The sequence below is a fragment of the Apium graveolens genome, chromosome 6 (assembly GCF_009905375.1).
Source record: "Apium graveolens cultivar Ventura chromosome 6, ASM990537v1, whole genome shotgun sequence".
NCBI classification, from domain to species: Eukaryota; Viridiplantae; Streptophyta; class Magnoliopsida; order Apiales; family Apiaceae; genus Apium; species Apium graveolens.
Window position 1 is genome coordinate 103,413,686 of NC_133652.1, and position 72,089 is coordinate 103,485,774.

Below are 72,089 nucleotides of genomic sequence, written 5' to 3' on the forward strand. Positions count from 1 at the left end.
CTGTACCATCTTTGAGCCATACCCGGCAGGGTTTGAGGGAAGGCCCGACACTTTATAGCATCATTTACGGGTTGCAGCAGCAGTGCATTAGAGAATGTCCTAACATGATTAGCGGGGTCTCCCGTGCCATCATAGGCTTTGATAGTGGGCATCTTGAATTTCCTTGAGATATGGGCATTCATTATCTCTTTTGTGAAGGGTGGAGTTGGATCATCAGGATCTCCAAGGGGAAGGAGATTGCTTGGATCAGTTCTTGGGACAACAGCCCTTCTTCTTACCGGACCATCCAGGTCTATGACAGGAGGAGGATTTCTCCCCCTAGGAGGTATCTGGGGTCTGGTGGCCTGGTGAGCCTCCAAATCACGCCTCAGCCTTTGGATTTCAGCCTCATGAGCCCTGATCCTTTCCTGCACTTCTTGGGGATTCGCCCCTGGGGTGCTTTGGGGGCGTTGCCTTCCATCGGCCATTGGCTCTTTTCCAGGACGCCTCCTTCTCGGGGCCACTTCATCATCCGAAGATTCGGAGTCTCTCTCAGTATAAGGACCAGAAAATTCCCGATCCTCAGGAATAGGACCCAAACCTCGTATATAGGGGGGTGACTGCCTTCGTGCTTCGCCTCGCCCAGCATATCCACTTCCTCCAACCTCAGGATGAAGGGGCATCCCATAAGGGGGGTTAGTAGTAACAACAGTTGAATATTCATACCCGACGGGTCGAGAATTCACAGGTATATGTACTTGTTGAACTTGAGGATTCGTACCTTGAATAATTGAGGGAGTTGTCCCTTGTGGCTGAGGTTGAGTTCCCCCTATCTGGTCATCCCCCTGAGTAGATGCATAAGTCGAATGGGACGGAACCTCCACGGTTGACGAAATCACCTGAGTTGTCCCTGATGGTGTTCCTTCCTCCAGAGCTCCAATTGTTCTCCGTGTTCTCGCCATGGTTGTTATTGTGCTTTCCCACAGACGGCGCCAAATGTTATGGATAAAAAACTAAGGTTATTATTTGCTGTATTTATTACTAAAATTCGGGAGCTCAAGGCCTTTAATGGCTGCTCTCGTGTTTCGTGGCTCGATCTGCCTTTACGAGATGCCTACGTATCTCTGTGAATTAGAGAATCAAGCCAAAAAACGTAGTTCTGATTGGTGGGGGTGAGACCCCTTATATAAATGTTGGGAGTCCTTGAATTGGACTTGGTATAGGGGACTTGGTGGGCAAGTCTCATAATTAGAATGGACTTTGGAGTCCTAGATAGTAGGAAACTGATTCCTTATCCTTTTAGGTCCCCTTGAGGCTAATCTCTAAGGACTTATATCCTTATCGGGACTCTTCTCAAAATCTGATTTTTCCCTTATTAATTAATTATGAAATTAATTAATAATCAGGGCTTTTGGGCCTTTTTTATTCCATCAGGCCTGATCTGGTCCATCAGGCTTAACCTTTCTGGTCTGAGTATCATATATCTTTTTATTAGGCCTAGCAGCCCACAGCTTGTACAATTAATGCAGTATTTAATTATACAATCATAATTTATTTATCCCTATCAAGTTTAATGAGGGAGCAGTTTTTAGTTTTTTATATTTATTACATTTTTAAGAACGAATTGTAATTAATTTATAATAAACATTTAAGTTACATGTACACGAAGTAAAAGAGAAATAAGATGTGGCCCAAGACTAAGTTGAATTGCAATGCAATCCTTCTAAATACATATTCATTTGAACCAACAGTATTACGTTTTTATTCATAGTTTTTTATATAATACAAATGCCTCGAAAGCCAAGAAACTAGACCATGTCAAAATCAAATCTCATAATATTATATTTATTTAGAATTTTAAGTTATCAAGATTGTTGAGCAAGATTGAAACTATATGTATAACTCAACAATGCTGCTTTGGATAACTCAACATACAAGGAGGACTTGCAAAAAATCTGTGTTCCACTTGAATTAGTAAAGATTGAAGATTAGATTTATACACATATGATTCTGAGAACTGCATTGAAGAAGTCGTCAACAGAAGTTCGGGTGAAGTTCATTAATATGTCCATGCATCAGAGTAATAAGTTTGAAGATTTCGAAGCAGTTCTTAGGGTTAGTGTGAAGATCTCAAGGGTTCATGTGAAGTTGATTGAAGATTATAGAAAACTTAACATGTTAGATAAAATTGATGATATCAGAGTTTAGCTATCAGAGTTTTCCATCATAGTTTACAACTGGAAGATATCAGAGTTTATGAAGACTATCAGTATTTGACATATCAGAGTTTAATATCAGAGTTTGTCTATTAGCATCTGTCGAGACTGATTCCCAAGAAGTAATTGATTCTATTTAAAAGACGTTGATTTGCAGAGATATATCGGTGTACGACTTTACTTATTGTAGCAATCAATAGATGGATATATATTAGGATTCCTTATTCACTTGTAACATATGTTCTAGATTGATTGTGTAGCTGTGCAGTATATAAGCACATGTTAGGTTAACACTATGCGTGTCTTCGAATTGGTATATCACACACATAACCTAGAAAATCTCAAGGATATATGTTCATCCTTTGAGAGAGTATTGTAATCAGTTTTTATTCATTAATATTAAAATTGTTCATTATGTTGAGTTCTTTAATTCAATTTGATTGATTAACTGTATTCACCCCCTACAGTTAATTTAAGGCCTAACATAACAATGTAATGAAAAGATTATAATACGAAGACACGAGAGCGAAACTAGTTGTCTGTGAACCAGACCATTGCACTAGGTGTCAATAATCTGTGAAAGGAAACTAAGTATTATCTCAAGAAAGATTGTTAAGTGAGGATTCATATTGGAGATTAATGTCATATGAATAGTATGAAGACTCGAATATCTGAATATTGGAAGAAGTAAAACTTAGAAGGCTACGAAGATCAAGGTTAAGGGTTCAAGGACAAGAAGACTTCAGTGGATCATAATTACAAGATCATTCCTTATGGTTCCTGTTGGCTCCAAGACTTAATGTGACAAGTAAACTCTTTCTTATAGATTTTTATACCTTGTTGCCATCAAGATCTCAAGGAACATAAGTATAAATGCCCTGTCGCCATGATTCTTGTTTCCTATCGCCTGTCATCTCATGGTTGCACTTGTAGCTCCATTACCTTTTGTACTAAAGTTTGTTGGCTCCAAGACCTATAATATAAAGTAAACTCTAGCTTGAATATTTCACCTCGGTCGTCATCAGGATCTCAAAGATAGCAAGTTTAAATGCCCAGTTGCCATAGTTCTTGGTCAATGTCTTCTCCCGACTGCACCCTTGGCTCCTGTTGAATTTTAAGGCTTAAAGGATTGAATCTTTCCAAGGAAAAAGCCTACATGTCAAATCAAGAGTGTCATGGTCAACATATAGCCTTGTGGGGACCCTAGATCGATATCTATATTAAAATGATGGAATTTTTTTAAGGCAAAGTGAGTGAGAAGTGATCGTGTCGAAATCTGAGCTTTCCATGTATATTTGGTCAACTTCTAAGCATCCTAGGAGGACTAGGTCGATATGTAGACCTCTAGGAAGAGACAAAGGTTGGTATCTTGGGTGACATCATCCTTAGGTCGACATCTGACCTTAAAACAAGCAAATTTTTTAAGGCAAAGTGAAGTGTGAATAGTGTGGTCGACATGTGATCCATTCTAGCACTTTGTGTTGACATCTAGACCTTAAGATCATCACATGATCGACATTTAAGATGTTTTCTCTCTCTCTCTCTCTCTCTCTCTCTCCTTGTCGACATCTACGTGCTATTGGTCAAGTTTGGTCGACATCTGATTGTGATTGGATGGTTTTTGTCACCATTTATAACTCCAAGAATATGCTTGTCGATATCTAGGGAAATGGGATGTATGTGGTCGACTTCTGAGCATTCAAGGGTCCTTTGGATTTCAAATTGAGTGGACAATATAGTGCCACATCACCTTTCCCCTTGTCCAAGATATCAATCAGATCTACAGCCTATATACTCAATCAAATTAGTAGCTAAGAAAAACACGTCTTTTCAACAACATAACTAAACTCTGCAGAATATAATTCTAGGAGAATAGTTTGATTCAATTTGTTGATTTTTATCTAGAGAAGTGCTACCCATTTTTTAGTTACACCTTAAAGTCTTACATTCTTATAAACACTCATTAGATCTAGCACTTATAGCTTGTATTGATTATCTTTGACAAAAGCTTCATTTCTCAGAGTGATAGAATGCATTGAATATTATATTCTTTATTGTAAGCAAAACCCTTCTAATATTTATTCTTTTTAATAAAAGAATATTTACCTCGAATTATGTGTTTTTGATCGTTTTACATTTATTTCGCTGTGTTAATCAATTAAAAACAAAGAACATACATTCACCCCTATGTATGTGCTAATTGGACCTAACAAAGATCAAACAGATAACGCAAAAAAGACGCATAATTATTTTACAATGCCTCTCAAAGATGAATATTCGAAAATAGTCAAATTTCAATAATATATTAAATCGAGTTTGCCAAAAATTCAGAAAATTACAAACATGATCAAGATGAAAACGAATATTTCAACCATTTAAAATAACAATAAAAAATGGAAAACATATTAAGATATACTTGAACTTCAGCAATAACCATAAAATCAATTTATGAATTATGTGATTCGATTCGGTTATCATACATTATTTGAAATTGTACATTTCATTAGTTAAAAAAATTGCATATTTATTTAATTTTGATTGTAATTCCTTTTACATGTTCCAAACATTATTACGTATGATTACAGATTTCGAAAATTAGAACTAATCGATTAAAATACCGATTTATAAATTATAAAAAATACCAATTTATAAATTATAAAAATTATTGGATAAATTATCGATAATTTCTCCTATTTCTATAACAAATATTTCACATAATAAAAAATGCACATTATATTTTTATTATATAATATACATAAGTGAGATCTTATTCAAATTTATAGCAGTTATGATCCATGTACTCTCAATTGATGAAGGTATGTTAGATCTTTAAACAAATTGATCATAGTTGTTGAATCTAAAATACAGTAATATTCTATAACCAATGATAAGTAGTGTTATAGGGAGAATTTCGTATAACAGTGTTGTGGAGGTTGATAGGCGGAACAAGGATCAAGGACGGTGTTTGAAGGCGGAGGAAGATTATGTATGGTGGTGGCTGAGCTTGTATGTTGACTCTTTAAGAAAGAATAGGGTTTGTTATTCTCTTTCAAGTGTCGACTCATGTCTCATACAAGTGCCTACGTACCCTATTTATAGGGATCAATCCTCACGTAGTTCTTGGGGAACAAGTCACGTAGGCTAGGGTTAGGGTTCTCTAACTCGTGCAGCCCAAGCACACGATAAAGGCAGGCCTTCAGCCAATTAGTCACGTAAACCTCGACCGGCTCCAGACGCTTCCTACAATCTTGCAGCATCTCCGCATTTCTTCCCGTAATTATAGGAATAACCCGTGTCGGCCCCGAAATCTACGAGCAACTCAGTCATCTATGAGTCACTTTCCATGTTACACATAAATTCCTTCGATGCGGGCTAGCCTGGTCACCTCGGCCCACACCATATTTCTTTTCGAGTAATAAATACAACGTTATCTTTGTTTTCATAAGATGTGGGCTCATGGGCTCAGCCCGCGTGTAGTCACCTAAGCCCATCCCAATTTGTAAGCACCTAGCCCATCCCGCGTGTGGGCAACCAAGCCCAGCTCGCGTGTTGTCACCTGAGCCCATCTCGCGTGAAGTCACCTGAGCTCACCTCGCGTGTGGACACCTAAGCCCACCTCACGTATGAGAGCCCAGATGGCAAGTGTGAGCCTACCTTACAAGTGTGAGCCCAGCTCACATGTCATGAGCCCAGCCTGCATGTCACGAGCCCAGCCCGCATGTGCTGGCCCAAGTCACATTAATCCATGATTCTAGCCCACACATGAGAGTACAGTTATTCAATGCACCCATGGGGACCTGTTTAGAGCCCATGACCGAAAGCGGGCATAACAACTACCCCCCAAAATTCCTGGTTGCATCTTGAGGCTAGGAATTTTTTCAGTATTAGCTTTTTATGGCCACAAAAATACGAGCTCAAGAGGTCGCACCAAACCGCCTCACGTGCCTCGCCTCGCATGCCTTTTAACGATCATGTATTTGAACACATGACAGCTGTTGGACAACTGGCATAGGGATTTGTGTCGTCCCTTGAGATGGTGACACATGTCCCTTGTCCTTTCTCTCACCTATCCCCTATAAATATGTGGGATTTCAATTCATTTCTCACATTTCCAAAAACACTTCTCGAATTGCTGCTCATTTTGCTCAAAGATCTACCACAATGAAAAGCATCATCACTACAAGAACCGTCAACCGACGACGATATTCTTCGGGAACGGATTCATCAGGATCATCCTATACTTCGCCTACAGGTACCCCTTTGATCCTTAATCATCCATACTCATTCATGTTTGTTCATATGCACCATGCGAGCACACACCACCTGTTCGATGCGAGCCCACACACAATCACGCCATACGATGCGAGCCCGTCTGCTCATTTAGATAATTAGGTGCTATCCCGTGTGAGATGCGAGGACACTTAGGTGCGACCCCATACTAATTTTTGTTTTCTTTTTAGGGCCACACACTAATTTTCACCATCTTTTACAGATGTCGAGTGCGTATTCAGCCCGCTCCTACGAATCGTCTCGCTCTTCCTCGAGCCCGGCTCGCTCCTCTGCCAGCCCGGTTCGTTCTTCAGCAAGCCCGGTTCGTTCTTCAGCCACTATGTCTCCATTAAATCAAAGTCCACCCGAGTAGCAAGACTCAAAGGACTTCCAACATGAGCTGACTTCCTTCTCTGGTCATCTCAGCCAACCTATTTCCCCTGGTTCTGCTATCACCCCTCAAGGGGCCTTGAACATTGCTAGAGTTGAGACTCGATGCGAGCAGCCGGCTTCGGCTCGCTGGATATTCACCTCGACCCTAACCCTGAAGACTACACCGGGGAGAAAAAAATATATGATTGGAGAAACATGCCTGTCGACCTCTCCAATATACCAGCTTCCCTTGGGGTGGAGGAGCTGCTAAACCGTGAGCCCACTCCCTTAAACAAAGAGCGAGCTGAGGAGATTTTAAGAGAAATGGTTGAAGAGAGGGCGGCCCGTATTAGGCAAGTTGCAACCAATGACCTCGACCCCATTCAGGTTGACTCGGATTCTACTTACAATGACCTGGTGAATGCCTATTATAACACCAAGAAAGGGAAGGAAACTGTAGCCGCAAAATATCTTATCTTGGGGCTCGAAGGAGAAGAAGACGACTCGCATTGGTCTTATGACTCCCCTCAGAGCAAGGAGGTGGTAGATGTGACTAGTCAATATAAGATCTGTAACTATAACTACATCCATGCGGCCTCTCCTGAGCCCTGTGTGCCTCTTGCCTAGTCCGAGCTTGAGGGCGAAATTATTTTTGAAAGGCAGATCATTCTTGATGGGGAGGAGAGCTCAACTGTAACCGAGGAGGTTAAGGTGCTCGCTTGTCACGATCTGCCTACCTCGCTTACTCAGAAACACCTGATCGAGCATATTGAGCAGTTCCAGCTCACGGGCCATGTTGTCTTGCCCCTGCCTCACATGAGATGTTATAGGTTCAACCATCCAGAGAATGAAGGCAGGGTGCTTCGCATGGTCTTGTCCACCTTCCTACTAAGGCTAGGAATCTCCTTTCCCCTTCACCCATTCATCAAGGATGTTTTCCAGTACTACCAGCTCGCACCTCTTCAGATCAACCCAAATGGGTACCGGGCCGCCCTCGCATTATACATCATATACCAGAAATGCGGGTTTCCTCCTCTAACTACGAGGCAACTAGGCTACTTCCTAAACTCAAAGCATTCGCCTAACGACTTTGGGTATTTCTACCTTTCTGTCTGGCTGTGATTCAACAAAAAGAGCCTCATCCATAACGGGCCGAGCAACTCAGGGAAGTGGAAGAGCCCCTATTTTTATATTTACGAGGTGCCTCGAATTCATACCCACTTTTATTATAATCCATGTAAGTCCTCCCTAGCCGCTCTCCTTTTCTTCATCGTAGTTCTTTCTTTTAACAAAAAATGTTTTTTAATTATCTCCAGCCACCCCGCCTCGCACTGTCCTTGCGGGACAAGAAAAAATAAACACGGACAGCCTTCTAGATCTTCCTAAGGCGGACAGGGATATTCGAAAACTCATAACGACCTCAAACCTGGTCGCGTGTGGGTTTTTGAAGGAAGGAGTGAGGCTGACTCCTCAAAAGAAGAAATCTCAGAAGAGGGCCAGAAAGGGTAAGAACGTCGGGCCCGCATATGCGAGCTTGTCTGGTCGTATGTGCGAGCTCGTGTGGTCATATATTTATATTTCCTGCATGCATCTCACTTCGTATTGCACTTTAATTCTCTGCATTTATTATCTGCTCGTATTTTCTCCTTTCCATTGCATCTCGTTGTGACTAATATATCACTTTATTGCTTTATTTTTCAGAAATAGCCATCTTCCCTATCCCCTTTATGGAAGAGGCTGAGCAAGCCGCGACCTCGAGCTCAGTTCATCCCACTGCGGCGACCATAGGGGCTCGCTCTCAAGTCCCCCCTCCAGCTTGCATGACTACTCTTACTGAGCATCTCAAAGGCTCAGGACCTTCTCCTCGGCTAAAAAGGCATCGAGGTCATAAAGAGGGAAAAACTGTCGAGCCAGACCCGAAAAAGACTGCTCCATCTGATGCCCCTCTCCCCACTTCTTCTTCTGCCAACATGGTCACGATCACCTTTTGCCGGCTCGCTCAAGCTCACATTAGTGACCAGGATATGAAGAATTGGTCTTCTTCTGCTCTCGAGGCCAACCAGGACGCACTGACCCGGGTCGCTGCTGAGGTATATTACCGTCAGCTGTCTAGAGCTCGAGAAATGCGAGCCCTCAGCCAAACCAATATAAAGCTCGATTCTAAGGTCAAGTCTCTTCAAAGCAAGGTCGCCGAGCACGGGCAGGAGAAAGTCACGCTGGTGAATAATTATAATCAAAAGATGCTCGACTTGAATGCTGCTCACGAGAAGGCTTTAAGGGAGCAGAAGGATGCTCATGACCTGGCCGCGGAAGCGTGAAAAAAGGAGAAAGATAGCCTCGAGGAGAGGGTGCTCGAGCTGGAAGGGTCGGTTTCTGCCTTGACCTCGGGCCGCGAGGCCGCCCTCGCCGATGCCAGGAACCTGGGGGCCAGGAACTTCATTAAGATCTTTATCAGTAAGGTTCCTGACTTTGATTGGGTTGCTCTGGGCGCGGGCATAGCTAGGCATGCTAAAAAGCTGAAGTTAGAGATGGAAAGGGACGCTCAGATTACTGAGGAGGCCCGGCTCGCAGCTGAGCAGGGCCGGCTCGCGGCAGATCAAGCTAGCAAGGAGGTTGAGGCTGATAAGCCTTAGATTAATTTTATTTTAGAACTAGACTTTTGACTGGGTAAGTGGGAACCCTTCTCGCCTCACATTTGTATTTGAAATATTCTTCCTTGGGGCATAACCTATTTATCTCTTGTGTGTATAAATTTCCAAGTCCTTTGTGCCCGTATTTGTTTTTACCGTGCTAGCTGGTTTTCTTTATTATTTGTAAACTTACCTTGCCTCTACTGACCAAAAGCTATCATAGCCCTAGCCGCGTATGGCGGGTATTACACCTTCACAGCGAGCTGAGCTCATCAGCTCGCATTCATGTTCAATTAAGTAAAAATCAGTGATAATTTAAGTAGAGCAGGCTCGCATCATTACTAACTCACAAATGTTATAGGTGTACTCGTATTAGCGGGTCGGGCCTAGGGGCTCGCATCTGTATCTTCTTCTAGCATAATGCGACCTCGGGCCATGTACGCATGACAGCGGGCTGGCTTGCCCGGCCCTTGATATCATGACAGCGGGCTAGCATTGCGGCTATCCTTAACTCTTAAGTTAGATTATGGTCACCTCTCCCTATCTTTATCTTTAGTCCGCTTTGTGCTCATTGTTTTTCCAAGTAGGTCGGGGCCCAGCTCATTCCATAGATTTGTTGTGAAGCGGGCTGGGGCCCAGATTGACTTATAATTTTAACATGTTAATAAAACAAATGTTTTGTCCTCGCATGAGCTCCCAAGGATGGGCTCCCCTGCTCGGTATTTTAATTTAACAGGATTTAAAATATCAAGGGCACAAATAGACAGACAATCATTTATTCATTGATAACGGAAAGTGAAAGGAGTACATGCTTGTGGTCTCAGGGAGGCACCTATATGGCACTACCCCCCGAGACTTAGGAATATTTTAAGATAATACTAAGTTTGAGGAGAAATAATATTACTGATAATACTTGTGGAGGTGTTCCGTGTTCTAGGCTCTCGGGATCAACTTATCTTGCATATCATTGAGGTGGTAGGTTCCGTCCCAGAGCACTGATTTTATCTTGTAGGGGCCTTCCCAATTTGCCCCAAAGACTCCGTGGCTCACCACCTTGGTGTTTGGCATGACCCGGCGCAGAACCAAATCTCCGGGCTCGAACCTTACTGTTGTAGTTCCTAGCCGTCCTCTGTTGATATGCTGTTATCCTGATCTGAGCATCTTCCCGAGTTTCTTCAATCATATCCAAATAGAGTCGATGGTTGACCTCATTTGCCTCTGAGTCATAGTTGTCCCTCCGAAAAGATCCTGCCTCTACCTCAACGGGCACCATAGCTTCACACCCATATTCACACCCATATTCGATGCTGTCAAGAGCAAGTGATGAATCGCGAAAAGGATAAGTTGATGGGAGAAGAAATTAAAGCTCAAAAGGATGGAAAAGGGATATACCGTGTTAACTCACGTATTTGGATACCTAATGTCGTGGAACTAAAGCACGAGATTTTGCAAGAAGCGCATAACTCGATATTTTCAATTCACCCTGGAAGTACGAAGATGTACCAGGATTTAAAAGGAAATTATTGGTGGCCAAACATGAAAAAGGAAATTGCGGAATGGATAAGTAAATGTTACACGTGCCAAAGAGTTAAAGCGGAACATCAAAGGCCAAGCGGATTGCTTCAGCCACTGGACATACCCGAATGGAAATGGGAGCATATAGCGATGGATTTCGTGGTAGGATTACCTAAAACCAAGTCAAATCACGATGCGATTTGGGTGGTAATCAATCGGTTGACAAAGTCAGCACATTTCTTGCCAATAAATGAAAGGTTTTCATTGGAAAAGTTGGTCAAATTATATCTGGATGAGATCGTGATGCGTCATGGAGTTCCTGTATCTATCGTGTCTGATAGAGATCCAAGGTTTAATTCGAGATTTTGGCGACAATTCCATGATCATTTGGGAACAAAATTGAAAATGAGTACGGCATATCATCCGCAGACAGACGGACAAAGTGAAAGGACAATTCAGATGATTGAAGATATGTTGCGAACCTGTGCAATAGATTTCAAAGGAAATTGGGACGGTCATTTTCCCTTAATTGAGTTTTTCTACAACAACAGTTATCACGCGAGTATTGGCATGCCGCCTTATGAAGCGTTGTATGGAAGAAAGTGTAGATCCCCTACTTATTGGGACGAAGTTGGTGAGCGCAAGTTAATTGGCCCAGAGCTAGTTCAACAAACGAAGGAAAAAGTCGAAATGATACAAAAGAGATTAATTACAGCTCAAGATCGACAGGCAAAGTACGCAAATCAAGAACGGAAAGATGTGCAATTCGAAACTGGAGACAAAGCCTTGTTAAAGATATCTCCTTGGAAATGTTTAACTCGATTCGGAAAGAAAGGAAAGCTGAGTCCAAGGTACATTGGACCCTTTGAAGTATTGCGACAAGTTGGGAAAGTGGCATATGAATTGGTGCTACCACCGTAAATGCAACATCTGCACAATGTGTTTCATGTATCTCTTCTGAAGAAGTATAATGCTGATGCGAACCATGTGATCGAGTTGGAACCAGTGGAAATCTAACCAGATTTGTCCTATGTGGAACAGCCAGTGCGAATTTTGGATCGAAAAGAAAGGACGCTTAGAAATAAAGTTGTACCTCTAGTTAGAGTGTTGTGGATAAATCCATTAGTCGAAGAATCGACTTGGGAATTAGAAAGCGAAATGAAAGAAAAGTATCCCCATCTATTTGCTTCGATTAGATTCTGGGGACAGAATCCTTTTAAGGAGGGTAGATTGTGACGACTGAGAATTTTACGACGTAATTAAGCCAACAAAGTATGTGTTATGTGATGTGATTATAATTATGTGATTAAGTGCTAATTCATTGTCTTTTATGTACATTAGAGTTTAGGAGCATGGATATAAACGTTCCAATTTAAAGAGTCAGCTTAGAAGTTAAGTTGTGGTGTCAGGCCGTCAGGAAGAATGGAACCCGTCCTAATAAGGAATTAAAGAATATAAAATGCGAATTATGTGTGGTTTAATGAAATGAATGAGTAAATAAATTATTTTGTCCTAAGTGACGTGTCAATTGATAATGAGAATGAGAAGCGTAATCGAAACGCCGAGCGTCGGGCCGTCAGGTTGAACGTGACCCGGTACGCGTAAAAGAGGATAAGGATTAAAGAGGGATAAATTCTATGATCAGAATTGAGTCGTTATGTGATTATATATGTGAGATTGTTGTCTGTGTGCATGGTTATGTGATCTGTGACAATTTTGTGAATTTTAAAGGAATTACGTGATTTAAATAAAGTGTTGTGAATATGTTGTGTACTTGATGATCACTTAAACAAAAAATCTAAGTAGATTTTACTTAGTGAAATAATGTAGCACTCGACAGATAAGAATTATAGTCCCGACGGATAACTCATTATAGTCCCGACGGATGATTAACTTATTATCCATCGAGTGAGTAGCTTATGTAATAATAAGTTTGTAGCACATTGATGTATGCACCTTTGTATAGAATCTGTAGTAGCATATAAGTCATGTTGACTTTAACTAGATATGCAGAATAGGTTGATTAATTGTACATAAGTAATGTCTTGTAATTCTGTATAAGTGAATTGAAGTCAAGTGCCAAAATAGCTACCGACGTATGATTAACAAAGCCTTCGACGAATGATCAAATGACTATCAACGGATGTTTAACATAGCAGTCGATGGATGATCAATTAAGTCATCGACGGATGATCTGAAAGTCGACGGATGATCATATCAAGAATTCAAACATCAGTTGAACAGTGAAAGCTGACACACAGCCGTCGAGTTGGATACAAACACATTGTGGAAGCCCATTAATTGGGTAACAGAGGACGAAAAGCAGCAAAGATTAAGACTGTTAAATTTTATATTTGTTCAGTCTTTTTGACTTTGTAATCTTGGTATTATATAAACCAAGAGAGTAGCAAATAGAAAAATAACTGAGATAGCTAAGAAACACAAAAACAGAGAAATCTTTGTAAGCATAATCTTTAGCATTTCCTGTATTCTCAGCAGTTCAATTTGTAAGCAGCTGTGGGCATTTCTGCACACAGAGTCCTCTCGATATATTATATATATCTCTGGTGGAATTGTTTAATTCCACCAGAAAGTTTTTAAAGACTCTTGTTTTTAATTACTTGTGTTTTGATTCATTTGAGTTTATATTCCGTATTGTGCTAATCAAAACAAATATATCAATAATCGAGTTGAACATTTTTATTTCAAGAAAAAGGTTCAAGAATTCCATTCAACCCCCTTCTATAATTCTTGCTACATTGTCAAGGGACTAACAATTGGTATCAGAGCAAGCTCTTAATCTACAAAGAGTTTAAAGATCAAAACAATTCAGCAAGATGAACAAGAAAGATGTTGGAGTCATGATTTCTTTTCTTGATAAAGATAATTACCATCATTGGAAGGTAAAGATGCATCTTCATATGCTTTCTCAAGATGAGGCCTATGTGGACTGCATAGAAAGAGGCCCTCATGTTCCAATGAGAGCTGCAACAGGAAATGAGCCATCTGTTCCAAAGCCAAGGCATGAATGGTCTGATCCTGACATTGAACAAGTCAGGAAAGATAAAAAGGCCATGAACATTCTGTTCAATGGTGTTGATGCAGACATGTTTGATAACATCATCAACTGCAAGACTGCCAAGGAAGTTTGGGACACAATACAGATAATCTGTGATGGTACTGAGCAAGTAAGAGAAAATAAAATGCAGCTCCTGATTCAGCAATATGAGCATTTTCACAATGAAGAAAGTGAGTCACTCACTGATATTTTTAGAAGATTCCAAAAACTACTAAATGCTCTTAAGTTGCATGGAAGAGTCTATCAGACTAAAGACTTCAATCTGAAATTTCTCAGATCTTTTCCAAAGGAATGGAAACCAATTACAGTCTCATTGAGAAACTCACAAGATTATAAGGAGTTTACTTTAGAGAGACTGTATGGCATTCTGAAAACCTATGAGCTTGAGATAGAGCAGGATGAAAGAATGGAGAGAGGAAAGAAGAAAGGAGGATCCATTGCACTAGTTGCTGATCTGGAAAAGGAGAAAGAAGTGAAGATGGAAGCTGTGGAATCAACTTCAAAGGTCTGTGAAAGCAAGGGTAAGGGGCTAGCTGCAGAAAATGAAGATTCATTGAGCCAGGATGACATGGAGGACATTGATGAGCACCTAGCATTCCTTTCAAGAAGATTTGCCAAGCTCAAGTTCAAAAAGAACTTTGGAGCAGCCAAGCCAAATAGAAACATGGTGGATAAGTCAAAATTCAAATGTTTCAAATGTGGCTTGGCAGGGCATTTTGCAAATGAGTGTAGAAAGTCAGATTCCAGTAAGAAAAGATTTGAGTCTGTAGATTACAAGCAAAAATACTTTGATCTACTCAAACAAAAGGAAAGGGCCTTTATTACACAAGAGAATGACTGGGCAGCTGATGGTTTGGATGAAGATGAAGATGTCAGCTATGTCAATCTAGCCCTTATGGCCAAGTCTGATGAAACAGAGACAAGTTCCTCAAGCAATCAGGTAATCACTACAAACCTTGCATATTTATCTAAAGCTGAGTGTAATGATGCAAGAAATGACATGTCTACAAAATTGTATCATTTGCGTATTACACTTAAGTCGCTCACTAAGGAAAATGCTAAAATCAAAGAAAACAACTTATTTTTAAGTGAGAGGAATAATGTGCTTGAGTCTCAATTTGTTGAGTTTGAGAAACTAAAAATTGAGTGTAGGATTGCCAAGGAGGAATTAACTGAGTCCTTGAAAAAGGAAGAAATTTTGAAGAAGCAGCTCGATCGTGAACAAGAGGTGATTAAAGCATGGAAAACATCCACAGATGTTCATGCTCAAATCACCAAGGTTCAAGGAATTGAGTCTTTTTGTGATGAAGCCTGGAAAAAGAATAAGGAGAAACTAGAACCTATTTTGGTAGATGGGTTGCTGACAGATGTAGACTCGACGGATGATGAGGACTATCCGTCGGATAACAAAAAGTGTTATCCATCGAATGATAAAAATCCTCATCTGTCGGCTGTAAGCAAACCCATTAGCAAAGCCAAATTAATCAAGCTAAATGATAAGTATGGGTCTGTTTCCAAGAACTTTGTTTCAGGAGAGTCAAGTCAAGCTAAGAAAGGGAAAAAGGCTAATGTTGGTCACATGATTGTCAAACAGTTAAGTGATAGACTTGAGAAAATAGAGGTAAAAACAGAGACTAAAAAGAAAACCAATAGGAATGGTAAAGTAGGGATTAACAACCACAATAACTACACACCTGATAAATATGCTCCTAGAAAGATCTGTGTCAAGTGTGGTAGTGTAAATCATTTGTCTGTTAATTGCAAATCTGCCATGCCTACTCCCATGTCTGGTCAACCTCAATTTCCTAACATGAATGTCATGCCTCCCATGCCTGTTAATGCTATGCCTACACAGAATATGAATGCACAGTTTGCTAATATGCCATTTGCACCTAATCCATATTATGCTGCATACAATATGCCTCAAATGCCATTTAGCATGCCTTACTGAAATAACATGTTTGCACCAAGCATGCCATTTCCTGTTAGCCATAACATGCATGATAATTATGTTGCATCTAGTGGTTTCAAAGGCCCAACCCAAATGACTAAGGAAGAATCTGAAATTCCTAAGTCAAATGAGTTAAGACCTAAGAAACAGAAGAAGAAAGCTAACAAGGCAGGACCCAAGGAAACTTGGGTACCAAAATCAACTTGATTTGATTTTGATGTGTGCAGGGAAATAGAAGGAATCTTTGGTACTTGGATAGTGGTTGTTCAAGACACATGACTGGTGATTCTACCCTGCTCACAGAGTTTAAGGAAAGAGCTGGCCCAAGTATTACTTTTGGAGATGACAGCAAAGGATATACTATGGGATATGGCTTGATTTCAAAGGACAATGTCATCATTGAAGAGGTTGCCTTAGTGGATGGTCTCAAACACAATCTGTTGAGTATCAGCCAGCTTTGTGACAAAGGCAACTCAGTAACCTTCAACAAAGAAGCCTGTGTTGTGACTAACAATCAAAACAACAAAGTGGTTCTCACTGGTGTGAGAAGAGGAAATGTGTATCTAGCTGACTTCAACTCAACTAAAGCAGAATCTGTAACTTGTCTTCTCAGTAAAGCAAGTCAAGATGAAAGTTGGCTATGGCACAAGAAGCTATCACATTTAAACTTCAAGACCATGAATGAGCTGATAAAGAAAGAGCTAGTTAGAGGCATTCCTCTAGTGGAGTTTACAAAGGATGGACTGTGTGATGCCTGCCAAAAAGGGAAGCAGATCAAAGTATCATTCAGGAAATAATCCAATAGACACCAAATGGGTATTCAGAAACAAGATGGATGAAAATGGCATAGTAGTAAGGAACAAAGCCAGATTGGTTGCTAAAGACTATTGCCAGCAAGAAGGAATAGATTTTGATGAAACATTTGCTCCTGTTGCAAGACTTGAAGCCATCAGAATCTTCTTAGCTTATGCAGCCCATGCCAATTTCAAGGTCTATCAAATGGATGTCAAAAGTGCCTTTCTGAATGGAGATTTGGAGGAAGAAGTGTATGTTAGTCAACCTCCTGGCTTTGAAGATCCAAATTTTCCAGAGTATGTCTATTATCTACTGAAAGCACTTTATGGACTGAAGCAAGCACCTAGAGCCTGGTATGACACTTTATCAAAGTTCCTTTTGGAAAATCACTTCACAAGAGGTACTGTAGATAAAACTTTATTTTTTAGAAATGTTAATGGCTCTAGCATACTTGTTCAAATTTATGTAGATGATATTATCTTTGGCTCTACATATGAGAAACTTTGTAAAAAGTTTGCCAAACTAATGTAAAGTAAGTATGAAATGAGTATGATGGGAGAACTAACTTACTTTCTTGGTTTACAAGTTAAGCAAGTTAGTGATGGAATATTCATTAGTCAAACTAAATATATTTTTTATCTTTTAAAGAAGTTTGATCTAATGGATTGCACATCTGCAAAAACTCTCATGGCCACTGCAACTAAGCTTGAACTAAACACTACTGAAAGGTCTGTGGATATTTCAAGCTATAGAGGCATTGTTGGCTCACTTCTGTACTTAACAGCTAGTAGGCCAGATATAATGTTTGCTGCATGTTTATGTGCTAGATTTCAGGCTGATCTTAGAGAGTCTCACTTAATAGCTATTAAGAGAATTTTCAAATATCTCAAGGGAACACCAAAACTTGGCATTTGGTATCCTAGAGATTCTGGTTTTGATCTAACTGGTTATTCAGATGCAGACTATGCAGGTTGCAGAATTGACAGAAAAAGCACAACAGGAACTTGTCAATTTCTAGGAAACAAGCTTGTGTCCTGGTTCAGTAAAAAGCAAAATTCATTTTCTACTTCTACAGCTGAAGCTGAATATATTGCTGCTGGCAGTTGCTGTGCACAGATTTTATGGATGAAAAATCAATTGCTAGACTATGGTCTGCAAGTTGAGAGGATTCCTATTTTCTGTGATAACACAACTGTAATTGCCATCACTGAAAATCCAGTGCAACATTCAAGGACAAAGCACATAGACATCAAGTACCATTTCATAAGGGAACATGTAATGAATGGTACTGTAGAGTTACATTTTGTTCCAAGTGAGAAGCAACTTGCAGACATATTTACCAAGCCACTGGATGAATCCACCTTTTCTAGGTTGGTAAGTGAGTTAGGTATGCTTAATTACTCTTGAATCTATCTGAGTTATTTTGCAAGTTGAAAAGTAGCGAGAAATTTAACTGATTTTTAGTCATGAATGAAATTTTGACTAAGTCAAAATTTGCATCTCGACGGATGACCATTATCCATCGAGTTAAGTTATCCGTCGATATACAATGTGCAAATAAAAATCAATTATTTTTCTGGAATCTTTTAAAACTCGACGGATAACAGTTTATCCTCATCTGTCGAAGTGTCTAAATCTTAACCGTTAATTCCCTGAATATTATCCATCGAGTATACTTACAGTTTGTAAGCATTACACGACGAATAATGAGTGGAATTTTTACAATTTATTTTTAAAACGGCTAATTTAGGCAATTTCTATTGGGTAATTTACTTCTCTTTATTATTTTTATCCATTGTTTTTGAGCAAAGTATAAAAGCTTATTTCATTCTAATCATTTTCTTTTATCATTCTCAAATTCAACTGTGTTTATTTCATTCTCTCTCAAGCAAAAATCCTCTTTCTCTTCAAGCTTTCCTTCTCTAACAATGGCACCTGTAGTAAAGATTATGTCTCAGACTGGGTTCATTTATGAGAAGAACAACTTCACTGCTTTGGTCAACAAGGGCATTCAGCAATCAGAAGACTATCACAAGATGATGGACTTCGTGAAGAACTGCAAGTTAAGTTTTGCCATGCTTGAATCATCCACAATCTTTTGTGAAGTTGTAGAAGAGATGTGGACCTCTGCAATTTACAACTCTACTGACAAAACGATCACTCTGACCATTAAAGGTAATGAATTATGTATCAATAGTGATGTGATAAAAGCATGTTTCAAGATTCCTGATGATAATGTAACTTCACCACACACTGACACTGATTTGATCAATATGCTTAACTCCATGCATTATGCACTTCCTACTAATAAGCTAAGTGATATTAGGAGATTAGGTCTTAGGAAGGAATGGAGTTTTATGTGTGATGTTGTAACTAAAGTTTTCTCTGGAAAAATCATTAATTTTGATTCTGTAAACATTTCCATGCTTAACATGCTATACATGCTAGTTACAGACAAATTTTACAATTTCAGTGACCTTGTCATATATGAGTTAGGTTTTAAACTAGGTGAGTTAGCCAAAAGGGGAAAGAACATATATTATGCTAGATTTTTTATGCTATTGGCTAACCATCTTTGTCAAGAAATTGCACTTGAGAACCCAAACAACAAATTAGCTTATTGGGTTCAAGGGAGAAGAATCATTGCAGATTTGAACAGAGCCAACCACCATAGGGATGTGCCAATGTTCTATTTCCCTGTAATGTTGACACCTCAGGTAACTAAGGTAAGTTCATCCATACCCTCAACTATTCTAATCTCCTCTATTTCTTTGACTTCAGGCATAGCTATGGCAACTGTGACAATGACCAAACAGTTGCCTACCAAAGCTGCCAAATCAACTGTAATTTCCAAATCCAAATCAAAGAAAACCCCCTCTGGTATCTCTCAAAAGGTACCAGTTGAAAAATCTACCAAAGCCAAAGAGGGGAGTGTGAAGGAGGGTCAGATAGGTGAGGGAAGGGGTGAACATCAAATAAACCCCAAGGATAAAGTTGGAGAGTTGAGTGAATCCCAGCCTAGCCACACTGCAGTTTCCCAACAAACTGCAGTGCTTAAAAAGGACAAAAGCTCACTTCTAGCTGCATCCTCCCAAAAGGATGTGGCAATTGAACAAAGCTCTCATCCAAGAGCATAGGCCAAAAGGGTTAGGGACACAAGCTCACCCCAAACTTACACTAGAAAAAAGAAATCCAAAACAACTGGGGATGTACAGGGCACACACACAGTGCAAACTGGTGCTAAAGACACAGTCCCTGCACCTTCTCAAATTCAGATTGATGTGGCTCCAATAAATGTGGTCACAGCCAAAATCTCTTATAATAGAAGCCATTGAAACACCATACTCACCAACTAACTCACTAGAAGTGGATATGATAAACACTTCAATTCCTGATTCCCCTTCTTTAACTCTGTTGGGGAAGCCAAAATCTAGTGCAAGTGAGCATCATCTTTTAGATGATTTGTTGGCTCACTTGCCAATTCTTTCAGACACTATTGTGACATATGTGCCTCAAATAACTTCAATCAACACAGAGTCAACAATAGTTTCTCTTCCTACCTCATTCATTTCTACTCTCTCAATGGATATTGCTCATCCGTCGAGTAGTGATTGTATCCCGACGGATAAGCTTAACAGTAGTAATCCGTCGGATAGCTTTACCACTCACCCGATGGATATCACTTATCCGTCGAGTGTCTCTGCACAACTTCAAACTTCAATTATTTCTAGTGCAGAAGATTTAGTGGTAATACAATCACTCTTAGAAGTGAGAGAGGAGAGTGCTTTTAGTGAGAGGCTGGGTTGCTCCCAGGCAAAAGGAGAGGAAAAGAGTGAATATCAGCAATCCATTTCTTCAGGATTGGCAAAAGTGAGTGAGAGGAGTCCCGCCTTAGTAGGTGAAGGTGTGGGTGTGAGGGTGGGGAGCCAGGGTGAGACCCTGATGCAACAAAAGAGAGATTATGAGAGAAAGGCAGGTACAGGAGAAATAAGGATGGATCCAGCCATTGTTAGTGAGTCAATGATTGTGGATGATGCTAAAAAGGGAAGACAATTTTAGCAACATTACAAAGCTGAAATTGATAACATTTCCTTGGATGCTGACACTTTTACTCATCCTGTGTCAGCCTATCAATTGTTGGCTGCTCAGGGCAATGTGGAGGCAGAGCAGACTTTGAATTTGGTGCACACCACAGAATCTCTTCAAAGAGATAAAGCTGCTGTTAACAGGATGCCTTCTCAAGCTAGAGAGCCATCTGAAGAATTTGGAGTAAATTCTAATGATGATGACTCTGGTTCTTTGGATGGAAGCATGAACTTAGGGGGAGCTGAAGGCCCAAGTTCTGCTTTAAGTTTACCTGAATGGGCATGGGCAAAGGAATCTACACCGGGACAATTTGAGGTGTCTTTGGTCAAACAAGTAATAGCTATTCAATAGGCCCTTCAAGAAACTTCAGATGCTGGTACCAAGGTTGTTCTTCAAGCTCACCTAGACTCTCTACATCTAATGAAGATCCAGCACTTAAGACAGAATCTCAGTGTGGATGAATTGAAAAGAGATATAGCTGACTTGAAGACCTATAACTCTGAGAAGCTGGATTCAGTAATGCCATATGGTACCATGCAAGATCTACTACTAAGATTGAGGAGAGAATCAGACTCTGAAAAGAAGCTAGCCAAGCTGGAAAATAGAGTTCAAGTTATTGAGGATTCAGTGGCTATTCTTCTTCAAAATCAACAGACTCAGACAAATCTTCTCATGCAACTGGCTAAAGCACAAGGCCTAACTCATCAACTTGATGATAACAAAAAGGGGGAGAGAGAATCAAGTAAGGGGGAGAAAGGACCAACAGAGGGGGAGAAACTTCAAGTACAAATCAGCAAAGTAATTGTACCTTCAATTACTATCTCCAAGCCACCAGTTGCAGATGGTATAGATCTAATTAAAGCAGCAGCAAATTTGAAAGTTGCTGAAAAAGGAAAGTTGAGTTTGATCAACTGGGATAAGATTGATGAGGAGATACAGAAAAAGTTTGAACTAGTCAAGGAGCCAGTTAAGTCAGCCATCCATCACTCTCATGTCAAGCCAATAAGTGTGAATGAGATGAGCATGAACTATCTGGAGAAAGGACAATCTTCCTGCATCAAATCACAAAAGGCTGAAATAATTCTCAAACCAAGGGCAAATTATCCAAAGTCATCTTTGAAGAATCCCTTGGACACTGTGTATGAGACACCCAAGCCTGATGAAAAGAAGCTTCTGTCAAGATCCATTGTCTTCTATAAAGATCCAGCTGATTCAGCCTCAAAAATGAGAATTGCTAAGATATTCACAATGGAAAGGAAATTTGTGTGGTAGCTGGACATCCATAATTTGCTCAAGCAAAGAAAGAAGAGAAAGCAAGATTAAAGAAGGAAAAGAGGCAAGCTACTCTAGATGCTAAGAAATCTAAACAAAAGTGTTAGGTCCCAATGTGTTTGTAGAAGGGGGGTTGAATACAAACAGTACCAAATAATCGAATAAATACGGAAAAAAAAATGAAACAAAATTCAAGTTAAATAAAAATATTATTAAACTTGAAAGGTGTTACAATAACTGTATCGATTACAAGGTATTAATCTCAAATCAATTATCACAAATCTAGAATAAATTCGACATGAACTTTTTCTATTTTTGCAATAATTAGAATCAAATGCTAAACGCGATTTGAGATTAAGTTCTAGGGATTTTGATCCGCTAGATTGTTATACAAGAACAAGAGAATGATTTCTAGTTGATTGGATTTAACTTTGTAATCTAGAAATTGATCTTGAATTAAGCACATAAAAAAATTGAATGTTTCAGAGGTGTCTGCTTTTTCTTTCTGTTTGTTCTTGGCTTCTATTTTTTTCTATATTATTGAGTTGCTGCTTCTCTGCTTCTTTTTAATCAACAGCCGAATAGAATTGAATTGGCATGACAATCCTATAGCTGGCAAGACTTTCGGTAGGACAATGGATTGAACTAGCAAGATAATCTGAATGAACTAGCATGACAATCAGAATGAACTAGCAAGACAATCCTTCTCCTAGTGTAACTTTCGGTGAGACTATTGAAAATGGCCTAGCATGACAATCGGTATGACAATCCTAATTGTCATGCTAGTTCATTTTCAATTGTCTTGCTGATTTAATGCAGATTTTAATCCAATTTAAATTCTGAAAATTCCTAAAATTAATTCAGAATTAATTAATCAATTAATTCAATTAATAAATAAATTATTTTTTGCAGATATAATTTATTTTCTTAATTAAATTAGATGACTTAATTAATTAATAGAGAATTAATTCTAGTCTTCAACAGCACCCATCCTTCTGCAGATCTTCTGAAAATCACTGAAAATTATGAATCAATTCCACCACTTCAATGTTGACACTCGATGTACTGTCTGGTTCATGAGTGACTAACTTCCGTGACGTTTCTTCATGTCTTGACTTTGACACTTTGATTTTCTTCAGATTAAATCCTTGTAATTAATGATACTCTGACGAGATCTCTGTCACTTGATTAAATCCACGATCTTGATTTATATCACTGAGGCATGATCAACTTCTTGAACTTCTTCCAGTGAATTAACTCCTCAAGTCTGTAGATGAACCTTGTTTCTGAATCCTTTGACAGATATTACTTTGCGAGATCTCTCTGACGGTCGATCCACTATTTACTTATTACATTCTTATTTGAGTTGAGTTGAATCCTCGAATATACAAATAGGCCTATGACATATGATTTACAAAAAGAAAGAGCAGATTGTCATCTTGGCCAAGCTACAGGATATAAACTCTTCTCAACAAATTCCCTCTCAACCATCTGAAGCTGCTGAATCAAAGAAGAAGATTGAAGAACAGAAGAAATCCCCAAGAAAGAAGGATTTGGCTAGAAGAACAAAAAGGAAACTGGATGTTGTTGACAAGGAATTGGAAGATCAATTTCCTAAGGAATCCACACCAGCTAAAACTCAAGCATCAAAGCCCTCTGTGGTATTTGAAGACATAAGGGTGGTGGACCCCTACAGGAACATACATGGAGAGCCTATTATGCCAAAGGATGAGCCAATAGAGTGGGATAAATTACCAATTCCTGACTTCAACTTGCCAATCCTTACCAAGCCAAAAAGGACAAAATCAAGGGCAGTCAAGAAAGTGAAGTTGTCACCTCTCAAATCCAAGTTAGTAGTTAAAGCTCAACCCAAGGTCAACAGGGGAGACTACTTGTACTTGTGTGACATCAAAGAATTCTCAGATCTAAACCTTTATTTGGAGGAACTGGATGAAGTAAGGGCAATTGATGCATACAGAAACCTACCTGAAAGGTTGGTGTTCAAGTACAAAGGAGGAAGGGAGATTCAGTGGCCTCTTCACAGGATACTTCAAGAAAGTCAAGTTGTGTTGATCAAAGTCTATTCATCCTTCAAGAAAAACTTTGGGTTCAATGTAACTGCAAGAAGACTAGTATTGAAGAAGATTGAAGAGCTGAGGAGTGTTAGAGCTAAAGATGCACTCCCAAAGACTCTAATCATCCCATACACAGGGAGAAGAGTGCATCTAAGGCCCTACTGGCTGATGGAATTCATGGATGACAAGGGTGTGAGAAGATTCTTCAGACTAGAAGACCAATTGAGTATCTCTAGCAATGAGACTCTCTTGGAGATGCAAGAAATGCTAGATCTCTCAGAATCTGATGAACTAGAATTCCACAGGCAGCTCCATAATCAAATTGAAGAAAACAACAGAAAGCTTGGAAGAAGATCCAGACCTTCAAGAAACTAGAAAAACCTGCTCAGGCTAGAGGAGCATCTTGAACTGACTGTGAGACAAACCTTGTACACTTTGTTTAATTGAAGCACTTTCAGTTTATCTACTTATCTTTAAAGATATATGTTTAGGATGTTTTGTTATCATCAAGTATCTCTTAATTTATGGTTACAATTCCAGTAGACATAAATTGGGGGAGATTGTTGTGAATATGTTGTGTACTTGATGATCACTTAAACAAAACATCTAAGTAGATTTTACTTAGTGAAATAATGTAGCACTCGACGGATAAGAATTATAGTCCCGACGGATAACTCATTATAGTCCCGACGGATGATTAACTTATTATCCATCGAGTGAGTAGCTTATGTAATAATAAGTTTGTAGCACAGTGATGTATGCACCTTTGTATAGAATCTGTAGTAGCATATAAGTCATGTTGACTTTAACTAGATATGCAGAATAGGTTGATTAATTGTACATAAGTAATGTCTTGTAATTCTGTATAAGTGAAATGAAGTCAAGTGCAAAAATAGCTACCGACGGATGATTAACAAAGCCTTCGACGGATGATCAAATGACTATCAACGGATGTATAATATAGCAGTCGACGGATGATCAATTAAGTCATCGATGGATGATCTGAAAGTCGACGGATGATCATATCAAGAATTCAAACATCAGTTGAACAGCGAAAGCTGACACACAGCCGTCGAGTTGGATACAAACACATTGTGGAAGCCCATTAACTGGGTAATAGATGACGAAAAGCAACAAAGATTAAGACTGTTAGATTTTATATTTGTTCAGTCTTTTTGACTTTGTAATCTTAGTATTATATAAACCAAGAGAGTAGCAAATAGAAAAATAACTGAGATAGCTAAGAAACACAAAAACAGAGAAATCTTTGTAAGCATAATCTTTAGCATTTCCTGTATTCTCAGCAGTTCAATTTGTAAGCAGCTGTGGGCATTTCTGCACACAGAGTCCTCTTGATATATTATATATATCTCTGGTGGAATTGTTTAAATCCACCAGAAAGTTTTTAAATACTCTTGTTTTTAATTACTTGTGTTTTGATTCATTTGAGTTTATATTCCGCATTGTGCTAATCAAAACAAATATATCAATAATCGAATTGAACATTTTTATTTCAAGAAAAAGGTTCAAGAATTCCATTCAACCCCCCTTCTGTAATTCTTTCTACATTATCAAGGGACTAACATAAAGGTTTAATTAACCTTCGTGCATTTTTATAAAATCATTCGAGTAAGATAAAAATATGGGATTTGTTCTGTGATCTTCGTAGTGGTCCTAGAGACTTTTTAAAAATGATAAGTGAATTTGATTGTTGATCTTTGCATTTTTAAATTTATTTTATGTGAAAAATGATATTATTAAGGCATGATTGCGAAATTCAAATAAAATCAACCGTTCGATCAAAATCTTATTATGAGTAATAGTTAAAAAGCTAATTTCGAGGCCTATGTATTAAAAATGTCATTTTCAATAATTCTCGACTTCCCAAGAGAGATATATATTTTATATTTAATCCTTGTTTTATTTTAGTAAAAAGATGGGACAAGTAAGAGTGAAAAAGGAATTAGAAGATTACCAAATTGCCCTTGTTTTTGAGTGATATATAAACTCACTCCCTTTTTTTTTCTTCTTCTTGCTCCCGTGCTTTCACTTTCTCTCTTCTCTCTTTTCTCTCCTTCTCTCACTCGAACACTCTCTCTCGGCTTTCTTCAATCTCTCTCGGTATACCTCTCTTTTCTTTGATCAAACTCACCAATCATCCCTAAATCTTCTTGATAAACACTTATGTGTAGGTAGAAGTGTGTGCATGTGTGTATACCCACTTGCATGTCGATGTGTGTGTGTTGTGTGTGCTCGGTGTGTGTGTTCACGCGAGAACACATGGTTCTTGTTATTGTTATTGATGTCATCTTGTTTAAGCTTGATTCTTTGTAAACAAATGATAGAGAAGATGTGCATGTTAGTTATTTTGCGTAATTGATGGAAATCAGGGGTTTCGTGGTTGGACACCCTCGAATGAGGGCACCACCGAGATGTCACCGCCACCGGTGATGAACTCCGGTGAACCGGTGGTGAGCCATGATGTTAAAAACTGAGCTCTACTATACCAAACACTTATTTCGAATATTGCATGTGTCATTCTTGAAAAACCCAAATGGTTTTGATCTTTGAAGATATTGATTTGAGTTAACTTGTTTAAAGTGATTATGGATTCTTATTAGATTAAAAAAGGAATGAAATTGTTGTTGCATGCTAAGTTTAGGTTCGGATTTTGTGCTAATAAGAAGAGGAATTTGATTTTGTGAGTTAATCTTGGTAAACACTAAGTTTATATGGCCTAAAAGTGATTGCATGTTAGTTTTAAAGAAGATCAAGATATGCATGTCATTGATTTGTCCTTGAGTTGTAAATTTGAGTTTTTGCCGAATGGAAATTGAGTTAAAAAGGGATTAATTTGATGAATAAGTGGATGCATGTTGTGATTTAGGTGAAATTCGAATTCTTGGATTGTGTTAAGAAATTTAGTTGGTTTAATTGATAAAAATGAAGTGTTTGATATAATGATGAGTTAAAATTGAATTGCATGCGAGCATGTATGTATGTTTTGGTTCGAATGGTTGTTGATAAAGAAAAGGGTGTTAGTTTAAAAGTTGGATTATGCTAAGAATAAGGATGCATGGTGTAATTTTGAGAAATTTGATTGTATACATATGATTATGGTTCGAATTTTTATGATTAAAAGAAAGGAGAATGATTCTTTCATGGTTTTGAATGAGTTATGTGTTTATGTGAATTAAAGTGAGTATTTGGTTGATTTTGTGTGATAAGGCCGAATCGGCCATAGGGATTAAAAGTCAAAAACTTGGTTTTGATGATCAAAAAGATGATTGAAGGTGTATAAGTGAATATCTATGAATTTGTTTGCTTGATTGTAGTATGTGGTTCGAATTAAGGAACAAAAGAAAAAGGGAACTAAGTTGATTGATTTTAAAAGATATAAGTGATAGTTATGGACGTAAATGTTTGGTTGTGAATAAATCTTGTACTCGTAAGAGTTATAATAGTGTGATTTGAGAAATAGCTAAGAATAAGCAAGTCTGCTTCGATTGTTAAGTATATAAGGATATAAAAGTTACGAAAAAGAGATATGTTATGTGCTATGTGCTTATATGTATAAGCTATATTCGTATGCTCGAGTCAAGGATATAATCGAGTTATCGTACAGAGTGATCGTTCCGGGAACGAGAGTTGAGAATCTAATTAAGGTTTTGGTTTTATTGTAGATTCGGAGCGTGAGGGCATTCAGGCTAGGAAAGGAAAGGATTTACTAGGTGGCAGTAGTTCAACCTTCAGGAAAGCAAATTCAGGCAAGTAACTCTGATTACTTGTGTAAATGGTTATAAAGAGAATGTTGTTCATACCATGTAGAGTATTGAACTATTTAAGTATGAAACCCTCGTTTTATGAAACCCTGATATTGATTTAAAGTACCCTTGTTCTTGATGACCTGTTATTGAAAAGCTTATTGATTTCACCCTTTGATATTCTGTTCTTTCTGCTCAAGTTATCTCTTAAGCCATGAATCATATTGAACCTTTTGATTATCCTTGTTAACCATGTTTAATGATACCCTGTTTCTCTTGATCACCCTATTGATCCCTAAACCAATGTTGATCCTTCTAATTTAGTGCTTTGTTATCCCTGATACATAATTCTTATGAATTGTTCCTTGCGTATCTTTGAATCACTCCCTGAACTTTATTTCCTTAAAATCTGAATTAAGAATGAGTTTCAACTTGAAAAAGTCCGAATGATTTCAAATGCTTGGTAATGATAAAATGCATTTTTGAAAACCTACTTGTTTTTCCAACTCGAGGTTTTCCAAATGAATTCCTGATGGATTGGATTGGGATGTAAGAGGCTAGTGGGACTAGTCCAGTCATGGTAAGAGGCTAGCGGGGCTAGTCCAACTTAAGGCTGAAATTATGCCGATTGGTACCTTAATGACCGGATGGAGGTCGGTACGGGCTGATCACCCGTACATAATGAAATGGAAAGAAAAGTAATCCAATCAAGGGTTCTAATTGATTATTTAAAAAGGGAAATGAAACTTTTGTTCAGTAAATTGATTTTTGAAAATGAAAATGGTTTATATTGCTTTGGAAAGAGTTGATTATGTATTGTGGAGCTTAAAGCTCGAGAACCCTGATTCTTGAAATTGTTGATCATATGATTGATTATATATCTTGAAATACTGTTGCTTTCCTCTATTTAAAGATCTATTCTGATCCTTTAATGATTTGTGATAAATGTCGGCTTTCATCCTGCTTTTAGCCTTGTTCCTTGAAAGCCCCATACTATTCTTCAGAAACCTTTCCTTAACCCAAAAGATGGAAATCTGCCACCTAGATCAAATAAAGTAGAATGCCCTGAGTTGGGTAAAGCATATTGTGATTTGATATTGTAGAACTGCTGTATAGTTACTTGCTGAGTTTTATACTCATTTGTTTTGTTCTAATCTAACCATGGCAGTTAAGCAAGAAGATGGCCAGGCTTAGGCGCACTGCTCGTAAGAGCGTACCTGGTGGTCCCTACCGTGTTGAGGGCTTCCGGTTGCCAGAGCAGGTAGTGGTAATCATGAGTGAGCTCGCGCCAAGAAAGAAGTGTATAAAGATACAATGGGTTATCTGTCGGTTCCCAGCCGGAATCGATATTGGTTATTTAATAATATTTTGGGTTTGTAAGTTATATTTTATGATTGGTAGTTGTAATCTTGTCTCATACTTTATCCTGTTGATCCTGTTAGTAGTTAATCGGGGTTTATGCATATTTAATTATTAGATTAGAGGTGTGTGAGTCCTCATTTCCTAACCCCGAGATTGAGGGCGTCACACCAATTGTAGTTCGGGGAGTCGTGTTGTAAGACAACAGGACCTGGGCGAGCTCCTCCGGCCATGTTCCTTTCTTCTCTTCAAGCTTTGTCTTTAAGGTGTGCTTAATGATTTTATTAACAGCCTCCATCTTCCCGTTACTTTGGGGGTGGCAAACTGCACTAAAGCTCTTCTGAATTCCCGGCTGCTCACAAAATTCTCGCATTTCCTTGCTATCGAACTATTTCCCGTTGTTAGATATCAACTTGTAAGGGATGCCATAGCGACATAAAATAGTCATGTGCATAAAATCCCTGAGCTTTTTTGCTGTGATAGTGGCTAGAGGCTCGGCCTCTACCCACTTAGTGAAGTAATCCACCGCGATAACCGCATACTTGACACCTCCCTTGGCCTTCGGGAGTTCTCCAATTAGATCAATTTCCCACATAGCAAAGGGCCAAGGGCTCATGAGGGATGTTAGGGAAGCCACGGGGCTGTTATAATAATTTGCATATTGCTGGCACTTATTACAGGCTCGGGAGAATTCAAAGGCATCTTTTTTCATTGTTGGCCAATAGTAACCTTGACGGAGAATTTTCAGAGCTAGAGAGCTACCCCCGAGTGATTACCACAAATTCCCTCTTGTACTTCCCTTAGGATATAATTGCATTCATCCCCCTCTATGCACTTGAAGAGGGGCACGCTGAACCTTCTTCTATATAGGACCCCATCGTATATCACATAGCGGGCTGCTTTGTATCTTATCCTCCTTGCCTCATTTTTTTTATCCGGAAGCGAACCTTCTTTTATGTAGACTAAGATAGGTGTCATCCATGTGGGGCCGAGGTTATCATTGAGGCTTCCCACCTCGTGCTCAGGCACACTAGGATGCCTCTGTATGTCAAGGGGCACGACCCCTAGGATGGTGGCCTCGCGGCGTGAGGCGAGCTTAGCTAGCTCGTCTGCGCCTTCATTCTGCCCGCGCGGGATTAGTTCCAGCCTCACCTCGTTAAACCTCACGATTATCCTCTGCGCACACTTCAGGTAAAGCTCCGTTCTCGGCCCCTTAGCTTGATACCCCTATTTATTTGGTATACCACAATCACGGAGTCACTAAACACATTCAAATTCTCCACCTTCATTTCCACAGCTAGCTTGAGACCGTTGATCAGGGCCTCATATTCAGCATCATTGTTGGTTGTATGAAAAGCCAGATGAGTCGCGCATCTGATCTTGTGCGCCTCCGGACCGATTAACTCAATTCCAGCTCCTGCACCATCACCATTAGAGGCTCCATCCACAAATACGCTCCACCATGGGGCACTATTTTGGCTCTCCAGCCCGACTTCTTCTGTGCTAGGTATGACAACAAGGGCTCTCGGCTCCACTTCTTGATGTGGAGGAAATTCTAACACAAAATCAGCCAGGGCTTGGCCTTTGATTGCGGTCCTTGGCTTATAATCCACCTCAAATTGGTCGAGCTCAACCGTCCACTTCAGCATTTGACCAGAAGACTCCGGTTTGTACGTTACTTGCCTGAGGGGGTAGAAGGTTCGCACTTCTATCCTGTGCGCCTGAAAATAGGGCATGAGCTTTCAGGAGGCCAGGATCAGAGCATATGCTAATATCTCAAGGCTCGTGCCGCGTCAGCCAGCCTTTTATTCACATAATATACCGGGAGCTGGATACCATCCCCCTCTCAAACCAATACCGCACTTACTGCAAAGTCAGAGACGGCCAAGTATAGGACACAGTCTCTCCCTCCTTTGGGTTGGACAATATTGAAGGGCTGCTGAGATGGTTCTTTATGTTCTGAAAGGCTTCTTCACACTTTTCTGTCCACTCAAAATTCCTCCCCACTCCTTTAATCGCTTTGAAGAACTCCTGGCATTTGTCGGAGGACTTTGAGACGAAACGGTTTAGGCAGCCACTCGTCCCGTTAAGCTTTGGACGTCCTTCACCCGTCAGGGGGATCTCATTTCGAGTAGGGCTCATATCTTGGCGGGGTTGGCCTCAATGCCCCTATGGTTGACAATAAATCCCAAGAATTTCCCTGAATCGACCCCGAACACACATTTCTGTGAGTTGAGCTTCATCTTGTACTCCCTTAGGATCTGGAACATATCCGATAAGTGACGGGCATGATCCTTTGCTTCCTTTGACTTCACAAACATATCATCTACATAGTCATGGTCTTTCCCAACTGATGTTTGAACATCTTGTTCACCAGCCTTTGATAGGTTGCCCCCGCATTAAGGAGCCCGAAAGGTATCACAATATAACAATAGAGGCCTCGATCAGTGATAAATGAGGTATGCTCCTGATCTGGCCCATACATTGGGATTTGGTTATATCCTGAATAAGCATCCATAAAGCTAAATAGTGTGTACCCAGCTGTAGAGTCATCCACCATTGCTCGGTGAACATTCACCGTCCCAATCTTCATTTTTATAACCAGGGCATCTGTATAAGGGTAATGCACCCATTTGGCATCATTCTCCCTAAACACGATGTCATCAGCCTCTCTTTCGAAGAGCTCCGGGGGCCTTTGGCTCAGGTGGTTGACGTTGGTGAGGGGCTTGTCCTTTGCTTCCCGGGCATACCTATCCATCGCCTTCCGGCTGTCTCCACCAATATGAGACCCGCCTAGAATAATATGAATGCTACCAGCCCGGGATACCCTCTCTTTGTCTTCTAGGGGTGGAGGAGGGACTGTATGATAATCAGTCATGTGCTTTTGAACTTCCTTGACGACCCACTCAGTAAGCTTCCCTTATCTTATCAACGTCTCGATTTCGTCCCTCAATTGTTTACAATCAGCTGTATCGTGCCCCGTGGCTTCATGGTATGCGCAATACTTCGAAGTGTCCCTCTTGTTATAGTCTGTGAGAGGGGTTGCCTTCCTGAATACCCCCTTCCCAGCATAGGTAGCATATATGTGGTCGATAAAGGCTACCATAGGGGTGTGTGTTTATCATTTGCTTGTATAAGGCCTCCCCGAATCTTTCTTTGTCTACTTACCTCGGCAAGCTTTTTGGGGCTTGAGCTACACCGATACGTCTTTCTCCTCTCATCAGGGCTCGAAGACCGGTCTCTCTTATCTCGATAGTTCTCGCTAATTTTCAGCTCTCTCATCGACTTCCCTACCCTCTTAAAGGGTTCAGCTTGCTCATAGAACTCGGCCAAGGTTCTCGGCTCACTCGCATGGAGGCTCTTCCAGAATTTCGACCCTTCTTTCAACCCTGCAATCAAGAAATTCTTGATGGTCTCCTCACTGGCTCCCCTCACCTTGGGAACTTCGGCGTTGAATCGACGAAAGTATTCTGCCAGGGGCTCCCCCTTCTTTTGCTTGATGTTGGCTAACGTGGCCACATGAGGTGAGTAGTGGAGGGTGGACTGGGATTATCTGACGAACAGGTCCTCCAATTACCGCCATGTCCTTATGCTAGCAGGCCCCAACTTAGAGAACCATTGTTGGGCACTACCTCTGAGTGATGCCTCGAAGAGTCTGCAGCGAGTCATCTCCGGCACCTGATAGACTTCCATCTCAGTGTTAAATTGTATAAGGTATTCCGCCGGGTCGGCTTCATCGTTGAATAGAAGGTCGGGGTTGTGCCTAAATACCCGATGTAGGGGGGATGATCGGATAGCAGCCGTAAATGGAGAAGGGGCAGCTGAGTTTGGAGGCCCCCTCTTCTCTCGCTCCATCTCATCTAAGATCCTCCTCAGGTCTCTTACTCTAACAACTTCTCCTTCTCTGTCACCACCCGCGTTACTCGAATGGTGTGAGCCCTGAGGTCGCTCACGGCGTCCCCCTCCTCCAGCTCGCACTTGCGACTCCTCTTCATGATTGTCTCTGCGCCTACGTCGCTCCTCCCTCCTGGGCGAGGTGCGTTGACGTCTGTCCGGAAGGGTCACTGCACGCTCTCTTTTTGAGCCTTTTTTATTTACGGGCTCTTTCTCTTCTCTTTCCCTCTTGCAATTCTCTAACTTAAGCCTGAGGTCATGCTCACTTAGCTTTTTACCCACTCAGTCTAGCACGCTAGTCGACCTCGCCTCAGATGAAGCTGGCTTCTGCCCCGATCTCTTAGAGATCTGGCTACCCCGCTCATCATGACCTTGGGTTATATCTTTCTCTTCATGTGATGCCTCTTTCTTCTGCTTGGTCTCAGTTGTTGCGTCATCAAAATCGTGGATCAGCCTCTTTTGAGGACCTTTGCCCTTCCAGCTACGCTGAGAGACCATGAGGCGGCGCGCCTTACGCTTGGCGTTCTGGACCGAGCTTCTCTCTACCCTTGACATCCGGGCGTTGATCTGATTCATCTGATCGGCTAGCCCTTCGAGATATGTCATAACTGTCTGCCCATCCACGGTTGCGATTGGTGGAGGTGGCGCCTGATTCTCTGGGGGCGTATGCTCGACCTCGTTTTGGTCCTTCTTCTTGCCCCCGCTTCCTGGTGTCGCCGTTTATTTGCCTTCTTTGCTCATCTCTTCTCCCTAAGATGAAAAGTCCCCTCATTCTAGCGCCAATTGTTATAGGGAGAATTTCGTATAACAGTGTTGTGGAGGTTGATAGGCAGAACAAGGATCAAGGACGGTATTTGAAGGCGGAAGAAGGTTATGTATGGTGGTGGCTGAGCTTTTATGTTGACTCCTTAAGAAAGAATAGGGTTTGTTATTCTCTATCAAGTGTCGACTCATGTCTCATACAAGTGCCTACGTACCCTATTTATAGGGATCAAACCTCACGTAGTTCTTTGGGAACAAGTCACGTAGGCTAGGGTTAGGGTTCTCCAACCCGTGCAGCCCAAGCCCACGATAAAGTTAGGCCTTCAACCAATTAGTCACGTAAACCTCGACCGGCTCCACACGCTTCCTACAATCTCTTGGCATCTCCGCATTTCTTCCCGTAATTGTAGGAATAACCCGTGTCAGCCCCGAAATCTACGAGTAACTCAGTCATCTATGAGTCACTTTCCATGTTACACACAAAGTCCTTTAATGCGGGCCGGCCTGGTCACCTCGGCCCGCACCGCCTTTCTTTTCGAGTAATAAATACAATGTTATCTTTGTTTTCATAGATGTGGGCTCATGGGCTCAGCCCGCGTGTAGGCACTTAAGCCCAGCCCAATTTGTAAGCACCTGAGCCCAGCCCGCGTATGGGCAACCAAGCCCAGCTCGCGTGCTGTCACCTGAGCCCATCTCGCGTGAAGTCACCTGAGCCCACCTCGCGTGTGGACACCTAAGCCCACCTCGCGTATGAGAGCCCAGATGGCAAGTGTGAGCCTACCTTGCAAGTGTGAGCCCAGCTCGCATGTCATGAGCCCAGCCCGCATGTCATGAGCCCAGCCCGCATGTCATGAGCCCAGCCCGCATGTGTTCGCCCAAGTTACATAAATCCTTGATTCTAGCCCACACATGAGAGTCCAACTATTCAATGCACCCAAGGGGACCTATTTAGGGCACATGACCGAAAGCGGGCATAACAAGTAGCATTCTAAATTTAACATAATACTAGCCTATGACCCGTGCGATATACGTATTGCTTTTAACACTTGAATGATTTTTAATAATATATTTTATCTTAAAATTATTTATATTTTGATATATATTTTTAGTAGTTGGAAAATAAATTGAAGAACATAATAAGTTATAATAATAAATGTTTTGTGATAATTTGAGACTTGACTAAAAATAAATAATATAATATAATATGTTGTTCACGGGAATCGAGTCATAAACCTGTAAAAATGGTTAAGATGAATATAAAAGTTTAAATATAACAAGCTGTTGACGGAGTTCGAACCCTGATTCCCCGTGGGCAGTTTTAATATTAATATAATATTATTTTATTATTGCATCCAACTGTTCCCATCTATCTGACTTCAAATTTGACGGTATTTATTTGTCGTACAAAACAACTGTACCGAACAATCAACCAACAACTACCAAATAGAGGGTGTTCTGCTTAAAAAAAGTATAATATAGATTTCATACCTTTTTTAAACAAAAAAGAAGTAAGCATCTTAAACTGAATAGAATAATATTTTTTATAATAAAGTAAAATAATTTATATTTAAAAATATTATATAATATTAAAAAAATCTGTGTATTCCCGATTCTAAGCTGGATAAGAGCAACTCCAACAGCTTACTTAAAGGGATACCTGCCTAAAATTATAAGAATTCAATCAAAATTGTAATTCCAAACAACATCCTAGCAGTTCCTAAAAAAGTTAATATTCTTCTTTGCTTAGGAATGCTTAGAACAACTCCAATAGAGTCCTAATATGTTCCTTAAAAAAATTATTATGAAAATATATTATTATAAAAATGAATCCTAGTGTTTTAGAATTTTTAATTGTATGTCAACTCCAACAACATTTCTTATAAATGTCTCCTATTAATATTTTATTATTATATTTAAACTCTAGTTATGCATTTGATATGGAGAATGAGAAAGAAATAAATTTTTTATTATTAAAATGAAGGTAAGGAATCACTAATGGTTACTTATAAATAAGGCATAAGGCATGAGAGGATGATGCTAACTTTTTAAGGGAGCACTGGGATGCTGTTGGAGTTCTATTTTATACAAGATTCCTTAAATTTTAGTCTAGGATCTTGAATAGCTAACTTGTTGGAGTTGTTCTAATAAGTTGTTAAGAGTCACCTTTTTAATATTATTTTGAAGAATAAGTTAGGAGACTCTTGGAGATACTGAGGGGAAGATGCTCACTTTTTAAGGAAGTATTAGGATGCTGTTGAAATTCTATTTTATACAAGAATCCTTAAATTTTAGTTTAGGATCTTGAATAACTAACTTGTTGTAGTTGCTCTTAACCATTTCTTATCTTACTTTTATTAATTAAATATTTATTTCTCTTTTTTTTTCACACTCTTTTTCTCTCTCTTCTTTAAAAAATATGAATAGAATTTGAATTTAATATTATAATAATAGTAAAGAACCAAAATAAATAATATTGTTGAAAGTATGTTATGTTACATATTTAAATAAGTAAGATTCTATTAATTTATATTATTTTTAAGAAAATTGTTTTAACATGAAAATGCAAAACCCAATCCAATCCAAAAGGAGAGGAAACCAAATGGGATACTAGTGGAGTCGGTTTAGTTAGTTGAGGAAAACAGAATAAAGAGAGAGGCCATGCCTATGAAACTACTCAAAAGATTCAGTTCAAGCTTTCTTAAACAAACTTTAACTGTAAGAGCAAGAAAGAAAGGAATGTTTACATATGCAAGACACATATCTTCTGCAGCTGATGATGTCCCTATCATCCTTGACACATCTTCCCTGTCTCCGTCTCTCACTCGTGGCATTCATGTTTTCAATTGCCCTGTTAGTCCTTCTTTCCATTCTTTTTTCATTATATTTACTGAATTTTCTGTTTCAATTGATAAAGTTTCAATCTTTCCTTTTCTGTCAGTTGATTTTATATGCATATCATCTATATGTGCATTCTTGTGTATTATTAGTTCAGTGTATCCTCATTGTATTGTTTATGCTTGAATTGATAAAGTTTCAATCTTTATTCAAATTTGGAGTGTTAGTGGAAGTATTAGGATGATCAATTAATATGTGTGTTGATTTTGATTTGGTTTCGATAGGATGAGGTGGGGATTGTTGCTAAACTATCTGAGTGTATTGCATCCAAAGATGGGAATATACTCGCAGCAGAAATTTTTGTGCCCCATAAGAAACAAACTTTTTATTCGAGAAGGTAGGTGTTTATCTAATTTATCAAGTGTGGATGGTGAATTTTTTTAGGATAATGTAATGAGGAGTAATTTTATATAAATGAGATATTGAACATACTTCAAGTATGAAATGTAGTTCATTTTGAATATTCCATCCAGCATGGGGAGTTATCGTGATAATATTTGACACACTAAAGGTTGCTTGCAGTGAATTTATCTTTAACCCTGCGAAATGGCCACGGGCTCAAATGGATGAGGACTTTTTTAAGCTGTCGAAAATTTTCAAAGCAGTTAGATCTGTGGTTCGGGTGCCCGACTTAGATCCTAAACATAAAATTGTTGTTCTTGCTTCGAAGCAGGTTTTCTTCCAAGTTATTCTTTCGAAATTATAGATTGATTTTAGACATTGTTGCTGACATTGTGCTGGTGCAGGACCATTGTCTGGTTGATTTATTGCATGGGTGGCAGGATGGAAAACTTCCGGTTGATATAAAATGTGTCATAAGGTAAAATTTGGTCGATTTTAATTTTCAGCTTCAAATATGCTACTTATGATATCAGTTGTTAATTCCATCAGCAATCACGAGAGAGGTCCAGACACCCATGTCATGCGATTTCTTAAAAGGCATGGAATACCATACCATCATTTAGGCACAACTAAAGATGACAAAAGGGAAGAAGGAATACTGAATTTGGTTCAAGATACTGATTTTCTAGTACTCGCAAGATACATGCAGGTATATTTGATATCTTGAGATTTCAGAGGATATTCGCGCACAGAGTTCTCCTTTTACAGTCAAACAACTAGGATTATGGATGTGGCTGTCTACTAGTAAATAAGCTTTTAATTTTTCCTTTATTACTTGTATCTGCAGGTATTATCTGCAAATTTCTTAAAAACTTATGGGAAGGATGTAATTAACATTCATCATGGCCTTTTGCCATCATTTAAGGGAGGGAATCCTAGCAAACAGGTCCAGACTCATTGTCTTTTGTAAAGACTGAAGTTTCTTTACGATATATCTATCATGAAAGATCGATTAGCATACCTCGTTTTCAGGCTTTCGAAGCTGGCGTGAAATTAATTGGTGCAACTGCTCACTTTGTCACTAAAGAACTTGATGAAGGTCCGATCATCGAACAAATGGTAAGCATTTTCATGCTTCGTACTTCTTGGGGTTTAACATCTGGTTCCACTTGTATATACCTTATTATGCTATTTTTGTTATGATCTTTTGTTTAAAAATTGGTTCTTTCAAAATGCAAAGCAAAGAGCATTTTTTTTGTCCAAATATAGAAACTGGTAATTGTAGTTGTTTTCTATCCCCGGACCTGTTTTCTATGATTTATTTAATTTTTAAACTGTAAATTACACTATTTTTGTGTTCCGCATTACTGAAGTGAAAAATTGGCCCTTTTATATCTGCATGCCCTTTTAAAATTCAGTGCTATCAATATGAAGTGTAAACAGGGAGAGTACTGTTTGTTTCTTGGCAATTTTATTCCCTGTTTATCCTAGTTTCCCTTTTCTCAACATATCAAAGAAAATTTTGCGTGAAAAACATATATGCTGAAATGACATTCCCATCTTGAGCTGCCTAAAGTAACCATGTTATCAGAGAAAAGAAGGTGATAGTCATTTAATCTTTTTCCCAAAAAAGAAGTTGTAAGTATTCCAGTATCATGTCTAACTGTCAGTGAATTATATAAACAAGAAAAATGTATATCTAAATCTAATATAAGGGATAATATTAAAATAGAGCCATCATTGAGTTTATGGTAGTAAACCTGGTTGTCAAGTGGATGACTAGCAATGTGTAAATAAGTTTGGCATGGTGATCGAGTAAAATTGTTAAATTTGCTCCACTAATCAATGCGTTATTTCGTGTATAAGAAACAATATGTACAAACCTAGCAACTTCAACAATTCTGAAGTTCTTGTTATCTCTATAAAAGTCACGATTTCTTCAACTGTAACCTTTCTGCTAAACATTCTCAATGAATAGTTGGACTTGAGAATCTTCTGTTCTGGCAAGTGGCATCTGATAATGATATTTTTTCGGTAAATAGGTAGGGCTTTTTTTAAGACCCTTAACCATAAAACTTACAAAGTCGTGCCTCTACTGATGATCGAACCTTAACCTCAAATTTAAAGTTACCAACCGGAGAAGGGCATCCTATTGAGGAATAACATAGGAGGTTAGTTTAGTCATTGTAATGGAATAGATATTGGGCTCTATAAAGCCCCACCTAGTTCATTGTAGGGTTAGAATCCAGTTGCAATGTAGTCATTAAAGAGATTCTGTCTTCTTCCTCTTCTTTTCTTTTCCTGTTCATCCTTGAAACATAGATAGTTATATACATCAATATATAAAAGTTATCATGGTATCAGAGCCTCCGATTCTCGAGACCTGACAAATAATATGTACTATCTTTACGTGATTTGATTTCATCGTAGTTTTGAGAAGTTTTCCGTGAAAGCTCGACGGCAACAACGACATGGTTATTCAATTAGATACAGTTTATAGTAGTCTTAAGAAGTTGTTGCTGCTGGAGGTTATCCTTAACTGAAGAAGAAAAAATGTTGTTTGTGAAAATTTTGTGAGCTTTGTGATACCACATGAGGTGTTTGATAGGTATCCTAAGAGAAGCAATGTTTTCATTGGGTTGTTTATTTGGTCAGAGTGATTTCACAATTTCACATTAGAGCAGGAGTTTCAAAGATTATCATCTTAGTCGGAGCAGGTCACACCGGTTCCTCCCTTAGCAACGGAGGTCTGCCTCTTCTTTTTCATTTCCGGCACTCCTTTCTCGTCATTCAGCCAAGATGAAGAAGAGAACTGGTAATAATTCCTCAAAAATAAATCCCTAAATGAATGTTCCAATGCTCTTGATTTTATTTAGTTGTTGCTACAAATGTATTGCGTCTAATGTTGTTGGGAGGTGTGGCTGGATTTGGAAAAATAAGGTTTATCAGTATTTCATCAAATCTACTGTGGTCAAGTTTAACAATGTTGGATATTTCGGGGAATTTGTTTTTCGGTGAAGTTCCGGTTGAGATTGGGAATTTGTGGCGATTGGAAGATTTAAGGATGGGTAATAATTCTTTGAGTGGTTTGGTTCATGCTAAAATTTAAAGAAAATGTGGAAACGTGTTGTGTGTTCTTGTTCTTGACAGAAGGTGAGCTTATAGGATAAATTCCTGATTATTTGTGAAATTAGAACTTTGAAGTTTAGAGATGCTTGGTGGCAAATGGCAATCAATTTTCAGGCACTGTTCCTTCTAGTTTAGGCAATCTCATTTAGCTAGAATCTTTGAACTTGAGGGATAATAATCTTAATGGAAGCTTGCCGAAAGAGTTGACAGGTTTGAGCAACTTGACTGTGTTAAATCTCAGAGGAAATAAGTTATATGGGGTAATCCCATCAGAAACTGAAAATTTATGAATTTTATCAGTTCTTAATTTGAGTAATGCTGGTTTTTCGGGTTAAATACCTTTTAGTATCGGAAATATTTCTGGTTCTTAATTCTTGATTTAAGCAGGCAAGACCTTTCTGGGGAGTTGCCACTTGAAATTGCTGGTTTACCCAATTTGCAAGTGATTTTGCTTCAGGAAAATAAGTTGTCTTTTGATGTGCCTAAAGGATTCATTAGCTTATTAGGATTAATCTACTTGAAACTTTCATCGAATGACTTCTCTGGTCACATACCATTGACATTTGGTTTTCTCAAGTCATTACTTGTTCTTTCCTTGTCCAACAATAACATTTCTGGTTCTGTTTCACCAGAACTTAGAAATTGTTCTGCTCTTCTTACATTAAATCTTGGCTCTATTTTTTTAGTGGCCGAATTCCGCCTGATTTCCCTCGTCTGTTTAATTTGACTGAGCTGGATTTGAAAAAGAACAATTTGACAGCGGAAATATCAGACGAAATTTCCAGATATTCTTCCTTGGAATTATTATCCAATCACCTTCCTGCAATAACCTTGAAGGTGAGCTTCCTGCATTGCTTGGTGCTCAATTCAACCAGGCATCATTTTCAGGGAATGGCCAATTGTGTAGAAGACCACTGGACAAGAAATGTGAAGGGGGAAGTGTCAGTAATAGAAAGAAGAGGCTGATCCTTTTAGTTATTGTGGCTGCAAACGGGGGTTGCTTCTACACTTACAGCCTTCTCAACTGGCGAAAGAGATGGAAAGAAAAGGCAACTGGAACGAAAAAGTCTACTCCGACAAGAGCAAGTTTTGGTGGACCAGCAGTAGACATTATTAAAGAGTTGCCAATATCTTGAGCCGACTAAGAGCCAAGGCCGGAGAAAATATATCAGAATAGTGTGTAAAGTTTGTCGGGATTTGTTGGTTGCTCCTTAGTGAGCTTGTTCCCCTTGTGGGTTGTGCCCTTTTATGGGTTGTTGAAGCCGAGAGGTCACACCATTGAAGTGACTGAGTACTCGTGCTTGTTTTGAGCTCTGTGAGCATTTACAGTTGAGCTTGCATTGCGTCAAGTTGGCTGATATTGTTGAAGCCAAGAGGTCACTCCAGTGAAGTGACTGAATACTTGTGCTTGTTTTGAGCTTTGTGAGCATTTACAGTTGAGCTTGCATAGCGTCAAGTTGGCTGATATTGTTGAGCTCTGTGAGCAATTGTCCTCTAATGACATGTAAAGACGAGATTCCTCTAATGGCAATCAAAGCCAGGGTCTTTTAATGGCGAGCAAGGTCAGGACTTAAATGAAGTTAAAGCGGTCCTTTATTGGCAAGCAAAGGCGGGACGTGCCAGCCATCACATTTCATCTTAGTAACTGTCATCTCTCTTACTGATTCGTGTAATTTTGTGGGCATGGCAAGTCAATCTGATCCCCATAGCTCTGCTTTTTTCTGCTGCAGAGTTGGAATTTCTTGCTGAAGATGAAATGGTTGAGATTTTTCCGAATATGAGGATGGATCCTCTCAATTTGAGATCTGGAATTTTGGGCCTTTTCGCCCGCAAATCGCAACACAGGTGCCTATATGGCTAGCAGTGGCCTTAAAGAAGAGAGGGAAGTGTACTACAAGACTTCCTGATTGGATGTCAGTTGAAAAGTTAACGCAGGTTTTGGAAGCAGAGCGTTACTCGGCTCGGGATTTTCAACCACTTCCATTTCATTATGTAGAGATCGCAACACTTCTTTTTGACCATGCTTGTGATGACATTCCAGACATATATATGGTGAGGTCTCTTATTGAAGACATTAAAGATGTTAGATTCCACAAAATTGGCACTGGATTAGAGATAATATCTGAGCGTACTTATGCAGTAAAGCTGTTAAACTTGTCAGCAATGGAAGTGAATATAGTACGCCCATTTGTAGCAAAAGCTCTCGAGACATTTTATAAACTCGATAGTCCAGAGATGATACAGGATGCAGAGAGAAGGCCTGATGCACGTTCACAAGCAGCTGATGGTGGACCAAGACGTCCGCTTAGACCTCGATGAGAAGGTTCACGGCAACAACTGCAATCTCCTTCATTAATGCAAGAGGCTTCCAGCAGGACCGACACACTTACGTAGACTGATGGAAGTCACGTGAAAGTTACTAACTTTCTTTGCCTGGATTCCAAGAAATTCTCTGAAGCTAGGATATAGCGCCAGCAAATTTAACATTTGGCGGATCACTTCTGTTCTTTAAGGCACAGCAGTAGTGAGGGCATTTCATGTAAATTAGTAAATTTCTATCAAGCAAGGAGGAAACATTTCCACCAGAAAACAGATTGCATAATATCTTCAAGAAAAACAGATTGCATATTATCTTTTGAAGTCCCAGCTGTAGTACTGTACTTACTAGCAGTAGTAAGTTTATAGCTTCAAGCTAAGAGTTTCACTTTGTTCTTACTCATTAGCTTGAGGGGGAGTATTGAGGAATAAAATAGGAGGTTAGTTTAGTCATTGTAGTGGAAAGATATTGGGCTCTATATAAGCCCCACCTAGCTCATTGTAGGGTTAGAATTGAGTTGCAATGTAGTCATTAAAGAGATTCTGTCTTCTTCCTCTTCTTTCCTTTTCTTGTTCATCTGTTCATCCTTAAAACATAACATAGATAGTTATATACATCAATATATCACATCCACTAGGCTACAAGACTTAAGGATAAAGCATTCTCTTTACAGTCGAAGGTCTCTTAATGTGCTTCCCGGTAAGAATTAGGCTTGTACATTTAGAAGATGTGAAGATAGGGAGTAAAGTAACCAAAATGCTTAGATGTCCAAATTTTATTATTATATTGTCCAGCCCTAATTTCGATACAGCTGCACTACACTGTATCGGTGCACAGAAATAGTGACATGGCATTGTACAGCTTGGTTTTCATTGGGGTGCTAGTGGTTGCAATATATGCATTTTTTTTGTAGTTTGAAGTTTGAACACCTCCCAGCTGACTAATTGTACATTTTTTTATGCAAAGTACTAACTGAACTGTCACCATTATTATGTGGAAATCTACCTGTAGATGACTCATCTTAGCTTTATATAAACTGCTGCTATGTAATCTTTTATACTTTTCTTGTATGACCTTGCATGATTGTATATAGGAACAGTTGAGCTATACAAATATAATTTTACTCTGATTTTACAGGTTGACACAGTTTCGCATAGAGATAATTTGCTTAGTTATGTTCAGAAATCACAAAATATTGAGAAACAGTGCCTTGCAAAAGCCATAAAATCTTATTGTCAGCTGCGTGTCTTGCCGTACGAGCAAAACAGGACTGTAGTGTTTTGACACTGAGAAGAAAAGTTGAGAAAATTTTGGAGCATTATGTAACTTTGGTCTGTACCCGTAAATTATTACCAGAAGCCTCATATTTTGACTGGATAAATGCAATACACGTGTCTTCTGCAAACTGTGAAAATCATTATATGGATAAGAAGTTCATTTAGTAAAAAAAAAGGAATAAGAAGTTCAGTTTTTTCTGCATCTTCATCAAATGTAGTTTTGCTCATGTGGGATTTGATTCGTTTTGGCTACATTTTGTATTTATAGATCGTGCTCTGTATATTCTATAGCACCTACCAAAATGATCTTTGCAAGTAGGGGTGTCAATTTCGGATTTCAGTCGTGTTTGTAAACCGACGAATTTCAGGTTGGTTGTTCTAAAGTCTATCAAAATTTGATGAAAATGAATATGTAAGGTTCATGTGGATCAAAATTTTAATAGACAAGCCATTTCTGATCATCTTTGGGTTGATCAGACCATGATCGTGCCATGATTGGGGTTTATCAGGTTATCTAGGTGTTATTTCTGGAGTTTGTCTTTGCCAATCATGTTGCAATTCCATCGGATTTTAGGCGTGCTTTGGATTGTGTATAATAGTGTCACCGCTATTTGCAAGCAGCGGCAAGAAATGTTCATCTGTTACCAAGTTAATATAAACTAAATAATTTCAGTGTTTAGCCATTACAGCAGTTACAGTAGTGTGTTGGGGGTTTGGTAGAGGTTGGTTGAGTCATGTTATTCAGCCAGGTTTTTGAAATGTTGGTTGCAGAAACTCCAGTGACATGAATTTTAAGGGGATTTGAATATCTTGGAAATCCTTCTTAAACGTTTAATGCATAAATTCAGTGCATCGACAAATCACCTCTTACTTCTCGGCCCATTCATTAATCTTTGGACCACTTTTTTGACGCAATGATTTAGTTTATATTTGTTACACTATTCGTTAGCTAGCCCTATTAAAAAAATGTGGATATTAGAAAATGACTAATGCAGGAATGTTGTGCACCAGATACGACTTAAAATTATTGAGTCTTATCATAAAACATTGTTTGCTTTCATAAGATGAAAAACTTAAGAAAACACTTGTAACGATTTACTTGAAACCATTTACCAATAATTATTAAGGCAGGTTGAGTATTCTTTAGGACACAAATAAGGATGACTAAATTTTCTTAAAACAATGAAATAGAAAACAATTGATTATCAACATTACTTATTCACAAGTTGAAAGTACAGGCTACAACATCACACAATATCTCAAAACATCACAACAACTTGAACCAACAAAAGCAAAACAGACAAGGTTCCATATACAAGGAAAATTCTTAAGCATAGTCTTCAGAGGCAGGGAGTGCACCATATGATCCAATGAAAACATCACCGTATATGAATCCCGCGAGGCCTCCACCAATGAGAGGGCCAACCCAGTAGATCCAGTGACCTGAAAAGTCTCCACTAGCTACAGCCGGTCCAAATGAACGTGCGGGGTTCATCGAGCCACCGCTGAATGGACCAGCAGCCAAGATGTTGGCACCCACAATGAATCCAATTGCAATAGGGGCAATGGTTCCTAGTGAACCCTTCTTGGGGTCTGCAGCGGTGGCGTAGACAGTGTAGACCAACGCAAAGGTGATAATGATCTCGAAAACTACACCTTCAAATGTATTAAGCCCTGCACCAACTCCATGAATTGGAACAGCCTGCAAAAATTAATAAGAATCACTTATCAGAATATGCTTGACCCAAGTGAATTAAATTTATCTATTTCTTTTATGCAGATGCTTAAATCTTGAACAAAAATGCATGCAACTTAGCGCGCGTTTGTACCTTGCCACCAGTAACAAAAATAAGGAGGTAGGAAGCAGCTGTGGCGCCAAGTAATTGCGCAACCCAATAGAAAAACCCAGTGATGACAGTGATGTGGCCTCCCACAGCCAATCCAAAAGTAACAGCTGGATTCAAATGACCACCTGAGATGTTGGCTGCTATGGACACACCCACAAACAAGGCAAATGCATGAGCTATGGCTATTGCTACTAGTCCAGCTGGGTCCAAACCTGCATCATTTGTAAGATTACCTGCAAATTCATAAATCAACATAACAATTAGTCTAATTACCATCAAAAGAGTTTACGCAAACCAAATCAAACCATAACAAAATTCTGTGGCAGAGAAAACTTACTAAAAGCAATGGCTGATCCAACACCAGCAAAGACAAAGAGAAGGGTGGCAATGAACTCAGCCAAGTAACACTTGAGTGATCCAACACTGAACGAATCACCAACGCTACCAATTGCTATCTTCACCATTTTCAAAGCTAGCTACGGACCTTACAAATTAAAGAATAAGCCTTGAAAGTGTGAAATATTGCTCAAGACTTGCTTGGTTTTTGTTTTACCACATCAAGTTCAAATAGAGTGGCATTGTTTATATACTAGGAAGTTTAAACATTAGTGAATAAACAAACACATAATCATATACTTTTCATGTTATTTTATTTTACCCACTAAAATTATATGGTCCATTAGTATTTTTTCAGGATATCCATTGGTGCCGACCCAACCGACCTTAATTTGATAATTGTATGAAGGTGACAACCAAGGTTTATTTATTTTTGTCGGAATAATATAATTAGTAGATAAACAAAGAAAGTTTTAAAACTTATCAGTTGGGAGATAGGCTCGATGATGAGATGATTAATCATCATTTAGACAATATGTAAAGTCTAGATTAGTATGTATGTCACTGTAGTTAACCAACCACCCTTAACACTATTATAATAGTGCATCTTTAGTTTTATCAATGATTGGACATGCTTTTGTATTTTCTTTCTAATATATATAAACCAAAGTTCTTATAGAGAACCAAGATCATATTGATGTGTATTCATAATAATTAGGCGATAAGTAACTAATCGTGGTGTTCGTATGGATGACATTGGTGATGTTTATAAATTATGTCGTTCATCATATAAAAGAGTAAAAGGTCATTAAACTAAATGAACAACTGATAAGTTCGTAAGTAGCTTACATGGTGTCGAAACAAACGTCTTGGTGCAGATGAATCACATCCTTACATGTTAGTGCAATGAGATAAACGCCACAACAGGAAAGGACATATCTAACATGTTTGATTTGGTTTTAATTATTGAGGAGGTTACAAGTAGATAAGATTGTCAGCACAATCGTGATGCTGGAATGATTTGTCAATTGCTGTAAGGATTAAGTGAAAAACCCATCAAAAATTATCAAAACAAGTCCAAAGTCTACCTTCTGTTGGCAGCAACAAAGAAGTATCCACATGCATATAATATTTGCCTCGCACACACAAGTTTACTCATTCAACATAAGATTGGAAGACTTTAAGTGAAGAAGAATAATAGAACTTGTGATCATAAAATCTACTAGTTCTGTTCTTATCATAAAGACACACACGAACACATTATTATCTGCTGTTTCATTGATAATCACATGAAATTCTGGGGGCATAGATGATTCCACCGCCTCGTGATGTACACATATGGATCAGATGTGCATATACTACAAATGAATGATACATGTACTAATGATTCTTATAAGAAAGGGAAGTAAGAAGTTACGATCATCACAGGCCCCCCGGGAAGTATCTTTCTCTGTATTTACATCAGCTAAGCTGGCTAAAGTGCCGCAGTTGAGACTCGTGTCATACTCCTCGCCAGAAACTTACATATAGCTGAAATCCATGGCGATTTAGAAAGCATGTGCAACAAATTCCATATATATTCCGTCACAAACTTTATACAAATCTATTGATAATCAACAAAATGTTTCTTTTTCAAATTCTCAATCCATTTTCATTAAGTTAACTGTTCTGACTTCCAAATTTGATCTCAACTAGATGTTTCACTTTTCATATTGCATTTCCGGGGTGAAAATCAGGGGCTTATAATTCAATAAATATATTATCAGTGATTCCCTTTCAGCATATTCAATCAATGGCGTTATTAAACCAATTTTATACTATTAATCCACGAAATAGTTCTTCAGTCGAAGCTTATTATGCACTATAGGATTCAAAACCATTTTTTTTATTTTTCATTATTTTAAAACAAAAATCTAGTGCATTTATTTCCTGTTTTTAATGATTTATAGGCAGGAATGATCTTTAAAGAGGCGACAGAGGACCCTAATGAAATGTCAGGTCTCAAGGCGACCCTTCACGAATTGATTAGTAACGCCAGCAACAGCAATGCATCAAAACAGAGTGACTCGTTGGAGAAAGATGCAAGTGTACGAGTCCCATTCTATATTTTAACAATAACTTATGTTCACAAATGACACCAAACTCTGCATATTCAACAACTGCAACATGTGCTTCAATTACAGAAAATGATGAAGATGGTGCTTGAGCTTGAGGGGGAGATAAGTCTTACTTTCGTTCTGAACTGACTTGCTCATGTACAATGTAAGTCCTTTTTATTTGATGTGTCTGACTTTCGGTCTCAACTAGACTTGCTCACTTACAATGTAAGTCCTTTTCATTTTTTTACATTTTTGTTTTCGAAATGTCTCTCTCCATTCCTTTATATTACCCAAAATAGTAACTTTTTAACATTTTTATATTCATAAAATTATGTCAGTGCTCAAACCTATTTAATAATATAAAAACTTAACCATACTTAATTAGAAACTTAATCATACTTAAAAGAAAAAAAAAATAATCCAACAAAGTACTGTGGAAGTAGAAGTATATCAAACCCAAACTCAAACCCAACATCTCCTTCTACTCTCTCTTCACCGCACCATCGCCACCATGAACCCTAAAACCAAACATTTAATTTTCTATGAATATTTTTCTTTTATGGTCGATTAAACTAATTAAATGGAATCGCAAACTATACACGACTTAGCCCCAGGTTTTTATTCTGATTCTGAAGTCGAGCGGTCTCCAGCGAGGTTAGTCCTCGATGAAGATGTAGTTTCATCATGGAAAGCTGGAGTAATATTTAAATCCGGAAGTGGGTAAACTATTGCCATCTTTTGCGATCTGTTTGAGCATCTTCACTGAAGCCTTTGTAAAATCTTAACTATGGAGTAGCATGTTTTTGTATAAAATGGTTAGTAAAGTCTGCAAGTATTATATAGAGTACCGTAAAGTGTATTATATAGAGTACCGTAAAGTGTAAAGTTTGTTATACTTAAAGTCACTGAAAGTGGAGCCAAATGTTTGTAATTAAAATTATAATATGGGCGGGTGTTTAGATAAAGTTTCTCAGCCTTCTAACCTCTGTCATTTCTTTATTTTATATTGCAACTTGTCTAGTTTTATATGTTTATTTATTGTTGTTTTGATTTCCATGTCACTTGATAACAAATCAAAGGATAGAGGGAGTCTTTGATTGTCTCCTCTAATAATTTCAAAATACATATATAAAAATATAAAAGAGGATACGCGGGAGTTTATGTTATATAATTCATTTTTCTAGGCCGACTGATGAGAGTTCGGTCGGGCCCAATCTCGATTAATCGGAAATCAAATTAAAGTACATTTTAAAAAAAATTGGTTAAAAGACGGTCAATTCGGGTAAAAAAAAAAGGCTAATTCGGGTCAAAAATTGGCCGATTCGAAACAAAATAGGTCGATTCGGTCAAATAGTGAAAATTAATAAAAAAATATTTTTTTAGGATAATTTGAAATTTAAAATATTAGTTATATTCAATAATCATATATTAACTTATATTGACTATCTATGCCCATAAATCTTAGTAAATTTATCCAAATCACAAATAATTGAATTAGTTTCTTGAATTGAATTACTCTCGTATTTCTAGGAGATTTGCTCGATTGAATCATTCACTTCACAACCTTCTGTAGCTCATTTAATAAGTAACTATTTTAAACAACTATTTTAAATAAATAACGAATTTATATATTAGATACTAATCTTACTCTGTCTCACCCAGAGAATTCTTTGAAATTGATACTCATTTATCAGGCTATAAGTCATATTTGTCAAAAAAAAGTAGTAAATGTAATTATTATGTATAAACCAACTATAAAAAATAATATTATGTAGAAAAAACTTAAATATCAAATATGAATTAATGATATGTTGTATTTTTTGTAAATCTTATGAATATTTAATAAAATTTAAATAGAACTATGTATTATTATTTATTATTTATTAAAGTAAATTGTTTCCTACTAATACTCCGATTAATCGATTAATCACTAAAAGCTACTGTTATGGATAAAAAATGTGGGTATATTTATTGCGTGTATTTAATATTAGGTTTTGATACGTTTCGAACTTTAATGGTTGCGCCTATGTTTCGTGGCTTAAATCTGCCCTCACAAGATGCCTACGTACCTTGGTGTATACCAAGGATCAAGCCAAAAGGTAGTTCTCGGTGATGCTTACCCTTAGGGCGCACCAAGGACGTAGTGACTTTGATGTCCTTCGAGGACTGAGTCTAATATGTCGTTCCAGGTAATGCCTCGTGGCTTGTAGGATGCCTTCGCGACTTCGTGATGCTTAGAGTTGTGCTCTAAGATGTGGTTTCATGGCGGTGATGTATGGAGCTCTTGTCCAAAACAGTCCCTTAAAATGAGGGGGTAAGACCCTTTATATAAATACTGATAGTCTAGGAATTATGGTAGAATTAGGTGACTTGGTGGGCAAGTCTTAATCTCTGATTGGACTTTGGAGTCCTAAAAAGCATGAATCATTTTCCTTCTGGATTTAGTTTGCTTGGAGGTTATGTCTTGTCGAAATAGTTCATTATTAGTACACATTTATTGGGCTGTTTAATTAGCCCTTTTATTAATTACGAAATTAATAAATAATTAGGATTTTGGGCATCATTAATTGGGCTTATCCTTTGGACCAAATCAGGTCTAATTAATGAGACATTTACTCCGCAATTAAGGTTATTTTTATTCCCTATCATTTGCCTCTTAATTCTAAGAAACCTACTTGAGGTTTAATAGAAGTTAAGATATTTCATTCCTTTCCAGAGTATCATTTTTTAGTATAAAGTGTGAAGTGACCTACACATTTACAACAATTGGCCTAACCGAGACCTCAAATTAATACATATTTTTTTTTGGAAAGTAGAGAAGTGACATCTCGATAATTATAATGACTTATCGAGATCTCTGAGTTCTCTATAGGTATACTTGACTTGTCGAGGTCTCTAGATCCTTACATGTGAAATGACTTGTCGATATGTTTGAGATCTCTACATATAAAAATGACTTGTCGATATCTCTGAGACCTCTACATACATATTTTGACTTATCGATATCTCTGAGATCTCTATATGAGAAATTTACTTGTCGATATCTCCAATCCTTCACATCTTCATTTGACTTGTCGATGTCTCTGAATTCTCTACATGCAGAAATGACTTGTCGATATCTCCAGTTCTCTACATCTTCATTTGACTTTTCGATATCTCTAAAACTTCTCTATAAGCCATTTTGGACTTCTCGATAAGTCATTATGGACTTCTTGAATGACTTCTCGATATAACTTGATATGTGACTTGTCGATATCTTGACTTAGAACATTTTTTAATAGAACAGCTTTATTCAACTCCAAGCTTCTACACTTTTCTCTGAGACATGATCATGACTTGATCTTCTTCCAGAGGTTATTCCTTAGCTTTAATTTGTTCATAGAAATATCTTAAATTGAGTATCAAACAACTAAATCTTAGGATATTGTGACTTAGTCTTGTTATTGCACAAGCATGTCTTGCACAACAATCTCCCCAATTTATGAGAATATTTTTTATCACAAATTCATGCTTGATAACAAGACTAACCCCAAGCTAAAAGCAAATACATAAAAATTGACAAATACAAACTTTATACATTGAGTAATTACAGTAGTTAAACAATTACATCTGTTAGGTGAATTTTTTATAGCTTGGTTCTTTCCTGATGAGGTCCTTGAGATTTACTAGCATTTGAAGTTTTCAATTATTTATGTCCCTCTTAAGGCTTCCACCAGCTTAAGCCAATCATCCAATTTGTAACTGTTGAAGTAATTTACTCTGATTCTTGAAAATCTGCCAACTTGAATGTTCAAGAAAATCCATCATTTGAGATTCTACTCGGCCCTCTTGCTTTGAGCTCATTCGATCTTTGTTCAAACATCTCTATATCCCTAGAATATTTCCTTTCCTTTTTATCCTTCTCACCCCTTATACTTGCATGTCTTTCATTTCTATTAGGTAATGAATACAATAAAGAGGGGGGTGAATGTGTTTTGGTTATTTTTAAGGTTTTTTGAGTATTTGTTTCTTGGTTAACAAAGCAGATTAGAAATGCAGTAATATTATGTTAACTGAAATAAAATAGTGCACACAATATTTCAAAACTCACTTAATTTTATATTAAAATCAAATTAATATTATTCTACAAATCATGGGTTCTTTGTAAGTAAAGAACTCAGCTTCTTCCTTGAGAGAGTACCCAGTAAAACTAGATGTATTTGATACAATTTTAAAAAGAAAGGACCAGTGTTTACTTTATAGATTAGTAAATATAGGTTCACACAGCATGCAATAAGATGTACTAAACCCTACTTTAAGTTATCTCTAAAGCTTTCCATTTTTGACTTAGTGTATCTTTGCAAATCCTGTGAATCTGTGAATTTTCTTTATCAGTTAATCTTGGCCTTTGATCCTGTACTCTTCAAGCTGCTTTTGTAGACTTTTCAATCTAAGTGATTAGATCGTTTGTTGATTGATAATCTTGAATATTTAGAACTTGTCTGCATTCTGTACTTGAGCTTTATGTCGAGATCTCCAGTTTGGTGTATAGAGAACTGAGATCTCGATAAGTATAATGGCTTATTGAGATCTCTTAGTTCTCTATAAGTGTTTTGAATTATCGAGGTCTCTGAGTTCTCGATAGGTAACTTTGACTTGTCGAGATCTCTGAGTTCTTTATAAGTGAACTTGACTTGTCGAGATCTCCAAATCTTTGCATATAGAAATAACTTGTCGATATCTCTAATCTTCACATCTTCATTTGCCTTGTCGATATCTCTTAGTTCTCGATATGCAGAAATGACTAGTCGATATCTCCAATCTTCATATTTTCATTTGACTTGTCGATATCTCTAGGAGTTCTTGATAGACCAATTTGGACTTCTCGATAAGTCATTCTGGAGTTCTCGAATGACTTCTCTATATGACTTGATCTATGACTTGTAGATATCTCGACTTAGAATATTTTTCCCAAAACAGAGTCATTCAACTCCAAGATTCTTCACAATTTCTCTGAGGTATGATCTTCTTGATCTACTTCCAGAGTTTATTTTTACGCTTGAGACTGTTTACAGAAAAATACTTCAGTCTAATCTTTGACATTTTTACAGACTCAAGTAATACAGTACAAAATATAAATTTAAATTATCATACAACTAATTCTTAGGATTGTCAATTTGACTTAGTCTTGTTATGATACATGCATGTCTTTCACAACAATCTCCCCCAATTTGTGAGAAGATTGCTTATCACAAATTCATATTTGGTAACAAGACTAACCCCAAGTTATAATGAACGAATACAGATTGAGAGATTAATAAATACAACTTTTATACACAGATAAATTACATGAGTTCAATGAGTACATTCATCACACAAATTTCTCATAGCTTGTTTCTTGTCTGATGAGGTCCTTTAAATTTAAAAGCACTTGCAATTCCTCAATGATCCATGTCCTTCATATCTATTCAGTATAAAGACTATGTTTATTATACCATGCTTTCATCGGAACCCGCATTGATGAAGAGTCCGATTATGGGCTAATCATTATCATGGGGTTCTAGCGGATTTACCTATGGATTTCTTTAGTTAATTTGTTTTAATACCTTAGTGTGTGGTGATTTTATGATAGCCTAGTATTGGTTGTGCTTATCCGTCTTATGAGCGCCGCGAACTTATAAGATAGCGTGTTAATCTCTATTGAAGCGAAAGTGAATATAGGGGTTTAGAACTTGCCATGCTAGCATAGGTTCATGTATAATTGTTATGCATGATTCGTAGGTAATTTTAACCATCTTACTTGCCCTATGTAATCACGATAGATAACTTGTTCGTTAAACCTTTATGTTGTCAAATTCTATAGACATATAGGGTCTCAACATACTTGGTGTCTATTCAGCTTCTATCTCTTTTATGGATGTCTAGTAGTAGGGTATTCGTACAATGAAAGTTGGTGTTTACTAGTTTCGTGTTATCTGATTAGTATCATCACCATTGCATGCTAAGGTTAAGAACAAAAAGGCTATTGACTGAAGTAGTAATGAAGGTAGAATCTCATGTTTGTGTCATATAGTTATCAAATCCTTTTAATCTCTTAGTTAATGTTCTTTAGTATAATCTCTTAGTTAATCGTAGTTATAAACAACCTCAAATTGTTATTCATCTTAGCATTGAATAATAACCATACCAGTGTTGTATAAGTGCATTGACTGAAATTAACCTAAACCAGTCTCTGTGGGAATGAACTAGAAATAATTCTATATTACTTGGGATCGCGTACACTTGTGTGAATATTAGCGCGTATTTTCGTCCTAACAAGTTTTTGGCGCCGTTTCCGGGGACTCGATGTTAATTTTTAGTTTAGATGTTTGTCATCAGTGGTCGTTAAATTTCATTGACTCAGACATTGTTACTTACTTATTTCCTTATTGTGTTTCAGGTACTCTAGCGAGCGTGTATGCATACGCGTTCTCGGTCTCGTAAGAGAACACTGGATCAAGCCGAGGAAGAAGTTATAGTAGCTAAGGAAGTTTTTGAAGAAGTTCTTGTCGAGGAGAAAGTTGAAGAAGAAGCTCTTATTGCAATGGGAGAACCAGAAGCGAATACGAAGGCTCTAATAGATTACTCCCAACCGAAGATTAATGATATTCAGTCTAACATTGTCCGACCAACCATCTCGGATAACACCTTTGAGATCAAGTCGAGCACGATTCAGATGATACAAAACTCAGTTCAGTTTGGGGGTTCTCCGACAAAAGACCCCAACATGCACATCAGAGATTTATCGAGATCTGCGACACTTTCAAGTTTAATGGAGTTTCTGAAGATGCTATTAAGTTAAGAGTTTTCCCATTTTCTCTGCGGGATAAAGCTAAGTGTTGGTTATATTCTCTACCACCAGGGTCTATCACCAAATGGGAGGATCTTGCTCGAAAGTTCCTAACCAAATTCTTCCCTATGGAGAAGACTGCTGCAATAAAAAATGCACTTACTCAATTTGCTCAGCAATCTGGAGAATCTTTATGTGAGGCTTGAGATCGCTACAAGGAGATGCTTAGAAAGTGTCCTCACCATGGGATTCCTGACTGGATGATCATTAACTGCTTTTATAATTGATTGGGTGCTACTTCTAGACCCATGCTTGATGCAACATCAGGAGGAGCCTTATGGGCTAAAAGCTATGATGAAGCTTATGAATTGATTGAGCTGATGGCTGCCAATGAATACCAGAACCTAACTCAGAGACTGTTAGATATATTTGATAATGTCATGGCTAATATGTTTTATGTTTAGCTTTCAGATCTTACTTGAACAGGATAAATCAGTACTTAACTGTTGATCAGTACTTATACTGGAAGTCAGGACTTAAGGATATCAGTACTTATGTTATCAGGAGATAATCATCAGAAGATAAATATCAGAACTTAAGTGCTGAAGGACAATCAGATAAGGACAGTAGCTGATTAAAGGAAAGAAGATCAAGATAAACATAAGAAGAGATATGCATGAAGAAGGAATTCTGTTAAGAATGGAATACTTGGAAGAAAAGATATCTGATTGATATATTTTAGGAAGCAGAATTATATTCCATATCAATTAGCGATTATCTTGTAACTGTGTAGTATATAAACACAGACATAGGGTTTACACTAAAAGTGTTATCATTATTAGAGAAGATTATTCATTGTAACCCTAGCAGCTCTCGTGATATTTGTTCATCACTGAGAGGTAACAGTTCCATACTGTAACAGAGTTTATTGTTTCAATAAAGTTTGTTTTCTGTTACTTAAGTTCTTAAAGTTCGATTTGAGTGTACTATACACTGTATTCACCCCCTCTACAGTGTGTGTGTGTGACCTAACAATTGGTATCAGAGCCTATCTGTTAACATACATACAGTTAAAGATCCAAACACAATCATGTCGGACACAGAAACTCCAACTAAGCCTACCAAAACTGAGGAATCACCAAAGACACAAATTCAGAGTCGGTATGAGACCATCAGAGTTCCCATACTGAGACCATCTGAATATCCCATATGGAAGGTAAGGATGACCATGTTCCTGGAAGCAACAGATCCAGAATACCTTGATAGAATCAAGGAAGGCCCTCACAAACCAACCAAGCTCGCTGTTGCAGTTGCAGGTGAAGCAGCAAAGACCGTACCAAAAGAGAAGAGTGATTATACTGCTGAAGACATAGCATCAATTGCTAAGGATGCTAAGGTACGACACTTACTGCATAGTGCCATTGATAATGTAATGTCAAACAGGGTAATCAACTGCAAGACTACTAAGGAAATATGGGATGCTCTGGAAACAAGGTGTCAGGGAACTGACATAATTAAGAAGAACAGGAAGACAATACTCACTCAAGAGTATGAACACTTTGACTCAAAGACTAATGAGTCATTGAATGATTTATATGATAGATTTGTCAAACTTTTGAATGATTTGTCATTGGTTGATAAAGAGTATTATCTTGAAGATTCAAACCTTAAGTTCCTGTTAGCTCTTCCTGAATGCTGGGATTTGAAGGCAACAACAATAAGAGACAACTACAATCTTGATGAAACAACTCTTGACGAAATCTATGGAATGCTCAAGACTCATGAGCTGGAAATGGAATAAAGAAGCAAGAGGAAAGGAGGAAAGTCAAGGACAGTTGCTCTTAAGGCTGAAGAAGAATTCCCCAAAACAGCTTCCTCAAAGAAAGACAAGGGTAAAGCTCTTTTCATAAAGTCTGATACTGAGTCATCAAGTTCTGAGAGTGATGATGACTCAGATTCTGAAAGTTTGCCTGAGACTGATGCTGATGAGGAGATGATGAAGCTGTGTGCTCTTATGGTGAAAGGAATCACAAAGATTGCATACAGGAAGTTCATGAAGGGAAAAAAGTTTTCCAGGAAAGGCATAATTTCTGATAAGAAGAATTTCAGAAGATCTGAAGGCAGAGGAGGAAAGTCTGACAGAGGAGATTACACCAATGTTAAATGCTATAACTGTGGTGAGAAAGGCCACATATCTCCTGACTGCAAGAAGGTAAAGGGTGACAAAGGCAAGGCTCTTGTCACAAAGCAGAAAAGCTGGACAGACACCTCAGACTCTGAAAGTGAGGAAAACTATGCATTGATGGCAAATGCTGATAAAGAAAGTGCTGAGAGCAGTTCTGAAGCTGCTGAAACACAGGTACCTCAGACTACTTATGCTTTTCATACTGATGATATTAATGGGTTGAGAAGATATCTTAAAACCATGTTTGTTAGTTATAGAGATCAAACTTTAACATGTGAAAGATTAACTTCTGAAAATCTTGCATTTAAGAAAAGAAATGATTTCTTAGAAAAAGAGTTAGTCATGTTCCATCAAACTCAGAAGGATAGAGATGATGCTTTTTATGTTAGGAATGAAGTGCTAAAATTAAATGAATCTCTAAAAACTGAGTTAGAAAAGGAAAGAGAGATTATCAGGACTTGGACTAACTCTGGCAAAACAACTCAAAATTTGCTAAGTAGTGGAAACTGGAAAGAGGGCTTAGGTTATGGAGAAGATAAGAAAGATAAAGGAACTGAAGAAATTAAGTCTGTTGATAAGCAAAAGCCAAAGTTAAAACCTGTTAAGTTTGTAACTGTAAAGTCTGAAAATGAAAAATCAGAAGTTACAAAGAAATTAACTTCTGACAAACTAAAACAGGAAAAGACAGCTGAAGTGAACATAGGCTTAATGACAAAGAAGCAGCTTAAGCATAAGCTGAAAGATGTCAAGAATGCAAACAAGGTAAAATCACCTAGGAAAAATAGGAATGGAAAGGAAGGTGTGAATAAAAGCAATAATTATAAACCTGTACCTAATGCTTCTAGGAAAACATGTCATAACTGTGGAAGTTCTAACCATCTGGCTTCTTTTTGCAGGAAGAATAAGAATATTAACTCCTTACCTTCAAAGTCAGGAGTTAAGAGTCAGTTTGTTAGATACAAACCAAAAAATCCTTGTTTTCATTGTGGTAGTTTATGGCATTCCATTTATACTTGTAAGGAATATCATAGCTTGTACTATGATTATTATCAAATAAAACCTTCTTTGAAGAAAGTTTTCATTGTTCCTTTTAGTGTAAATTCTGATTCAAAGTCTGATAGTGTAAGTTCTGATAAGAAAATTGTTAACATAAACTCTGATGCTAAATCCGCTGCAAATGTTAATAAACTTAATAAGGCCAAAGGATCCAAGCAAGTCTGGGTCCTTAAAATTAATAATTAGTGGTCTTTGTGATTGCAGGGCAACAGGAAAAATATTCTAGTTCTGGACAGTGGATGTTCAGGACATATGACTGTAAATAAGGCCCTGCTATCAGACTTTGTGGAGAAAGCTGGCCCAAGTGTTTCTTATGGAGATGGCAATATTGGAAAAACATTGGGATATGGCAATATCAATCTTGGAAATGTCATAATTAAACAAGTAGCTCTAGTCTCAGGACTTAAACACAACCTACTGAGTATAAGTCAAATCTGTGACAGTGGTTATCATGTTGATTTCTTTGAAGAACACTGTGAAATTGTGAGTAAATCTAAAGGCAAGGTTGTTCTGAAAGGATACAGGCGTGGTAACATTTATGAAGCTAAGCTTTCAACAAGTACTGATGGTTCTGCAGTCTGTCTGATGAGTAGAGCATCAATTGAAGAAAGCTGGAATTGGCATAAGAAACTCTCTCATTTAAATTTCAATAATATAAATGAACTGGTCAAGAAAGATCTTGTGAGAGGATTGCCAAGCACAGTATTTGCTCCTGATGGTCTTTGTGATTCATGTCAGAAAGCCAAACAAAGAAAATCTTCATTCAAGAGCAAGACTGAATCATCAATTCTTGAGCCTTATCATCTACTACATGTTGATCTATTTGGTCCAGTAAATGTCATGTCTATTGCAAAGAAGAAGTATGCGTTAGTCATAGTGGATGAGTTCACCAGATACACATGGGTGTATTTCTTGCATACAAAAAGTGAAACTGCATCAACCTTGATTGATCATATCAAACATCTGGATAAAATGGTCAAAGATTCTGTGAAAGTTTTAAGGAGTGATAATGGTACTGAGTTCAAGAATTTGATAATGGAAGAGTTCTGCAAAAGCCATGGAATAAAGCAGGAATTTTATGCTCCTGGAACTCCACAGCAAAATGGAGTTGTTGAAAGGAAGAATAGAACTCTCATTGAAGCTGCACGTACAATGCTTGAAGAAGCAAAGCTTCCAACTTATTTCTGGGCTGAAGCTGTACAGACTGCTTGTTTTACTCAAAATGCAACACTCATTAACAAGCATGGAAAAACACCATATGAGATGGTGAAGAAAAAGAAGCCAAATCTGAAATATTTTCATGTATTTGGATGCAAGTGTTTTGTTCTCAAGACTCATCCTGAACAGCTATCAAAGTTTGATCTAAAAGCTGATGAAGGAATCTTTGTTGGATATCCACTTTCCACAAAAGCCTTCAGAGTCTATAATTTGAGAACAAAAGTGGTCATGGAATCTATCAATGTCTCTTTTGATGACAAAAAGATTACTGGTCTTGAAGATTTCATTGACCATGATCAGCTGAGATTTGAAAATGAAGACTCAAATTCTGATACAGAAAATCCTGACAGTCTAAGTCCTGATACTGTAAACTCTGATGGATTAAACTCTGATGTTATTGAAACTGTAGAGACTACGTCAAAGGAAGATGCACCTATGCAGGGGGAGCATACTCAAGATCCTACCACATCTCAAGAAACATCAGAATATGCATCTGGCTCTTCAAGTTCTGATTCGTCAAGTTCTGATAAGCCAAGTTCTGATAGTACTGAAAATCTAAATACTGAAGAATCCAACTCAGAGAGCATAGTTTCAGAGGGAGCATCAAAAAATGAAAATGAAAATAGCATGGATCATGGGGGAGCATCCAATTCTAGAGAAAACCTTCCATCTGCAAGGAAGTGGACAAAATCACATACACCTGATTTGATAATTGGAAATCCTGATGCAGGTGTCAGAACTAGAACAGGTACTTCAAATGAATGTCTTTACAATTCTTTTCTCTCTCAGACTGAGCCAAAGAAAGTGGAAGAAGCTCTTCAAGATGCTGATTGGGTGCAAGCAATGCAGGAAGAGTTGAATGAATTTGAAAGAAACAAAGTCTGAACCCTAGTGCCAAGACCAAAGAATAGATCTGTTGTTGGTACAAAGTGGGTATTCAGAAACAAAACTGACAGTGATGGCATAATTACAAGGAATAAGGCAAGGCCGGTTGCAAAAGGATATTCTCAACAGGAGGGAATTGATTATGATGAAACATTTGCACCAGTTGCTAGGTTAGAAGCCATAAGGATATTCTTGGCTTATGCTGCTCACAAAAAGTTTACTATCTTTCAAATGGATGTGAAAAGTGCTTTTCTCAATGGAGAATTGGAGGAGGAGGTATATGTTAAACAACCTCCAGGTTTTGTAGATACCAAACATCCAGATTATGTCTACAGACTTGATAAAGCACTTTATGGACTTAAGCAAGCTCCTAGAGCATGGTATGAGACTTTAGCTCAGTTTCTTCTGGAAAGTGGATTCAACAGAGGGACAATAGACAAAACACTGTTCTACCTCAACCATGGAAAGGACTTACTTCTGGTCCAGATTTATGTTGATGATATCATTTTTGGATCTACAAATGACAAACTTTGCAAAAAGTTTGCCAAACTAATGCAGTCAAGATATCAGATGAGTATGATGGGGGAACTTAGCTATTTTCTGGGCCTTCAAGTCAAGCAGAATGAGGAAGGCACTTTTATTTGTCAAACCAAGTACACCAGAAACTTGCTGAAGAAATTTGGAATGCAAGATTGTTCCAGTGCATCCACTCCAATGGCCACTGCGACAAAACTGGATAAGGATATCGGTAAATCAGTAGATATTACTGACTACAGAGGTATGATTGGCTCTCTACTCTATCTAACTGCTAGTAGACCTGATATCATGTATGCTACCTGTCTTTGTGCAAGATTTCAAGCAGATCCAAGAGAACCTCACTTAACAGCTGTAAAAAGAATCTTTAAGTATCTTAAAGGAACAGCTGCTCTGGGATTATGGTATCCTAGAGAATCAGATTTTAAACTAATAGGTTACTCAGATGCAGATTTTGCAGGTTGCAAAATTGATAGGAAAAGCACAAGTGGAAGCTGCCAATTTCTTGGAGGCAGATTGGTTTCTTGGTACAGCAAGAAACAAAAGTCAATTTCCACATCAACTGCAGAAGCAGAGTATATTGCTGCAGGAAGCTGTTGTGCACAGATTCTTTGGATGAAGAATCAGTTACTGGATTATGGGTTAACATATTTCAAAATCCCTATTTACCGTGATAATCAAAGTGCTATTGCTATGACAGGTAATCCAGTTCAACACTCTATGATAAAGCACATCAGCATCAGGTACCACTTCATCAGGGAACATGTGGATGAAGGTACAGTGGAATTGCATTTTGTTCCCACAGATCAACAACTAGTAGATATCTTCACAAAACCACTGTGTGAAGCTACTTTTACAAGATTGGTAAATGAACTTGGAATGGTTTCAGGTTCTTTCTCTAAATTTGCTTAGTCTTGTTCTGTGTTATCAGACTTTATGCTCAGTATTTACATAATTAATCTCATTGTGTATTCTGTGCTTAATTGATAATTGTCTTTAAGTACTGACTATTGTCTGATATATGTTTCTAAACTCTGATAAGTGATATGTCTGTTCAAGTACCTATTCAATCCTATGAGGATAACTGTGCTAGATACTGACCTAGTAGTCTTCAATAAACAAATGATTCCATGTAAGAAGTAATTATTTCAGTGGAAACCCTATGACACTAGCAAATTCTGATAATTGAGGTTAGTTAAGTTTACTTTGTATATCTTATTACTAAGTCACAAATTAGAATAATGCTACTCATCTATTAAGTTCTGATACTAGTAAAACTGCTGAATGTACTAAGTGCTGATAAACCTCACTTATCAAAAGAAAAAGCAAAAAGATCAAAGAATAAAATCAGGTACTCCTTTGAGATCTAGAGTAAAAATGTGGAAGGGACGACCCAAGTGCATTGCTGGTATTAAGTAGATATGCATTAGAAAAGCAAAATATTTTCTTGGTGACTTTTCACACTCTATGATTACTGGAGAAATACTCTGATAATAGCATAAATTCTGATAAACAGTCGTGACTCACTTACACTGAGAAGCCACTGTAAAATAGAATTTCAAAAGATGCATAAAATTAGCACAAAACAGTTGAGGTGGACTCAAGCATGAACTCATTCATCAGTAGGTTTTAGGACAATGACAGCTCTTTAGCAAAATTTTAGTTATGCCTTATTTCTAAGATGTACTGAAGTGAATCAGACTTTACTCTTTGTCTGTTATTTAGCTTAATGCACACACTAATCACTCCATCTGAATGATGAAAATTTCTGTGGTGGTCTATGTTATTTTAGATAAACAGTCATTGTGTCATTATTGCACAAATTCTGAGGACAAGTTCTAGTTACACGTTCTGATGATTAAGTTCTGAAGTCTATAACTCAGAACTTGTATGAGGATTTACTAAGATGGGCATTCCTTTTTTGAGTTAAGAAATTATGTTCTGATGACTGTTAAGTTCTGGTATAGGTCTAAGTTCTGATTTCTCAATCTAATCCTTTACTTGGCTTATCTGTGAATAAAATTTGATAACGGTCTCAGTTCGAACTAGAATATGTTGAAGTGGAAGATTAATAGTCACTATGATTAGGATTAATGGTATTCATACTTGAACAGTCCACTGTTTCTTGTTTCTTGTGCATTTTAAACCATGATTCCTCTTTTCAATGAATGTTATTCTTTTTCAAAGTCTAGGGAGACGAGGTAGAATTAATTCTACCTGTCAGCATTCAATTTATTTGCGTCTCCTGGCATTCTCTTGCCTATATAAGCAGCCACTTCACATCAGTCTTTCCATCAAATTCTTCTCACACACTTATCTTCATACTTTTTCTTTCAAAAACACAATGGTCAGATACAACATGTTTTTGAACTACCAAAACTTCAATATGGAGCTAAGCTGTGCCGAGTGGCAGCAGGAATGGCATGTCACAGCCATTCCTGAGGAGATCTGGGACTCTGTCCCACAGGAGGTTCTGACACACCTTCTGTTCTTCTATATGGACTACCATCACCATCTGGAGCGATTGGAGGAGGAAAGGCTGGAAGCTCTCCGCCAGCAAGAGCGAATCATCAGACTCGCCATTCTGTTTGTCGAGAGTAGGAAGAAGAAGATGACTTAATCTCGTCTTCTTCCTATTTTTCTTCATCATCAGCTTTGTCAAGCTTCTTAGCTAGGACTAAGGCTGCTGATGTTAGGTTTAGAAGCTTAGGGAAAATCTTGTATAAGTATTGATGTAATTTCCATTTCATAAATGTATTGTCTTGATATATTAATGAAAGTTGTTTTTACTTCAAGATTTTGTCTCTGAGTTATTTTATCTTGTGTTGATAAATCCTGATTGATATTCTGATGTCCATATAAATTTTGTTTTATATTAAGTTCTGATTCATTTTCAGCACTTACTTATCTAATTTATCTTGGTCATTTTCATGTGATGTATTTTTAGAATATTACTGATGCAGTGAAAAATAATTCAATCAGTGCTAACGGTTTAAATTTTGAATTAAAACTGTTTCTCTTGATAAATGGAACGGTTTTTCCGTGAAACTAGGCAAATGGGTAAGTAATGATTCCTGTTTTCTCGAGCCCAGTAAATGTCCGTTATTACTGCATGTCTGACAGGTGTCCAACGGTAACATTTTTGTTCAGAGTATAAGTACAACAGAGAGAAGATTTCTTTAATCTTTTATTTTCTTCATATTTTATCTCTCTCCTTACTTTTACTCTCTTTCTCTTTATTTCTCACGTTGGTTTTTCATACAGACATTATCTCAAACACCTAACAGGCATACTTGAATCTCATTTTTTTTCACATGGCACCAAAGGATTTAATCATTGATGGAGCTAAGTTTGTCCCCAACAACTATGTTGCAGTTCTTGATCACACTGAAGCTCCATCTGAATTGCACTTTGTGCAAGATCTTCTTGCACATAGTGAGGTTGGGTATGCATTAACACAGCCTGAATTCTTTTCAAGCCAACAAGTTCTGAGGTTTTGGAGGACTGGACTTTTTGATGATGGTGGTCAACGTGGAACTCCCAGTATTATCTTCCAAGTGGGTGATTCATCCTTTGTAGTCACTCCTGGTACAGTACGCAGGGCTTTACATCTTCCAGAAGATTGTACTTTCTCAATTCCAGAGGACTCAGCCCTTCGGGAGTTAATGGCTGAATTGGGATATGAAAAGAGTCTGACGAAACTTGGACAGTTGAAATGGGCTAATATCAGAAGAGAATGGAGTTTCTTCTTTGATTGCATCACCAAAGCTTTTGGGAACAAATGTTCGAATTTTGATGCTATTCCAATTATGAGTCAGCACATCGGGTATGCAATTATCAATCAAACTCATTTTGATTTTGCAACTGCTTTAATTGGTTTTATTGGGGATAGGATGACAGAGGATCGAGATGTTGTTTATTTTGCTAGATTCTGTCAACTTATTTACACTTATTGTACTGATGAACCTCATTTAGTCAGCACTCAAACCCCACCTTTTAAGGTTGCAAAACGATACTTTAATGACCTGGTAAATGCTGATACTAAGAAAAAAGTGGTTAGACCATTACAGATTCCTAAGTCTGTAAAACAGATCCTGGTAAATGCTGATCCTGATACTTATAGATCTGTTTACTCTGATGTCCAACCAACTCCAAACACCCAAAATCCATCAACCTCAGTACCTACCTCTCATTCTACTCAACCTACCCTCAGAACATATCTCAAATCCTATCTCTCCACTTCACAGACTGTTCGACCTTCATCTTCAGCACCTACTGTGAAATCTTCATCTTCCAAGCCAACGAGGACAAAGAATGTTCCTCAAACATCTCAAAAGAGAAGGAGGATTGCATTGAGCGATGAATCTGATTCTGAGGAACCGGTTCCTGCTAGAGAACCTGTTGTATCTGAAGCTGAGAAAGAGATTTCTCAGAAGGATTCTGAAATTGGGGGTTCTAGGCTTCTCAAGAGGCTTAGACGAATGACAGTTCCTGAAACTCCCAAGGAATCCAAATCAACAAGGAAGTACAAGAAACAGAGGGCCCAAAGGCCAGTTTCAGATGATGAAGAGGAAGCAGCTAAGGAAGGGGATCAGGAATCTCTGATCTCACAAGACAAGGAATTTGCTCCAGTCACTTCTTCTCCATCAACTCCATCTCAGGAAGCTGTATCTGACAAGGCTAACTCACCATCTGTGTCTCTTGTTGATCCAGGCACAAGTGCTGATATTGATGTTCAACACTTGGTTGTGTCTGAAGTATTTCTCTTAGAAGCTCCAACAGCAAATACTCCTTCCACAACACCTATTACTGATGTTGTTCAAACTCCAGAGTTATCAACAACACCTTCTCTGCATCAAGATGCTAATGATCAGACTTTAGGTGAGCATCAGGATATGGCTGTTGATCAGAACGTAGTATCAGATCAGCAATTAGAGGATGCTGAAGCCTCCATTGCTACTCACACTGTTGTCTTATCAGAAGATACTGATTCTTTAAGTTCTGATGCTGCAAATGCTGGAGATACTGGTGAAGCTGCTCCAACTGTAGATGTTGATGAAGCAGGTCCTTCCGGACATACTCCTCAACAGACTCTTCCTAAGTCTGAACTGGTAAAGAAGTTTGTTACCGGGGATGCACCAGTACCTTGGAGTGAAACTCCTGCAGGTCAGGAGTGGACTAAGGAATGGAACTCAGTTTCATGTGTTCCAACTGCAATACATCTTGCTGAGCACTTGACTAAAGCTGATGAAATGTTAAATTCTGATGATTTAAAAACTCAGCTTAGAGTCACTGCATTGAGTACTAAACATCTACAAGGTCTTCATTCAACTACTCATACAGAGCTACACAAGATTCAGGAGAACTTTATCAAATAAGAACAAGTTTGGAAAATTGATAAGAAAAAGTTCTTTCAACCTACCATTGACAGGATTGATTATATTGAGAAAACTCAAGAGAAACAACAAGCTCAGATTGATGAAATTCTGACAAATCAAGCTTCTCAGCAATCGCAACTTACTAAAATCCAATCCTCAGTGGAATTACTTATCTCTCTTTTACTACCTGCTGATGCCAAAAAGGGGGAGAAGGTAATTAAGTCCAAATGCAACACTAACAAGACACTGCAAGGAAAGGATGATGGAAATGATGATCAAGGATACTCTAGATGGGTAGCGGTCATAGTCAAGGTAGAAGGTTTACATCAAGACAAGCTAGTCACAGGACAAGTTCTGATACTGGGAAAAGAATAAGTTCTGCTGCTGGTAAAAGGATAAGTTCTGATGAACTTCTAGATCTTGATGAGGAAATGTCAAGACAGTTATTTCTTCAAGAAAATCCAGGAATGGACTTGGAAAGTTTAAAGGAAAAAGAAGCTAGACTTAAATCAGAGAAAGTCACATCTAAATCTGAAGCTTCTGGTAAAAATTCACTTCCAAAACTCAAAGGCATTGTGATCAAAGAAAGGACACATACTGAAGCAACGTTGGCTAGATCACAACCACGGATAGATCCAAGATCCAAGGGTAAAGAAAAGGTTGGTGAACCTATCAAGGTTTATGTACCTCCTGAGGAAGAAGAAATTACTGATGAAAAGGATGATCTTGCTCTGACTTCAAGAAAAGTTCTTAAAACAACCTCTGACATGGCTCAAGTTGTTCAGAGTCAAGAAATTGTAAGTTCTGATATTCAGAAGAAGCAAGTAACCTCTGACAGAGCTCAAGTTAACTTGATATCAGAAAATAGATCAAAGACACTCCTACCAGGATTCACTAAAGCAAAACAGACTCAATCTTTGAAGACTACTGCAAGTGGTTTTGAAGCAAGAGTAGTTACTGGAAAGGAAGCTAAATATAAAACTGGATTGGGAAGTGCTGATGAAAGAAGAGTACACAACACTACCAATGATCCAACTTCCTTGAGTGAACCAGGTATTGGAGCAACTCCTGAGAGATTGAATCAACTGGAATCTGTACAGATGGTTTACCATACCTACTTGAAAGAATACATCATGTTGTATTTCATGAGAGATGGTAGGGTTTATCATATAAGACAAAATGCCATTCCATTGAAGTATTTTGAAGAATTGGAGCATGTACTTTTCTTACTTCAAGTGGATGACAGAATAACAGAGACTGCTGCAAACTACTTAAAAGAACAGATTCAGAGACAGAAAAGGCTTTATTCTGTTAAGTCTGATAGCATATATGTTCCAAAGTACAGAGATCACAATGGTGATATTGTTGATATGAAGCCTAATACTGCACAGATCAGAACATATCTTGGTATTAAGGGACTTGAATTCAATCTGGAGTCTGACAAAGCTTATGTCATAAGACTAGATCAGGAGTTGAGAAAAGCAAAGATCAATGATCTCAGAGCTGCAATCTTTCAAACTGGTGAAGATACTGCAGAGCTTAAAGATGTCAAAAGGAGAATGATTGATGAACTAAGATATGCTGAGAAATGTTTGTTGAAGAACTATCTCAGAACAACTCCTGACATCAGAGAGATCAGAAAATGATGAAGCCAAGTCGAAGATCTACAACTGCTTAAATTCTGATATTTATACAGACTGAAGTTGTTATCAGAAGTTGAAATTGGTAAAATCTTTAAGGACTGTAAGTTGTAGGTATCTAGTCTAATTCTCATGCATTTGTACTTAATGTTTTTGACATCATTAAATATCTGTTAAACTTGTATATTATGTTAATTTACAAGTTGGGGGAGATTGTTAGATATATTTGATAATGTCATGGCTAATATGTTTTATGTTTAGCTTTCAGATCTTACTTGAACATGATAAATCAGTACTTAACTGTTGATCAGTACTTATACTGGAAGTCAGGACTTAAGGATATCAGTACTTATGTTATCAGGAGATAATCATCAGAAGATAAATATCAGAACTTAAGTACTGAAGGACAATCAGATAAGGACAGTAGCTGATTAAAGGAAAGAAGATCAAGATAAACATAAGAAGAGATATGCATGAAGAAGGAATTCTGTAAAGAATGGAATACTTGGAAGAAAAGATATTTGATTGATATATTTTAGGAAGCAGAATTATATTCCATATCAATTAGCGATTATCTTGTAACTGTGTAGTATATAAACACAGACATAGGGTTTACACTAAAAGTGTTATCATTATTAGAGAAGATTATTCATTGTAACCCTAGCAGCTCTCGTGATATTTGTTCATCACTGAGAGGTAACAGTTCCATACTGTAACAGAGTTTATTGTTTCAATAAAGTTTGTTTTCTGTTACTTAAGTTCTTAAAGTTCGATTTGAGTGTACTATACACTGTATTCACCCCCTCTACAGTGTGTGTGTGACCTAACAGAGACTACCTCAGGGCAAGGTAGCAGGAATTCTGGAAGTGGATGCAGAAACTGCTATAGCTGCTCAGCTTAAGGCTTTGACGATGAAGGTAGATTCTTTGGCTAATTATGGATTTAATCAGATCACTAGTGTCTATGAGCTTTGTGCTGGTGCCCATAAGACGGAGCAGTTTTCTATATCTAGTGAATCAACTCAGTCCGTGAGCAACTTTCAAAGGTTGCAGCGACCAGTTCCAGCCACCTATCATCCCAACAACCGCAATCATCCTAACTTCAGCTGGAGCAATATTCAGCATGCGGTTCAGCAGCCGTATCAGCAGTATGCAGCAAAGCAATACAACCCTCCTAGTTTTTAGCAACCGTAATATGCACCAAGAAAACAATTCCATCTACAACAATCTAATGAAAAATCTGAATCGGAGGAGTTGAGGCTCATGTGCAAGAGCCAAACGGTTTCTATCAAGACCTTGGAGAATCAAATTGGGCAAATTGCCAATGCCTTGCTAAATCGTCAACCTGGTACACTCCTTAGTGACACTAAAGTGCCAGAAAAGAGGGAAGCTAAGGAGCAGGTTAATGCAATTATATTGAGGTCCGGGAAGGTTGCAAATCCCGAAAACTCTCAAGTTTCGGAAGAAGAAGCTGTGGCTGAAAAAGAAGTACAGAAGGAAGCAGAAGTAGAACCAAGGAAGACTACTGTGGAACACACTCCTCCTAAGGATAATACAGGGGAGAAAAAGATCTATCCTCCACCTCCTTTTTCTAAGAGGCTGCAGAAGAAAAAACTGGATAAGCAGTTTGAGAAGTTTCTGGAGGTGTTCAAGAAATTTCATATCAATACCTTTCCCTGAAACTCTTGAACAGATGCCTAGTTATGCGAAGTTTATGAAAGGTATTCTCTCTCAGAAAGTGAAGCTTGATGACTTAGAGGCAGTTGCTCTTACGGAGGAATGCAGTGTTGTGTCGCAACAGAAGTTGCCTCCGAAGCTTAAAGATCCTGGAAGCTTCAATATTCCTTGTACCATTGGAAAAATATCATTCGACAAATGATTATGTGACTTGGGAGCTAGCATCAATCTGATACCCTTGTCAATCTTCAAGAAGTTGGACTTACCTGATCCAAAGCCTACTTATATGACCTTGCAGTTGGCCGATCGTTCTATTACATATCCACGAGGTATTGTGGAGGATGTCTTGGTCAAGGTTGATAAACTCATCTTTCCTACTGATTTTGTAATTCTTGATTTCGAGGAGGATAAGAATATTCCCATAATCTTGGGAAGACCATTCTTGGATACTGGCTGAACCTTGATTGATGTGCAGAAAGGTGAGCTTACTATGCGAGTGCTAGATCAGGATGTGACGTTCAATATTTTTAATGCCATGAAATTCGCGACTGAAAATGAGAAGTGCTTAAAAGTGGAGTTGGTCGATTCTGTGGTTACTTCAAAACTTGATCAAATGTTAAGGTCTGATGCCTTAGAGAATGCCATATTGGAGAATTCGGACAGTGAAGATGATGAAGGTGATGAACAGTTGAAGTATTTAAATGCTTCTCCTTGGAAGCGAAGGCTGGATATGCCTTTTGAATCTCTTGGATTGGAGGAGTTGAACAAATCTCCAAAGCGCCTCAATCCATCGATTGAGGAAGCTCCTATACTTGAGCTTAAACCATTGCCTGAACACTTAAGGTATGCTTTTTTAGGTGATGCATCTACTTTTCCTGTTATTATTGCATCTAACCTTTCAGGTAGTGATGAGGAAAAGCTCTTAAGAATTCTGAGAGAGTTCAAGTCGGCAATTGGATGGACTATAGCATATATCAAGGGAATCAACCCTTCTTATTGTATGCATAAAATTATGCTAGAGGAAGGTAGCAAGCCTACTGTTGAGCAACAGAGAAGGCTTAATCCGATCATGAAAGAAGTTGTGAAGAAAGAAATCCTCAAATGGCTAGATGCAGGGATCATCTATCTCATTTCTAACAGTTCTTGGGTGAGTCTAGTGTAGTATGTACCGAAGAAAGGAGGTATCACAGGTGTTGCTAATGAGAAGAATGAGCTCATTCCTACTCGAACAGTCACGGGGTGGAGAGTTTGCATTGATTACAGGAAGTTGAACAAGGCCACGAGGAAGAATCACTTCCCTCTTCCTTTTATTGATCAGATGTTGGACAGATTGGCTGGGCATGAGTACTACTGTCTTCTGGATGGCTATTCGGGTTATAATCAGATTTGCATTGCTCCAGAGGATCAGTAAAAGACTACTTTCACTTGTCTGTTTGGAACTTTTGCCTTCAGAATAGTTTCTTTTGGGTTGTGTGGTACACCTGCCATATTTCAGAGATGCATGATGGCTATCTTCTCTGACATGATTGGTCAGAATTTGGAGGTGTTCATTGAAGATTTTTCTGTATTTGGTGATTCTTTTGACGAATGCTTGCAAAATCTTGGCGCCATTCTTCAAAGGTGTGTTGAGACCAATCTGGTTCTCAACTGGGAAAAATGTCATTTTATGGTGCGACAGGGCAAAATTCTTGGGCACAAGGTCTCTAGTAAAGGTCTTAAGGTGGACAAAGCCAAGGCGGGGATTATCGAAAACCTTCCTCCATGAATTTATGTTAAGGGAGTCCGCAGTTTTCTTGGTCATGCGGGTTTTCATCGGCGATTCATCAAGGACTTCTCAAAAATCTCTAAACCCTTGTGCAATCTTCTAGAGAAAGATGTCCCTTTCAAGTTTGACGATGAGTGGCATGCTACTTTTGAGATCTTAAAGAATAGTTTGATCACGGAACCGGTCATAACTGCACCCAATTGGGATGAACCTTTTGAGATGATGTGTGATGCAAGTGACTATGCAGTTGGAGCAGTTCTTGGGTAGAGAAAGAACAACATATTTCATATGGTCTACTATGCTAGTAAGACCCTCAGTGGTGCTCAACTGAATTATACTACTACTGAAAAAAGAACTCTTAGCCATAGTCTACGGTTTTGAGAAGTTTCGATCTTATTTGCTTGGGACGAAGGTGACAGTTTTCACTGATCACGCTACAATTTGCTATCTCGTCTCGAAGAAGGACTCGAAGCCTAGATTGATTCATTGGGTTCTTTTACTTCAGGAATTTGAGTTGGAGATCCAAGACAGAAAGGGTACTGAGAATCAAGTCGCTGATCATCTCTCTCGTTTAGAAGATCCCAGTGTAATTTCACAGGATAAGACATTGATAAATGAGTCTTTTCCCGATGAGCAGATGTTTGGGGTACGAAGAACCGTGGTTTGCAGACATTGTGAACTACC

The 72,089-nt window shown here is 38.1% G+C and overlaps 3 protein-coding genes, 1 non-coding gene and 1 pseudogene across 4 annotated transcripts; 2 read left to right on the forward strand and 3 right to left on the reverse strand.

Annotated features, from left to right (window-relative positions):
* Positions 1-29,750: 29,750 nt before the first annotated feature.
* On the reverse strand, positions 29,751-31,504 carry LOC141665362 (uncharacterized). Its single transcript, XM_074471345.1, has 4 exons — positions 31,230-31,504; positions 30,646-31,075; positions 30,219-30,589; positions 29,751-30,003 (listed from the first exon to the last, which is right to left on the reverse strand). The coding sequence occupies exons 1-4, from the start codon at positions 31,502-31,504 to the stop codon at positions 29,751-29,753; spliced, it is 1,329 nt and encodes a 442-aa protein (XP_074327446.1).
* A 5,103-nt stretch (positions 31,505-36,607) lies between these two features.
* LOC141667863 (formyltetrahydrofolate deformylase 1, mitochondrial-like) lies at positions 36,608-44,191 on the forward strand. The gene is made up of 8 exons (XM_074474496.1): positions 36,608-36,868; positions 37,138-37,250; positions 37,436-37,586; positions 37,660-37,733; positions 37,805-37,964; positions 38,103-38,201; positions 38,288-38,374; positions 43,839-44,191. Exons 1-8 carry the CDS (start codon positions 36,677-36,679, stop codon positions 43,983-43,985), a joined length of 1,023 nt encoding a protein of 340 aa, XP_074330597.1. The 5' UTR covers positions 36,608-36,676; the 3' UTR covers positions 43,986-44,191.
* LOC141667864 (DNA replication complex GINS protein PSF2-like) lies at positions 38,412-43,830 on the forward strand (annotated as a pseudogene).
* Positions 44,192-45,161: 970 nt separating the features above from the next.
* LOC141668818 (putative aquaporin TIP-type RB7-18C) lies at positions 45,162-46,492 on the reverse strand. The gene is made up of 3 exons (XM_074475834.1): positions 46,163-46,492; positions 45,808-46,058; positions 45,162-45,680 (listed from the first exon to the last, which is right to left on the reverse strand). Exons 1-3 carry the CDS (start codon positions 46,287-46,289, stop codon positions 45,306-45,308), a joined length of 753 nt encoding a protein of 250 aa, XP_074331935.1. The 5' UTR covers positions 46,290-46,492; the 3' UTR covers positions 45,162-45,305.
* Positions 46,493-55,211: 8,719 nt separating this feature from the next.
* LOC141669372 (small nucleolar RNA R71) lies at positions 55,212-55,318 on the reverse strand. Its single transcript, XR_012553658.1, has one exon. It is a non-coding gene; the product is annotated as a small nucleolar RNA R71 (small nucleolar RNA).
* Positions 55,319-72,089: the final 16,771 nt, after the last annotated feature.

Excerpts from the sequence above, each read along its gene's own strand:
- LOC141665362 (XM_074471345.1), bottom strand. The coding sequence starts at position 31,504 with ATGAGCCCTACTCGAAATGAGATCCCCCTGACGGGTGAAGGACGTCCA. Across the intron at positions 31,076-31,229 it reads TGGCCGTCTCTGACTTTGCA|GATAGAAGTGCGAACCTTCT; the intron begins GTAAGTGCGGTA and ends TCAGGCGCACAG. Across the intron at positions 30,004-30,218 it reads GGGGTCCTATATAGAAGAAG|CCCCGTGGCTTCCCTAACAT; the intron begins GTTCAGCGTGCC and ends TTATTATAACAG.
- LOC141667863 (XM_074474496.1), top strand. The coding sequence starts at position 36,677 with ATGCCTATGAAACTACTCAAAAGATTCAGTTCAAGCTTTCTTAAACAA. Across the intron at positions 37,734-37,804 it reads GATATAAAATGTGTCATAAG|CAATCACGAGAGAGGTCCAG; the intron begins GTAAAATTTGGT and ends TAATTCCATCAG. Across the intron at positions 38,375-43,838 it reads GTCCGATCATCGAACAAATG|GTTGACACAGTTTCGCATAG; the intron begins GTAAGCATTTTC and ends CTGATTTTACAG.
- LOC141668818 (XM_074475834.1), bottom strand. The coding sequence starts at position 46,289 with ATGGTGAAGATAGCAATTGGTAGCGTTGGTGATTCGTTCAGTGTTGGA. Across the intron at positions 46,059-46,162 it reads TGGATCAGCCATTGCTTTTA|GTAATCTTACAAATGATGCA; the intron begins GTAAGTTTTCTC and ends ATGAATTTGCAG. Across the intron at positions 45,681-45,807 it reads TTTTTGTTACTGGTGGCAAG|GCTGTTCCAATTCATGGAGT; the intron begins GTACAAACGCGC and ends TAATTTTTGCAG.